At 34.7% G+C, this 72,089-nt stretch overlaps 3 protein-coding genes across 3 annotated transcripts; all 3 read right to left on the reverse strand.

The window, feature by feature from the left end:
• Positions 1 to 751: 751 nt before the first annotated feature.
• LOC149900032 (uncharacterized) lies at positions 752 to 6,127 on the reverse strand. The gene has a single exon (XM_090113390.1). The coding sequence runs from the start codon at positions 6,125 to 6,127 to the stop codon at positions 752 to 754; it is 5,376 nt and encodes a 1,791-aa protein (XP_089969516.1).
• Positions 6,128 to 15,195: 9,068 nt separating this feature from the next.
• LOC149900033 (carbonyl reductase [NADPH] 3-like) lies at positions 15,196 to 16,108 on the reverse strand. The gene has a single exon (XM_090112827.1). The coding sequence runs from the start codon at positions 16,106 to 16,108 to the stop codon at positions 15,209 to 15,211; it is 900 nt and encodes a 299-aa protein (XP_089968953.1). The 3' UTR covers positions 15,196 to 15,208.
• A 6,032-nt stretch (positions 16,109 to 22,140) lies between these two features.
• LOC149900034 (carbonyl reductase [NADPH] 3-like) lies at positions 22,141 to 23,261 on the reverse strand. The gene has a single exon (XM_090113342.1). It carries the CDS (start codon positions 23,217 to 23,219, stop codon positions 22,311 to 22,313), a length of 909 nt encoding a protein of 302 aa, XP_089969468.1. The 5' UTR covers positions 23,220 to 23,261; the 3' UTR covers positions 22,141 to 22,310.
• Between the last annotated feature and the right edge of the window lie 48,828 nt (positions 23,262 to 72,089).

Below are 72,089 nucleotides of genomic sequence, written 5' to 3' on the forward strand. Positions count from 1 at the left end.
CGGGGCTGCGTCCAAAAGGGGCGGGAGGGGCGCCCGGGAGCCGAGCTCGACCGGGCTACTCCATCGCGGCCAGTGCGCGTAACGATGCGTGGGCGCGAACTACGCGCGGGGGTCACATTTGTGTGGCCCTGAGAAGGGCCTTTGGGTCCGGCGTGCTCCATCGGGGAGCACGTGGGCGTTTGCCTGCGCTGCTGAAAACGTGTTAAACACACATCACCGCCCTCTCCACTTAACGGCTTTCGCCGAGAAACGGCAGGCGGTGCTGCGGGTTATAACCGGGTATAACAGGCAGAGGCGAACTCCACGTGGGGCGACTAGCAGACCGAACTTTACACACAAAGTGGCGCAGACGCTCTGAATTGCGTAAGCAAGAGTGAGACAGCAGTGTATTATGCGGTCAAAAGTCGTTTCTCTTATACAAAACTATAGGGATTACTCCCGACGGTGGGTAAGACGCCGTACCCCGTAGGCTAGAGGTGCATTTTTACACAGTATACACCCGACGGTGGTAAAAGTGCCGCGTGCGTCTACCGAAATGAATTTACTACGTTATACTTTACATAGACTCGATATAATAATAAAATATAGCAAAATAACAACGTACTATAAACTCTCTAATTACATACAATAATATCACACTAAAACATTATAAAAAGATAATCAAAAACACACTATAAAACGTTACTCTATTCTACAATAAAAACACACGAAGGAACTTTATACATTAAAAAATACTTAAGACATGGTGAAACTATTTACAAGGGGTTGTCGTCCGTAACATCCTCCCCCGGCGCAGAACCTCGGAGCCCTCATTTAACGGGAGGACGACTAACCTCCTAACGGGTCGCCTAAAAATCCCCCCCTTGGTCCTTACGTCGGCGCTGCGCACCACCTTGTCCGTCCCTTCGTACACACGTTCTATTTGCCCTAAAGGCCACACGTTGCGCGGTAATATGCCGTCTGTTATCAACACCACGTCCCCTTTCTTGACGTTCGGTGTCGACCGTACCGCGTCTCCCCTCGGTGTAAGCGTAGGCAAATACTCCCTCACCCATCTAGCCCAGAAAGCGTCGGCTAGCGCTTGCGCAACCCTCCAAGCCCGCTTGTCCAACCGGTTACTGGAACCTATCACTGGCATACCGTCTGCCGTTCCTAGTAAGAAGTGGTTCGGAGTTAACGCTTCCGGGTCCTCAGGATCGACTGAGACGTGCGTAAGCGGTCGCGAGTTTACCGTAAACTCGACCTCGTTCATTAACGTTTGTAGCACTTCGTCCCGGGGTGCCTGCTCGTTTAATACAACCGTCAATGCGCTCTTAACCGTACGGATTTGCCGCTCCCAGCTACCCCCTTGGTTGGGTGCGCCCGGGTCGATGAACCTCCACTTTGTTCTTTTTCCCAGTGCGCATCCTTCCAACTCTGGCAGCCACTCTGCGTAGGCGCGCGTTAATTCGACGTCGGAGCCGCGAAAGTTAGTACCGTTATCGCTCATTATAACCGCTGGCCACCCGCGTCGCGCGGCCATCCTACGTAATGCCATTATGGCTGAGTCCGTACTCAGGCTGTGTAAGATCTCTAAATGTATCGCGCGCGTTGTCATACACGTGAATAGCATTCCCCACCGTTTCTCTCTGCGCCTACCTACCGTGACCGTCATCGGGCCGAAACAATCTACTCCTGTACTCGCGAATGGACGGGAATACATGTCTAGTCGTACCCGCGGTAGGTTGCCCTTTATGGGCACACTTGGGTTGCGTCTCTTCACCGTGCATGTGACACATTTACTTATAACCGATTTTACTACGGCGCGTATACCTATTATCCAATACTTTTGCCGTAAATTATTTACTACGTGTTCGCGACCGATGTGAGCGTTTTCACTGTGTTCTTTAATGACGATGAGACGTGTGAGCGGGTGCTTGCCATCGAGTAGGACCGGCCGTTTTCTTAATTCAGGAACGTCGGCTGCGTTAATCCGTCCTCTCAAGCGCAATAGCCCGTCTTCGTCTATGCACACGTTCAACTTAAACGCGCGGCTAGTGCGCGGGACGCCTCTGCCGCACTCGAGCGCCTTGATTTCGTCTGCGAAGCTCTCTCGTTGCGCCTGCTTCAACAACGTCCGTTCTGCCTGCTCCATCAACGTTACGTCCATAGTTCGTATTTGCTTACGGCATTTAGCGACGAACAATAAAACGCGCGCTAACGCCCGGGCGCATCGGGTATACGTTGAGAACCGCGTTACGTCTATCAACGGTGTTACTACTGTCGCGTGCGCTACGATTTCGCATGAAATTGTTGTTGGTTTTCCTACGCTCTCCTGGGGCCACGTCTCGGGCGATTCTAATAAGAATCGCGGTCCCCTAAACCAGCTGTTCGTGCTCGTAAGTGCGGTATTTCCTGCTCGTGTGGCGGCGTCCGCTACGTTCTTGTCTGTTGGTACCCATCGCCACTGCTTTGCGTTTGTTAACTCGGTGATCTCGGTGAGCCTGTGCGCTACGTACGGCGTGTATCGCGCGGATTCGTTCCTAATCCAATGCAGTGCTGTCTTCGAATCGCTCCAGAATGTAGCTTCGCACGGTTCCCGATGCTCGCGCATAATTGACTCCGCTAGGCGTGCGCCTATTAGGCACGCCTGCAGCTCGAGCCGCGGTATCGTTTGCGCCTTCATGGGAGCTACTCTGGCTTTTCCTGCGATCAGCGCCACGGACACGCTGCCGTCATGGTTCACAAATCGCCAGTACGCGACCGCCGCATACGCCTGCTCGCTCGCGTCGCAAAACACATGTAATTGCCTACTTGCTATCTCTTTCTTTTCATAACAGCGCGGCAACCTCAACGCTTCTATGTACCGTATATCTGATAACCATTCGCTGAAGGCTTCCGCCTCCTCGACAGGCAATGGTTCGTCCCACGCGACTTGTTTGCGCCACAGCCCTTGCAACATAATCTTGGCTGTGACCGTATACGGGCTCAACAAGCCGAGTGGGTCGAATAACGCCATAACCGTCGCTAGCGCCTCTCGCTTTGTTGGTACGCGTTGCCCGTTCTTAATGTCGCCCGGAATCCTATTCATTGCCGTATTAAATGCTAACTCATCGCTACCCGATAACCACAAGATGCCTAGCGTTTTTTCATATGCGTGGGCGTTGGCGCCTAGCTCACGCGGAGCGCCGGCTCTATCCTCTCTACATACAGGTGCGAGTAACTCCTCTATGTTCGCGCTCCATCCTGCTAAATGGAAACCCGCGCGTTCGTAGACTTCTCTAACCTCCTGTATGGTGCGGGCGGCCACTTCCGCGGAGCTGAAGCTATCCAGCCAGTCGTCCATGTAGTGATTAAGCGTGATGGCCTCGTAAGCTAGCGCGTGGGATTCTTGATGATCTTGAGCGCATTTATTACGCACGCTGTGTGCTAAGAAAGGCGAACTCCTTGCTCCGAATATCATAGATGTCATGACGTATTTCTGCGGCGGACCTACTCGGTCGTCCCCTCGCCACAGAAAATGCTGCACCGCCACGTCTTCCGGACGTATTTTTATTCGCAAAAACATATCTCTTATGTCGGCCGATACTGCTACGGGCCGCTCCCGGAAGCGATATAATACGCCGTTGAGCGATTGCAACAAGTCGGGCCCATCCAATAATACGTCATTGAGGCAGCGGCCTCCCACGCGCGCTGCCGCGTCGAATACTAGCCGCATCTTACCCGGTTTGTTCGGGTTCGTTACCGCGAAATGCGGCAAGTACCAAAGTCGCGTATCTAGTTCGTGCGTCGCGTGCGTGCTGCCTTCACACTTCTTGGCGTATCCTTCCTTGATGAGCCTGTTTATTTGCGCCGTATAATCCGCTTTAAAAGACGGCGATCTATCCATTTTTAATTCGATTCCTTGTAATCGTCGCCGGGCCGCTTCGTAGCTAGGTGGCATTATTATATCGCTATTCTTCCAAGGCAGTCCCACCTCATAATGCCCGTCCCTCAGCGCGACCGACGATTCGAAGGCTCGTACCGCGCGTTCATCTAACTCGCACGGTTTCACACGCATTGAAATACCTAACGCGTCTATTCCGAAATGTGCTTCCACTCTATCGCGCAGGTTTTCGTCCTCTGTGTTACTTTTAAATTCCTTATCGCTCACGACGTGTAACACCCTCTCATCGTCCCGCGTTATCGATCGGCGCGGCGCGGTCCCATGAATGACCCATCCTAACTGGGTAAGTGACGCCGCCGGTTCGTCATTCCCGCCGACCAATAAGCGTCGCGAAACGATTAAGTGCCAGTTGTCCGTTCCAATTAGTATTTTAGGCGTCGCGTTTTCGTAGCACAAGTCACGTGACCTTAACGATGTTAGGTGCGAGTGTACTAAATACTCGGCTCGCACCGTCTGACTACCGATACGCAAGTCTCTCATCGTATGCGCTTTTATTTGTTTGAAATCGCTCTGGCCGCGGCCGCGTACACTAATCTCTACTTTCCTGCTTTCGTTCTCATTCGTAGCAGACGAGATACCCCTTATACTTAGCGGCTGCGTTGGCCCCTGTGCGCGCACGATGTTTGCGAGTTCATCGTCTATCAAGGTGACTGTGGACCCTTCATCCAGTAGCGCGTACGTCTCTACTTCACCGCCAGCGCCTCTGACGGTGATAGGACAAACTTTAAGTAGTACTTTACTGAGAGCCGTCGTGGCGTGGATGGACGCCGTATGTACGGCTACGTCCTCGCTGTGTTCGCTTTCACGTTCGCTATTTTTCTTTTCTTGCAAATGTAATAACGCGTGATGACCTTCCCGGCACTCCTCCGTGCCACAGCGTTTTGCTTTGCATCGAAAACGTCTGTGTTTGCTATTTAGACACTGGAAACATACGTGTGTCTCTTTCGCCCATTCCCATCGTTTTTGAACTGGCATCGCTAATAGCTTTTTACACGTAAACGTCTTATGCTCCGCCCCGCAACAAAAGCATACGTCCTTACTCTCCACCGCCGCGGTGGCGTATACTTTCATCGGTTTGCGTTCGTTACGTTGTGCCGGCTCGTTATACCTACCGATGCTTCGACCGCCTATAGCGAGCCCCGAGGACGCGAAAGTGTGCCTTAGACTCCTATCCGCCTCTCGCATAAGGAAGCGTGATAGTGTCGTAATCTCTGGCTCCGCGTAATTTCCATGGTCTTCCGCGTAATCGCACCAGCGTGACCGCATGTGCGGGCTCAACTTGTCTACTACCGTTCGCGCTAACATTGGGTTTTGCAAGTATCCTCGCTCATCTAGACACGATATTATCGTAACTATATTTTGCAATTTTATCGCGAACTGATTTATTTCGTTGGGCGTGGTCCCTAAACGCGGCAGACGCTTAATGTCCTCTAAAGCGCCGTCTATAATAACCTCCGGTCTTCCAAAACATTGCTCTAATGTCTTTAGTATAACGTCCGGGTCGTTCGCTGTAAACAATAACGCGGATACGGCTTGCCTCGCTTCTCCTTTTAAGCAAGACCTTAAGCGTGCTATATTCTCGCTTGCCGTGAACCTATACTGCGCGTTTGTTTCTACATACGCTGCTTTAAACGGTAGCCATTCGCCCGGGGCCCCGTTAAAGCCTGGCAACTCCATAGCTTGCCTTGACGTCGGTCGATTCCTCGTTAGCTGCTCTAACGTAACCGCGAGTTTTTCTATATCGCTCTGTCGCCGCGGCGACGGTGATCGTTGGTCCCTATGCCTATCCGGTACGCGACGAGACGTCAGCTCACGAATCCCTGTAGTACTCCGCCGTGCCTCTGGCGAGTGGTTCCGCGGCGTCTTCGCCTCTGCTCCTATCGCGGCTCTGGGGATTTCCGGCTCCCCCCGTGGCATACTTCGCTCTAACCAATCGTTCACGCGATGATTAATAATCTCTCTCTCAATGCTCTCCCTATCTGTTTCTTCCCGAATATCGACGACGTCCGCCTCGAGTCGTTTTCGTTCTAAATCGGCCTCGATGCGTAGCTCTTCCCGCCTAAATGCAGCTAGCTTTTCCGCGGTTTCTAACTCTCGCCGTTTGATCCTAGCCGTTACGCTCGCCGACGAGCGTTGTGATCTAACCGATGGCGCCGCGGTGCGCCTAGCTTGCGTTCCTACTATCGTCGCGGGTGTCGTCATCGCGGGTGTCGTCGTGCCTACCCCAACGTGTGTGTCCCGGACACTTCAAAGGTGTCGGCCGATGCCGACGCAGGACCTTCGGCGTGTACCCTATTCGCGTCCCCCGTAGTCTGACTGCGCGTTGTTGGCATCTTCTTCGGGCGCTGGTGCCCCCCTACCTGCCTAACTGGCCCTAACAGACCTTCAGGAGGGCTCGGCTCGCACCGAGATATGCTCCTTCAGGGATGGAATATAAGGATAGGAAAGGGAGGGCCTACCCGGCAGAGAGTGCTGGAAAGTACTGGGTGCTCTGTCACCGGCGGGAGTGTCCGGTGCTTTTGGCAGTACCTACAGTCCGGTCCCAATACCGTCCAACACCTTACCGGCGTAGCAGTGCTTTTCGGTTCGACGCCCGTTGCGCCTTTCGACTGAACCGGCAGTGTCACACCACGCACTGCACCACTGTCTTGCAACAGCGTTAAGCTCTGAATTCACAGCCTTTGACACCGTTAGGTGCTGTGAATTAGAGGCGCGGTGAAAACCGCGTTTTTTAATTGAAGCTGGATCACCACGATGCCGCTGACTCGCTGCGCTGACTCGCTGCGCTGGCTTGCTGCGTTGCTCGCTGTGCTGGCTCGCTGCGCTGACTCGTTGCGCCGCTCTGCACTGCAAACGCCTGCCCGTCGCACCGTTGGGTGATCTTGATGTTACTTGGGTCTCTTCGGTCTTCAACCAGGTCTTCTTAACGCTCGTACCGGTTTCTTATTGATCCGGCTTCCGAAGGGCCAACCTCTATGGGGGGCCAATTGGGGATATAATAAAACCCGCCTTTTCTTAATTCAGTGGACTGTATTTCTTCTTAATAACGATGTACAATTTCTTGATAATAACGACGTACAATTTCTTCTTAATAACGACGTACAATAGCTTCTTATTACTATATACAATAGTAGTAGGTACACTGAGCGACGACTGTTGACCATGAGACTTCTTGCTTCTTGCTGTTGCTCAAGTGATGAGCTCTTGACTGTGCGGAGTGGTGTGTATTATGCGCAGCAGCAAGGGGTCTTCACACACGCGGCCTCCGTTAGGAGGCTGCGTGGGGGATGCTGTTCAGGACGATTCGTCCTCTGCAGCAGGTGTATGGCGCCGCCCGCTAATACGGGCGGGTTACTGGGAGGACGAATCGCCCTGTTTGGGAATAAAAGTGTTAGTTATTTGGGGCACAGTATAGGAGACTGTGCCCGACTTTTTAAACCTTTTCGCATTTTGCGAAGACTCGACCGACCTGTGTTTGGTTTTACGAGCCCGTCTTAGACTTGTGTCTAAGCCGGGGACGGACAGGGAACCCGGGAGCGACACAAAACCGATGGGTGTGATAGGAGGCGCCAATTGCGCGTGGGAGTGGGCGGTGGATTGGCTGGGTACGTTGTGTACCGACTGTGTAGGAGTTATGCAGGGTGAGGCGACAGACGGCGCGATAGGAAGCGCCGTCGCAGGCGAAGCTTGCGTGGGTGGGGGCGTTGTATAGGATTGCGCTATTTGCGCGTGGGAGTAGGTTTGGTAGGAGGGAGTAGTGAGGGGCGCACTGTATTATGCGGTCAAAAGTCGTTTCTCTTATACAAAACTATAGGGATTACTCCCGACGGTGGGTAAGACGCCGTACCCCGTAGGCTAGAGGTGCATTTTTACACAGTATACACCCGACGGTGGTAAAAGTGCCGCGTGCGTCTACCGAAATGAATTTACTACGTTATACTTTACATAGACTCGATATAATAATAAAATATAGCAAAATAACAACGTACTATAAACTCTCTAATTACATACAATAATATCACACTAAAACATTATAAAAGATAATCAAAAACACACTATAAAACGTTACTCTATTCTACAATAAAAACACACGAAGGAACTTTATACATTAAAAAATACTTAAGACATGGTGAAACTATTTACAAGGGGTTGTCGTCCGTAACAATATTATTACAATCGAAATAATTAATAAAATTAACTTACAAGAATAATTTTGCCAAAAGCGCTTCGTTGTAAATTATACCTCAAAATAAATGCAGTTAATAAACATTAATACCGATTATTTATTTTTATTTATAAGATCGGTGTCTCTATCGTGCTAAAAAGTGCACATAAACTTGACAAAAAGTGTACTTTGACTACAGTATGCCTGGAAATTGGAATAACATTAATTATTTATCATAATTACTACACACTGCACTAGCATAAGATACTCGCTCGGACTAGAAAAGGTTAAAATGAGCGGGAAAATTTTCACAAGCAATTTAATGTTACTCTGAATATACAGTCATTTAACTCAATTGTAAAACGCGCGCACATTTAACAAAGTGTTTTATGGGCCATGATTCGCATAATACAACAATTTTAACTTTGCTATCTCATATTGTAGTTTTATATTCACCGACCGCTTATAGATCAGGGTTTCCTTTATAAGTTTAGGTTTGTTATTTTCTGTTGTTTCAGTTGAATCTTTATTAAAATGTATCTCATTTAAGAATGGGTATAATGTTTTATTAATAACTAGCTTGCGCCCCGCGGTTTCACCCGCGTGGCTACGCTCCTGTTTGTCGTAGCGTGATGATATATATTATATAGCCTTCCTCGATAAATGGGCTATCTAACATCAAAAGAATTTTTCAAATCGGACCAGTAGTTCCTGAGATTAGCGCATTCAAACAAACAAACTCTACAGCTTTATAATATTAAAAAGTATAGATATGAATCTAAAGGCGCTTATCAAACTGTGATATTTATTAGGAGGAATTACGTTCTAGTTATAATATTTCGGGGTAAAATCTACAAAGAAAATAGGTGTCATTAAAGTATAATGTAGTTTTCTTGGGTAAAAAAATGTTCAAAAATTCAATCGATATAATTGTGAATTACTATTTGTACATACAGACAATGAAATCTTTCCTCAAATATATACGTGTAGATAATTAACTCTATTCATACATAGCCTTTAACGAAGCTTTGCCAATCTTATATATAAAAATGAATCGCAAAATGTGTTGGTAAGCGCATAACTCGAGAACGGCTGAACCGATTTAGATAATTCTTTTTTTATTATATTCCGTGAAGTACGAGGATGGTTTTTATGTAGAGAAAACGTAAATATGTACCACGGGCGAAGCCGGGGCGGACCGCTAGTTTAAAATAAATACAAATTCCATTATGCAAGTGCATAAATTTCATTTAGAGATTCACCCCCACGATACTAGTTACCGTCTCCGTGTTTACATGGGCTGCTGGCTCGCCTCCTGCTCGTTAAATTTTATTTATCTTTACTTTTTAGACTTGGATAGGGCTGTCACCTTTGTAAAAATAGCTTTTTAGTGTACATAACTGTATAATGTTATGTTAATAACTCAGGCCCCGGAATCACAGACACAATAGAAAATCTATTCGATACGATCGGGCCGTTCGGGGCTCAATGGGTTAAGCTGAGTTGTAGATACATACTTATAATATGTTTTAACTTTAAGGTTTAAAAACTAACATTAAAAATTTAAGGGTACAATCAGGTGTTATATAATTTTTGTGCCTTGCTTGCTTAGGAAATTTTCGTGGCTGTAACTTGATTTTCCAGTCAAAGATTATTATAATGTAATGAAATTGAAATCTATTGTGACAAGGGAAAGCACTATGGAAATACAAAGTAAAACGGTATTTAGTTTAATTTATCAATTAAACAGCAGTCCAATGATAACAATCCTACTTTGGATTTGAAACACATACCAAGTTTTTTAGTTAACCTTTAAAATATCATTGTGACAACCCTAAAGTTGGCGACTTTGTTGATCACGATCAAGAATGAGCCCCGATAGTTGAAGTTTGCGGCCAAATATGTGAACATCTAGCTGTGAGTGCCAAAAGATGTTGATTTCAGAACATTTAAATGGACATAAATATTAAATTATGCGGTAGAAGCACACACGAGTCTTCCATTTTATATTTGAGAAATAAATAAACTTTTATCATGATTTATTCGATGGGTAATGGAAAATTGAAATGGATGGACGGCTAGCGTTTATATTTAGTTATAAATAAGAAATATTTTTCAAGCAAATGGTCTATTCTGATATAATATTAAATGAAGAATGTAAAATGAATTTTATTATTAATGCTTTTCATTTTTTTATGAAACACGATTGAAGCACTTCGAAGATCGGTAATAATGAATATGATTGTGTGAAAATATTGTTGCATTCTTAAGTGCATGATGCATTTAAAATTTTATATCTGTTAGGTACCTATAATGTGATTAATATTAATTTAATTTTGAAACATAATTCATCACCACCCAACCAACCAATTAGAAAGCACAAAATTGTTAAAAACATTAATACACAAAGAGATAACTTTTGCATTCTATTCGATATAAAATTTTCCTTATATCGTCAAAACGTTCAGAATTCCTCCGTAAACGTTCTTAAAGTTGAATTCAATAAGAAATCAGCTCAAAGGGAGTCGTTGGAGGGAAAGGGCCTTACGATAAGGGCCCCTCTGTTTTTTGTTTATCCCGTTCCTCGTTTCATTTGGCTTTGTTTTTTTGTTCCTTGACGAGAGTACTTGATGCTATCGGAGACAAAACGTTTGCGGTGCTCAGTTGGATGCTTTGAATTTATTTGCGTGTAGTAGTTTGGTTGGTTATGATTTTTATTGTGAATGTCGTGTTGTTTTGTGATTGGTGAACTTTTCAATAAATAGGATAATGTAAAATTGTGATGGGTATAAAAACTAAAACGTTACCTTTAATACCTAGTGTTTGCAGAAAATCGTCTTGTGAAACAGACGTGAAATTAGGATAGTCAATAGTTTAGATGTTAAACGAATCTAGAGGTCTATGAAATGGAAGCACCTTGTCATTGATGACGTCGCATTGACTCAGGGCAGGGACATTTATTTTACTTACCATTTGAGCAAATACAGCGAAAAGAACTCAGCTACAACTACTTGAAACTGTTACTCGTTTCGATTTAAATTGTTAGTTATTTTTTACCAAATCTTACAAAAATAGGTTAAAAGTTTGTCTTTTGTGAATTTGAGTTTTTATTTGAGTATTTTAAAAAACGCCTTTTAGAAAGCAATGAATCAATCCATTGTGAAGGGTCGCAGCAAATTTCTAAAGGCTATTCAAACATTACGTAGATTTTATCAAAACCTTGCCATTTAAAAAGTTACCGAGATTGGCTTCTCGCGAGTATGAATACCGATAAAACAATCGAAAAGGTATTAAAAAGTTGGTAATCTATACATAAAATAAATGTAAAGATGATTGATTATGAAAATTCCTTTAATATCCCCTAAAACTTAAAACTCATCGGTTCAAAGGAAATGAATTCTACTTTGGCCTAATGAAAATTCTTTGATGCTTATACCGGGCCCTTCGTCATATCGGTAACGTGAATTTTGACAAGGAATCTTTACGTCAATCAATGGTTTAAATCAAGAAGCTTATAATATCTAATACACTGGAGATTTCAGTATGAACATTAACTTGTAACAAGAAAATATGACCTTGAATGACGCCTGTATGTTTTTTATACTTGGCAAGTTGGTGTGAAAGGGATAAAAAAACATACAGGCGTCATTCAACGTCATATTTTCTTGTTACAAGTTAATGGTCATATAGTGCAATCTCCAGTGTATTAGATATAAGCTTCTTGGTTTAAATAAATATACAATAGTTTAATGGAAATTGTTGTCTATTGATAGAATTGACAAGTGATAATGTCTGGGTACTCCTACAAAGTTATGAGAACTAGATAGCTAGTTGAGACAAGAATCGGAAATTATTTGCAAAGATACGTTTTAAGTAAAGTGACTTTTTTAACTTGAATTGAGTAGAACCCATGAAATTAAAAAAAAACACATTTTTCCTACTTAATTAAGAATGAAATTTTTACAACAAGTTTTTCCGTTTAAGTTTTGAAGATGGTAATGAAATGGTTTACTTATATCGTACTATTCTATTTTTATCAAACTTGTTTATATTACAACAGCTAAAATGTTTTTTCTCTCTAATTACGTACACAGCTATCACTAGTCAAATAGATATAAAAAATATCTTTTAACTTCCAATACAAGTAATTTATTACTGACAAAGCTTCCGTAACACACACACCTAAACGAGACAATAAAATTTCATATTCACAACATATTTTACAGCCTATAAAATATAATTGAATAAACTCCGTATAAAACGAACTATGAACAATTTTATTCAAACATTGGCCATAGATATTTGCCTCTATTTTATGTTCATATGATAGGACTGAGGGGTCATTTTAGACTGGTTTATGTAGGCAATATTTCATAGTGATGTGTGATTTATACGCAGTCCCGGGTTAGAATTGTGCAAACAAATTGATTCAATATGTCTTCCTGTCCGGACAACAATTATTTGCACTTGGAACTTGCGTTAAGTTTCGTTACATTTGTTGAATGAGTTTTGATTATGTTAATTGATGTTGAGAGTTTGTGAGTGAGGTCGGAGTATATTTGCGAGTTCTATTTGTGTTTATTTTATTTATTCGGTTTTCTGTTTTTTGAAGGTTGTTTTCACTTGAGGTTAGAGTGTGTTCTGAGCTATAAATTTTATGTGAATCGGTACAGTCATTTTAGTTTGTTAGAGAAATAGAAATTTTCCTATTTTTTTGTCCATGTTATTCAAAGATGTCCCCCTTTTTAATACAAGATGTGCCCCGCGGTTTTACCCGCATTGCTCCGCTCCCATTGGTCTTAGCGTGATGATATATAGCCAGCCTTCCTCGATAAATGGGCTATCTAACACCGAAAGAATTGTTCAAATGGGAACAGTAGTTCCTGAGATTAGCGCGTTCAAACAAACAAACATTCTACATGTCATTTAGCTACATTTTATCACAACTTTCTTTCATGTGTTTAATTAAAAACTATTTTATTTTAGTTCATTAAATATTTTTCATTCATTTTTTTATACTACAACCAGACACATAAATGTATGTTTGATTTACTGTTTTTCTTCATTCAATATATTCATTACAGACACATACAATTTATCTTTGAGTAATAATATGTAGCTTGTAGTTCTTCCTTACACATAGAGCTCATAGTTCCCTACACTTCATCAATTCTCGAACTAAAATCTCGGCATTTGCGTAATGTATTCTTTGCGCAGATGCTCACAATGTATGTGCATTGTGCATATTATGTATTCATTTACATACTACACTTCAATTTGACAATTTGGCAGAACTTAAAAGATGGTGGCAGAAAAAATTTAACGCATTGAACCACACACCTCTCACAAATTGAAGAATATTGTAGTTTAGTTTAGTTGTTATGAAAACTTATATTAATAATTAATTTAATTATGAGTATTCAGTATGCCTGAAATATTTGGTATTTTAAAGATGTTTTAAAACGTGAAGGAATTTAATTCATTTTTAATTAACTGTTTGTAGTCAACTATTATTTTATAGCAGTAATTTTGAATTTGTTTGTTTCTAGTTTAATCCTTGTGTACATAATCATATATTTCAACATAAATATTTGCACGCCTTTCAAATAGGTTTTTGAAAATGATTGAATATTTAAATCCTCTTTTGTAATTCAATGGACACGATATTTACGTATACCAATGACATAAATATGCACAAAAAACATTAATTCTCATATTATACAGAAGTGTAAATAGTGCAATTTTTCATAAATAACTTTTATTACAAGTTATATCATACATAATATAAGCAATTTTATGCAACATATAACCAAAACGAGCTATATATCTTGAGCAAACACTCCAAACTTACATTTCTACAATCAGTCGGAAACTACCCTCTTAGTTACAGACCATTATGCATTTGCAACAATAAACTTGACCATTTCAAGTCGTGTCACGCAAAAATAGCGTCTATACCCTTTGAATAAGAGCTAAAAGACTTCGCTGGTACCTTTCTAAGTGCACCAATCTATTCCGCTTACAGGACAGCCAATTTCGTTTGCCTCTGAACATTTATTGTGCTGTAGAAACGTTTATTCAGCGAAAAAATGTGATTTAACTTATATTAATTCGACCGTTCTACCGGCTTTTACATTTTGTTGCAATGCCCGCTTTGAATAGACTTTTCGATGTGACTTTTTCTCGGTCTAAAAATAATTTCGTCTTGTGGAGTCAGGATTGTCTGCGTTAAGTGAATGTCAAATATATTTCTTAACGACTTGACGACGCGGTTGGCGCAGTGGTAAAGTAACTGCCTACTGAGCCGACGGTCCCGGGTTCGATCCCCGGTCAGGGCCAATATTTGTGTGATGAACTCAATTATTTGTTCTTGGGTCTGGGTGTTATCTATATATGTATTTATTAAATATTATATTTATCGTCGCCTAGTACCCACAACACAAACCTTAATTGAGCTTACTGTGGGACTAGGTCGATTTGTGTAATAATGTCCCATAATATTTATTTATTATTTATTTATTATTTATTAAAAGTCCCCTATATAACGTAGGTTGTAAAAAAATTAGGAACAATAATATTTTTCAGTGTTGTTAATCTCTATCGCAAAGATCATAAACATTTCGTGTCTATGTGATTAAAGATAACTTTAATCTGAAAGATAAATCCATCTGTTTTATGATTCAATTGTGAATCCAGAATAAATAGTACATTTATTTTTATAATATACAGCATAGTGTCAAAACACGACTTTAGTTTCAATCTACAAGCTGAATTATATGTAATAAGTACCTATAGTAACTTGATTTTTTTCACTTAAAACGTTTTTCCAAGTACGAGATGCAAATATTCACATACTTCACAATTAGGTGCATACTAGACTTATTTAACATAAGTATTTACATAAAATTTAATGGTTTAGAAAATAATATACCACGTATGATAATAAAATACACATCCTATGAGATTTATTTCTTTATTTACATAAATAATCATTCACTTTTGATACTTATTTATTATCATTCGAGAAAAAGTCCGATCGAGGTCCGATTGTAATCTGCTTTTAATAACAAACATCTTAAATTAGTATCAAACCAGTCATGTCAAAATTCAAATCGACATTATTGATATTCAACACTGCTTTTCACAGCATCCTCAACGCGTGTTTCGAAGTCTTCAAATCCGTCAAGTATGTCAAGGCTAGTGTCTGCCCAGTCAACTTCAGTTTTATCGAACCAGATGTACTTGCCTTTTACTGACTGATCAATATCTAGAGCTAAATATGCGGGAGTAATACCGGATTCATCTACTGTCATATCACCAGCCCCTTTAGTCATATTTGTACGAACAAATCCTGGGTAAAGGGAATTGACTGATATATTTTTCGCTACTTGTTTTTGTTGGACTCGAGTTAGAGCACACAGCGCTACCTTCGACACTCTGTATGCCAGAACTGAGTATGATACGAAATCCTCTTCCTTTACTGTTCCATTCTTGATGGAATCCAGGAACCATGTGACAAAAGCATTGACGTCTTCAAGGCTTATGTTTTCATTAGTAAGTCGTTGTATCCAATAAGCATTCTTTATATTCGTGATATGACCCCAGTCACTAGACACATTTATAACTCGCCCGTTTTCATTCATAATTGGAAAGAAATACTTTTGCATTAACAAAACTCCATAATAATTGGTATCAATAACTCTTTTTGCATCTTCATAGATTGGTCTGAGATAGTCAGGATCAAGTAGGCCGGCGTTGTTATTTAGAATATCTAGTCCATTATGCTCCTTCTTGATGTATTCAGCGAATGCTTTCACACTTTCATCATTACTTACGTCGAGTTGATGAAATTTGGGATGTAGATTTTCCTTTTCCAAAACTTTCACAGCCTCTTGGCCGCGGTTCACATCTCTTGATGTTAAGTAAACAACCCCAACTCCTCTTTTGCACAATTCTTTAACAATTCCAAAGCCGATACCTTTGTTGGAACCAGTTACTATAGCAATTTTCTCAGCCATGTTTACTGCGCGGCTTTCTATATATAATTAATTAATTGACGCAAAACGTTGCAGTTTTTATTAGCAACAGATGATAAGACGCGTATCAAAATCCACTCATTTACATCACAATCGTATTAACGAAGTTTATTTACGCAATTTTTATCAATGTGTGTTTTTCTTAATTGTATTATATTTTTATAACCGATGTTCCCAAATACCCAAAGTAGGTTTCAAATTCGTAGAGATTTTTCTTTTCATATGAATATAGACCTTCTTGTTCCTCTTCACAAGAAGGAAGTATTTATATACCAGCATTAAATTGTGTAAGTTCTAATCGTAATAAACTTTCTTTATTCTTCTTATTTTTTCAATATGACAAAACTATACAAACAAACCATAGCTAATGTAGAAAATATCAAGTATCATAATCTCTACCTATGAATAATAACTGATTTGCCTTCTTAATCCATCAGTCCTCGGAATCACAGACACAATAGAAAATCTATTGTGTCGCGCCCCGATCGGGCCTTACGGTGGTCAATGGGTTAATGCTAACCTTAAGAAGTAATGCACTACATTTTTGGTTATTATTTTCTACGAACTCTTAATAAAATTACAATGTTTTGGTAGAGATACGCTTTATCTTCAGTGTAATTAAAAATTATTACAATAATTATGATGATTACATTGCACACTGCACAAAAACATGTAATCTCGATAACAACGCTTAATTATTTTTGTTAAAATTTGAAATTGCAGCCTTCTTACATATACATTGTGCATTGTACTAGATCTGTGATGCATTGTCAATGTCATTATTTTATTGCTATAATCTGTGGATAACTTCCTTGTTCCTTTTGGCGTCGTCCGTGACTGTAACTGTACCTAATTGTGATTGATTTAATTAAAACAGTTTCTAATAACTCGTAAATCCGTTTTTTATTTACAACAACAGGTTATGGGCCCAGGCCAACCTGCCGTAGTACAGATTACAGTTGATTGTTGAATAATACTTAGTCCGACAAAGTACCGCGTGCATAACCTCACATCAGTTACCGGCTCGCGATCTTTCTGCTGCTTTACAAAATTCAAGATGAACAGTAACAATACAATTATGTCGATCCCAAAACTCACGGGACGAGACAACTGGTCCAACTGGAGTTTCGCCGTCGGAGCGTATCTGCAACACGAGGAGTTAGATGAATGCCTTACGAGGGAACCCGATTGTAATGATCCAAAGGCTATGAAAAAGGATGTAAAAAGCTTAGAAAGTTCCGGTATGAAGATTAGTGCTGACTTAGTAAAAAATAAATTACTACAGGAAGTGAAAATGTCAGACACTACTGCACTTTATACAAACACAAAAAAATACTTGCCCAAAAGTGATAAGAAAGGCCCTAGATGTTTTAATTGTAATAAGTACGGACATCTCAGCAAAAATTGTTGGCATAAGAAGACAACCAGTAAAAAAACAGATAAAGACACAGGTTATGTTGCAGCTTTTTCAGCATCCACAGCAAATGAGTCTAATTCTTGGCATGTTGACTCAGGAGCATCCATGCATATGACTATGCACCGGGACTGGCTCACTGACATCACCGTTTCACCTGTACCGAGCATAAGGATTGCTAACAACAAAGAATTAAAAGTTGAATGCTGCGGGAATGTATGTATTAAGGTAAAGGCACATGATGGCAGCACCGATTCAATACAGGTGAGGAATGTTTTATTTGTACCAGAATTGAAAACTAATTTGTTATCAGTTAGCAAAATAATTCAAAGTGGATGCAATGTAATATTTAATGAATCTGGCTGTAAAATTTACAATGCTAGTAACAAATTAGTAGCACATGCTAGATTAATGAATGCAACATATCTGTTAAACACTCTTCAAGAAATGCAAGTCATGATGGCCAAGGCTGATGATGATACTTATCTGTGGCACCAAAGGATGGGTCATTTAAATTTCTCAAGTCTTAATAAGGTACCTCTCTGTACAGAAGGAGTCAACTTGTCGACAGGTATGGAAAATTCCATCTGTGTTACCTGTCTTGAAGGCAAGCAAACGAGAAAACCGTTCCCTGCTGAAGGTTCCCGAGCAACCAGCTTGCTAGAACTTATCCACAGTGATGTGTGTGGACCGATGCAGCAGACATCAATAGGAGGAGCAAGGTATTTTGTAACCTTTATTGATGACTTTTCTCGCCGAGTATGCATATATCCTATAAAAAACAAAAGTGAAGTATTTGAAAAATTTGTTGAATATAAAAATAGAGTGGAAAATGAATTGAATAAAAAAATAAAAATTCTTAGATCTGACAATGGAACTGAATATAAAAATAATATTTTTGAGACTTACCTGAAAAAGCATGGAATTTTGCACCAGACATCAAATCCATACTCACCCGAACAAAACGGATTAAGCGAACGAATGAACCGTACACTTATTGAGCGTGCTAAATGTATGTTGTTAAACTCTGGTTTACAGAAAGATTTTTGGGCTGAAGCGGTAACTACAGCAGCTTACATAGTGAACCGCTCTCCCACCCGCAGTTTATCAGATGCAACACCATATGAAGTATGGACTGGAAAAAAGCCAAATTTGAGCCACATGAGAATATTCGGATGTCCTGCGATGGTGCATATTCCTAAAGAAAAAAGAAGTAAGTTGGATGTAAAGTCACGAAAATTAATATTTGTTGGTTACAGCGACGGTACAAAAGGCTACAAATTCATAGATTCTGAAACAAAGAAAGGAATTGTAAGTAAAGATGTTGTCTTTTTGGAAAATTCAATAAAACAAAATAATGTTGTAGTACCAATTTCTAGTAGTGAAAATATAGAATCAACATGTAATGTTAAGCCTACAAATGTAAATTCTGAGTTGAATGAAAATTCACTGGATAATTCCCAATCTAAAGATATAACCTCCGCAACAGATAGCGATGATTCTTTTCATTCCAATGATGATGACATATCTCTGTACATACCTGAAAGAAAAATTGAATTACTACCGAATATTAACATAACAACAAGATCTAAAAGATTAATAAAAGATAATAATACTTACCTCTGCATAGATGGAGTTACATTACCTGATGTGCCGCAGACATACTCTGAAGCTGTGTCATGCCGGGATGGAGACAAATGGAAACAATCAATTCAGGAGGAGCTTAAGGCACACAAACAAAATGAAACCTGGACGTTGGTAGAGAAGCCTCCAAATGTTAAGACTATTGGATGCAAGTGGGTCTTTCGTATCAAAGATGAGCCAACAGGTATGATTTATAAATCTAGATTATGTGCCAAGGGATGTTCACAAAGCTATCAAATTGATTATACAGAAACATTTTCTCCAACGGTGAGATATGACTCAGTCCGAATTATACTAACTGAAGTATGTCAACACAATCTTGAAATGATACAGTTTGATATTAAAACTGCTTTTCTGTATGGAGACATAACAGAAAATATATATATGTATCCACCTGAAGGATTAGATGTTCCATCAAACTATATTTGTAAATTAAAAAAATCTCTTTATGGACTAAAACAAGCTCCAAGGTGTTGGAACTCTAAGTTCAAAACTGTTCTGAACAATTTTGGTTTTAATAACAGTCACTCAGATCAATGTGTCTATACAGGTCATGTAAATTGTATTAAAGTTTATTTGTTGTTATATGTTGACGATGGATTAATAATATCAAAGGATAAATCTGTAATTGATAAAGTTATAAGTCAGCTAAAAGAAAATTTTGAAGTTAAAACTATGGAGCCAAGAAATTTTGTTGGTTTGCAAATAGAGAGGTCTAAAGGACACTTATTCATTCATCAAACAAAATATATAGAAAAATTATTGATAAAATTTAACATGAACAATGCTAATGGATGTAGTATACCTATTGATCCTCATACTTCCCTAATAAAGAAAAAGGTGACACTTGAAGAGAGAATACCATATAGAGAGGCCGTAGGTTCTCTTATGCACTTAGCTATTGTAAGTAGGCCTGACATCATGTTTGGAGTCAGCTTAGTTAGTAGGTATCTTGATTGCTATGATGACACTCACTGGGTTGTTGTTAAAAAGATACTTAAATATTTAAAAGAAACTAAAGAATATGGTATAAATTATTCTTCAACAGACAATAATATAGTAGAAGGGTATAGTGATTCAGACTATGCCACAGACACCGACTCTAGAAGATCTACTTCTGGGTATGTTTTCATAAAAAATGGTGCAGCTGTCACTTGGTCGAGTCAACGGCAACAGAGCATTGCACTGAGCACTACAGAGGCAGAATTCATGGCTGCGTGTTCGGCCACAAAAGAAGCTTTATGGATTAAAAGATTACTTTGTGATATTAGTGCGTATAATCAGGATTCAATTTGCTTAAATGTAGACAATCAAAGTGCAATTTCAGTAATTAAAAATGTAGATTTTCATAAACGGTGTAAGCACATTGATGTAAAGTATAAATTTGTAAAGGAGAAGTTTCAAGAGAATGAAATAGATTTAAGCTATATATGTACTAATGAACAGTGTGCAGATATATTTACTAAACCCCTTCCTCGAGTGAGATTTCAATATTTAAGAGATAAAATGGGTGTAAAATTAAAGATGTAATTTTTGTTTTGATATTTTTGTTTTGTTGTAATACATATTAATGTATCAGTACACTGTTACAAACTGTGTGTATGACTATGTATGTCATTTTTGATAATTTTTTTGTTTTTGATCTGTGTTTATATGTAAAGGAATATGTAAAGTAAATTGTAGTTTAGACTGAAGAAGGCTTTAATTTGGTGGGTGTGTTAAAATTTGAAATTGCAGCCTTCTTACATATACATTGTGCATTGTACTAGATCTGTGATGCATTGTCAATGTCATTATTTTATTGCTATAATCTGTGGATAACTTCCTTGTTCCTTTTGGCGTCGTCCGTGACTGTAACTGTACCTAATTGTGATTGATTTAATTAAAACAGTTTCTAATAACTCGTAAATCCGTTTTTTATTTACAACAACAATTTTGATATACCTGGTATATATACCAAGAGTTACAAGTAGGTATGTCATAAAGAAAACATTAAAAAGTACGTATTTTTAATGTATTAGATATTTATAACTCTCAAATATAACATTATATATTATTTCCTTATGAATTTGATATTATTAATTACTAACTGCTGCCTCTGACTTCACCCGCAAGTGAAAGGAACTTTGACGTGACAACGTCTTAGGGTGCACTCACACACATCAGTCACCGTCACGGCACGTCACCGGACAGGATTAAAAAAAAATATGTATCAATAGTTCTAGTATGACTCTGTTCCCACACGACAGTCGCCGGCACGAAATCTATCAGTGACGTCACCGGTCAGGCACGTCAAATAATCTTTCCAATACATGTATCATACTTTTATCCCCACTCACCCGGTGCCGTCACGTCTCAGTTCAGTCAGCGTCGTGCTACCGTCAATAATTGCTACATGTTCTCTAGCGTGACACACGTCTAATCACTGACTAACCTGATGTATGTGTTCAATGATTCAGTCAAACCGGCGACGTGACTGACGGACAAAATGACGGTGACTGGTGTTTGTGGATACGTACACAAACCGTCACCGATCAGTCATCGGTGACTTGACGGTGACTGATGTGTGTGAGTGCACCCTTATAATTCGATATAGCCGGCTGCACGCACGAAAAAACATGACTCATGCGGCATTACCTCGCTCTGAGGCGTTCCATGTAAGGCTTGAAGTGCAAGCGAGAGCGCGGAATGAGTGACAAAGAAGCACAATCGTTGTCACGTTCAACTATTGCCAGTAAACCGACTTTACAGACAACCAATTTTTTTTCTAGAGTTGCGCAGTTGTGGACTACTTACAACATCACTCTTTATAATATATCACCACAAAAATATCACCATCCAGTCGCTACCATTTTATGAGGCTTATGAAATTAAAAATATGTATAGGTAAATAAAACACATGTAACATGTACAACTATTTTTATTAGATATTAATACTAATTAATTATTTCAGGTACTTTCGTTTCCTTCTACCTACTACCATTATCGAAAGGCGAAATGTAAATTATAACAGGCTTTTAAATACTGAATTACGATAACTTTATAAACTTAACTCATAAAATTAATAATTATACGTATTGTTTTGGTATTTTACTCACTCATTGACAAGATTCTAAAAGAGGAACGTTAATGATCCCGAAAATTATTATTATTATTTTTAGCTGCATCAACATAATACTTTTCGAAGACTTCAAACGGATAAATTATGTCAAGGTTAGTATCTGCCCAGTCCACTTCAGTTCCATCAAACCAAATATACTTACCCTTCACAGACTGATCGGCATCAAGAGCTAAATATACAGGTATAATACTAGCATCATCTATAGACATATCCCCAGCTTCATTAGTCATTTTAGTCCGCACAAAACCAGGATGCATTGAATTCACTGAAATATTCTTCACAACTACTTTCTGTTGTATCCTAGTAAGAGCACAAAGAGCTACCTTTGACACTCTATATGCAAGAAGAGTGTGACAAACGAAATCCTCTTCTTTCACTGTGCCATTTTTTACGGAATCCAGGAACCATGTTACAAATGAATTGACGTCATCAACGCTTACATTTTCTTTAGTTAGTTGTTCAATCCAATACGAATTTTTTATATTCGTTATATGGCCCCAGACGCTAGACACATTTATAATTCGTCCATTTTCGTTCATAATGGGAAAGAAATATTTTTGCATTAATAGAACTCCATAGTAATTTGTATCTATAACTCTTTTTGCATCTTCATAGGTAGTTTTATGAAAGTCAGATGCAGTTAAACCCGCGTTATTAATCAGAATATCTAGTCCATTATGTTCTTTCTTGATATATTCAGCAAAGCTTTTAACACTGTCTTCATTACTTACGTCAAGTTGATGAAATTTGGGATGCAGTTTTTCTTTTTGTAAAATCTCTATAGCTTCCTTACCCCGATTGATATCTCTTGAAGTTAAGTAAACAACACCAACACCTCTTTTGCACAATTCTTTAACAGTACCGAAACCTACACCTTTGTAAGAGCCAGTTACTATAGCAATTTTATCAGCCATCTTAACTGCAGCACATTCAATATTAGATTGACAATAAAATAGTAATGTTCGTAAGCCGGAGATGATAAGAAGCATATCAGAGCTCGTGAATCAATATTATTAACGTAATTTATTTTACTGTTATCAAATGTTATACATACAACACAAATGTAACTGCACATTTTTTTGAACATGTCTGTTAGGTATGGTAAAGTAAATCAGAAGGATATTTTAAGTAATTATTTATTGTTGTGGTTTAGATGCCTGGTTCCTAATATGATAAAAAAGTAAATGACATTGCATTGATATTTTGGGGCACAAGTTCTCATTTGCATTAAATTTTCAGTCTCTCATAGACCATCTACTTTACGGATTGTTATTAGAGGAATATTGAACGAAAATATAAAATACCTGACTACAATTTTTCATAATTCTCAAACTAAAAACACTGGCACAATATTTATTTAATTCTCGTATTCTAACACGAATCGTTTAAAATCCACGCTATTTTTGTCACAGTCGGTTAAAAATATAAAATGTTGAGTTCTACATCTAAGGTTATTTAAATAACAAATCGCATCAGCTGGAGCAAAGTTTAATCGGGCGTGTTGAATGGACACAGAGTAATAAAATGTAGAGACCGATTTTAAGTGCTTTTTTTTTTTAGGTTTTAACCGTAACGTCATATGTATTATAGGAGAGACTTTGTTTATTTATTTAAGAATTTCCGACAGCGGATACAGATTACATTTGTTACATCTAATTTAAGTACATGATCTTCTGCACCTTTATTTTCTTTTCGCTTTTATTCCTATCTCTATCTATCTATTCTATCTGGTACATTATTTATATTTTAATTTTAAAAGATTTTGAAGTGAAACCTCTTTGTTTCATGGAGTAAGGCGACGATTTTGGTACATTTGTATCTTAAAGAAGTTTCACTTCTGACGCGTGTGCTCGATTCACACGCTCTTTTTTATTCCATTATTGTTGGATTTGCAATTGAGTATTGTGGTATTCAGATACTAGAAATATCTTTATTTATTTGTTAATTATTATCATTGAATGTCCTATTTGTTTATGTACAAGACATTTAATAAGTAACCAAATAATAAATATTAGATGGATGAAAACTTTTTGAATGCGTTTGTTTCAAGAAAATTGTAATGTTCATTTTCATGGAAGTTAATTTCAGTCCTAAAATTAAAGACAATTACTTTAGTAAGATGTCTTTTTTGAAACATTTCAAACTCACACTTATCTAAGTAAGTTTTATATATTAAGTTATCGTACTATTAATAATAATCGGCCAATAAATATCAATCTATTAGTAATATCACATTCTGTCAGCTATAAAAGCTGCTAAAAACCACAGTTGATAAAAAAAGATGTGAATCGTTAACATTTCAAATATTCTCTGATATTTATTATCTGTGCAATGCGCTAACTTCATATCTTACGTCAGGACATAGTTACGAACTGTACATAATATAATATTTTCTATAATCTCTTTTTATAGGAGTCTATTTTAAAATTTATTGATGGTTCCGAAAAGGGATCATATTATGTACCTACATTAAAACCGTCCCGTCGTCCTTTAATATGGATACATAGCGCAATTGTGTAGAATGGTAACGCAGGCAGGTATATGTTAAATTATATAAATCTTATATATAAAATTCTCGTGTCACAATGTTAGTCTGCATACTCCTCCGAAACGGGTGGACCGATTCTCATGAAATTTTCTGTGCATATCGGGTAAGTCTGAGAATCGGTCAACATCTATTTTTCATATGTACCACGGGCGAAGCCGGGGCGGATCGCTAGTATCAATATATTTTAAAAAAGGCTATCAGTGACTTTATTAATAAGTAGTACAATTGATGAGCTTTCCATTTGTGAAAAGCCACTCTACAAGACCAACCTATGCTGGGTTTTTCACGGGTGAAACCGCGCGGTAAGGTAGGTGATTATTTTATTTTACTTTGGCCAACCAGGTCGCCTATCGGAAATTACTTCCGACAGTCGAGAAAAGTAGTGATTTATAACTAGAAGTTCCTATCAAATAATTTAACATTATAAAGACCTGTCTAAGGATTACGAAAACAATCTACGTCGATATAAAAGCTAAAGATTCCTTATAAATTACAAAGGATACATTAAGAAATACAGGTGAAGGACAAAGTTAATATTTTATGCTATTTTTAACTCACAAGACCTTTAGTGGTGGGTCAACGAGATTCAGTTCGTACTTCTGTGGACTTCAAGCAAATTATGTTCTTATAAATTTGCAACTGTAAGAATATTTCTGGCGTCTCTTTTAGTTCAATAATTGACTTCTTAATATATTTATTATACTTATTCACTTATAAGTAAATAATTGAAAATTTAAAAGCATGACAGGCTTTTTTTTAAACCACGTAGAAAACTAAAAAACTTCCATAGCACTTCAAGCATTTCTTTTATAATTTTCAATATACAGTTGAATGTACAGTGTAATCGTTAGTATTTACTTAAAGTATAGTATTTAGTATTTACTAAAATTATCACTTATATCAACGAAGCTAAAGTTGTATGGATTTAAAAGCTCTATAAAAAAGCTCTGTACCAACATAAGCATAAAAAAGCTCTGTACCAACAGCTTAGCTAACATGTAGTATACAGATAGATTATGACCTAGATTAATACTTCACGTTAAAATTTTCGCCCCTTTCATAATAATTAAATGCGTTTAAAGTTGACCAATCGCCACTTAGCATTTAATATCCAACAATTAAAAGCAAAATGTGAAAGCGACGTCAAGGCAACAATTATTCATCAAAGCGTTTGATAATCTCGTAACGTTTGTAAACATCGCGATAAGGGCAAATTGAACAACGTAACGCTGATCCTGCCCGCAATCGAAATTAAATCCTACCAATTAAAAAATAAGGCTTAAAATATAAAATTGGCTGCTATTTCGAATCACGCGATGCCTTCCGGCAATGCCTTCTAACAATTCGTTGGGAAAGTAGATATAAATTTGTTTTGTAATCTAGCTGTAAATCCTTGCTCGAGTAATTAAAAAGGGTTGTATAGGTGAGATGGGTCTTAAGCCACTATGTAGCAGAGGTAATCCGGCAAAGCCTTGGCTATTAATAATTGCTGTCAGCGATAAAATCGGCCGTGTGTTGAGATTAAACGCTGGTCCATTCGTACTCGTATCTCCTGGTGATTAAGTATTGATTATTTTGTTATTGATGAAATGATGGAGTGATTTTGTAAGATAATGTGTCTACGGTGATGCATTTTGTATTTGTCTGACAAGCCTTGTGTGCCTATATTGTCTTTTTTTAATTCCTGTAAGCGTTTGAAGGTAGGATTATTGGTCAAACAGGTTTAAATATATTTATAATTAGAGCGTAATTATTTCATTGGACTTATAATAAAAATAAACAGATAATACAAATACGTTAACAGCTTAAATATGAAATTACATAAAATATATAAATTATACTTTATATCGTTATAATGTTAGCTATAACATGCGTAAACATTCAATTTATTACCACTTTGCTGACAATAATACTAATTTGGTTAGCAATAGTTTTTCGGAAGCAAGAACCATAAATAAATGTATAATTTATTTTACTATTACGAGCGCCGTTTTGGCTTCCCTCCAGAGCTTAGACCTGACCAATTAACTGATGACTTAAGACTATTTAACTCTAGAATACACAAAACAAAATAAAGACAAATAATTTAATTTTAATTTGAAGGAAATTGCCCGGTAATAAGTTTCCGAGAAATGCTAATGATTTAAAACTTATTAACTATTTTCTTGGTAGAGAAAATCATATTTTCCTTGTAGTTTAGTGAAGGGTTCTATTTTATAAGAACTTAAGTAGTAGCTAAAATATGAAGTGTTTTCTTGTGAGTTTTAGCAGAAAAGGCAATAATAAAGTCTGTATACAAAGTAGGAATGTGTCTTAAAACTGAAAGAGAGAAAGAAATTCGATTGCTAAGGTGACAGGAACACAAACATCATTTTTTTCTGTTCTTTAAAATATTTTTTAAAGAAGTGAAAAATTATAAATCGATCACGAGGCGGGACTGAATTCGCATCCTTTCGCGCCATTCCGGGGCGGATTTTTTCTATTCTCTAAAAATTTATATTAATAAAGCATTTGAATGCCATAAAACCAAAATATCAATTTCAAGTGAAAAATTTATGAAACTAACCGAACTATAGTTCAAATAGTAAGCTTTCTCTGTCCCTCGTCAATTATTAGTCCGGGATACATCGCCCATTTTTGCAAGTGATTACTATCAAGCTAATTTTTCGTGAGTAGCTTTATTTTGATGAGATGCCCAATAATTTCATGAACGAAACTCTCGATTGTGGTAGCTTACAGAGGTAACAAGGATAAAAATTTTTGATTTGACGGTTCTCAAATATTTATTACGCAATTTGTAGGACAATATGTCTGTTGAATTTTATATAAGTATTAAATAAGTGAAAATAAAAAAATCAGCTGGTTACTAATCATTTATGATGACTTCGTTATCGATACACATTGGAAAGGGGGACTCTTTGATCAAACCATAGATTTTGTAGGACAAATATTTTTTCGAATAATTTAGATAATTATCTTGAGATTGAACAAAAAAAAAACATTCAGTTAGTAATTAATACTTGAGAACCATCAAATCAAAATATTTTATCCTTGTTTCCTCTGGTAGCTACCACAATCGAGAGTTTTGTACATGAAATTATTGGGCATCTCATCAAAATAAAGCTACTCACGAAAAATTAGCTTGATAGTAATCACTTGCAAAAATGGGCGATGTATCCCGGACTATATGTGATAGTGTAAAAGAGTTGCTATGGTATCCTGCATTTGACGTTTATAACAGCCTTTAGGGCGGTTGCACATAAACCTGTTTTTTACGTCTTATTATTCAAGTTGATGTACTTTGTTAATCATTAAAATCGAGAAAATCAGATTATAGATAACAGAATTAAACTGCTTTAAACCAAGTTTTTGAAGTGAAACTTCTTTATCGGGGTTGGATAAAAATTTAGTGTAACATTTTTTCGTTACGCGTGACATTTTTCCGTTACGCGCCATCTTTTTCTTATCCCTACCAAGCGTGATTCGACGTATTTCTGTAAAGTTGCATATAGTAAATTATTTTTTGAAAAATAAGGTCATAGAGAAGTTTCACTTCTTACGTGTGTACACTAGTACACGCACACATTTTTTTTTAAATTTGTACAAAAATAAATGTCATATTTATAAGGGTATTTGTTAACTAATAAATACAATAAATGAATTAAATTCATTCACATAGAACTTTAATAATCAATATTCCTGCCATGTAACAGATCATACAGAACGTAACGTATTTTATACATCATGCGCCTACTAAGCTTTTTATTGGACGAATTTATTCAGTTAATATTGAACTTCGATTAATTTAAAATAGCATTCTATCATTCTGCACACCGCCTTACATAAAGTCCTCACGCCCCCGTCAATTTCGCGACTAAATAGCGAATTGCCCTAGTAATAATTTAGACCGGGAGATACTGACACAAAATTTCGAGTCATTTGTAACAGGATGGCGGTTCTACAGGGGTCTTAGTACGCAATGACAAAAAGAAAAACGATGGCGTGAACGCTGGTACCGGCGGCTTAGTCGCGTGGGCGTTAGTCGAACTCGTCGGAAAATAGCGAAAGTCAAACGATTTGTAACAGTATGGCACTTATTTTTCCTGTAAGTTTGAGGATCAACAAATTTAAATACAAAATTTCAAAGATCTAAGTGTTGGAAATCCTCACTTATATAAATTAATAATAAATTAAGTTTTCAAGTATAACAGCACTTTTTCCCCCTACTAGAAGTATGGCAAATATAATAATGGTCACATTTTATCAAATACTCTCCAAAAATCCAAATGCAATACTGGTACAAAAAGTTTGGCGAAATAAAAATTTTTTGCAGATTTTCGGCGGTATGGCGACCATTTGGAATCGTCCGAAAAGTATGGCATGGCGATTTTCGAAAATGGCTGCACGACGATAGTTACCTGTGCAAAAGTTAGCCTGGTACAAATGGTTGAATGATTGTTTTATTTAAATCAACACATTCGCGTCGGTATGGCGGGCTGTAAGTCACACCGGAAAAGTATGGCATGACACTACCGCCTACTACTTTTTTATGGGCTATCGGTAAATTCTAAAATTTTTGTGTTACAAATCGTTTGACTTTCGCTATTTTTCCGACGAGTTCGACAAACGCCCACGCGACTAAGACACCGGTACCAGCGTTCACACCATCATTTTTCTTTTTGTCATTGCGTACTAAGACCCCTGTAGAACCGCCATCCTTGTTACAAATGACTCGAAATTTTGTGTCAGTATCTCCCGGTCTAATTATCGTCAAGTAGGTAAATATAAAAATTACATGATGATAAATATGCTTCGTAACAGCTTAGTTATTATTTACTAGTCTGTGGTAACATCTAGATAGAAATAAGAAGATGTTTAGAGCCTTTTTGACGTGACAACGTCTTATAATTCCATAGAGCCGGCTGCAAGCACGAAAAAAAAAGACTCATGCGGCGTTACCTCGCTCTGAGGCGTTCCATGTAAGGCTTGAAGTGCAAGCGAGAGCGCGGAACGAGCGACAAAGAAGCACAATCGGACGTTGTCACGTTCAACTATATCGTCAGTACACCGACTTTACAGACAACCAATTTTTCTTCAATAATAAATACCCTCTATGTATGAAGTTAAAAAAATCTTATACTTTAATAACTTAATTATGCTTATGTGAATTTCTTTAATTTATGTCATTTGAGTATTAGGAAGAGTTAAATTTTATTTCAATGCGTCTATTGCCTGAACAAAAACAAAGCAAGCACTTTCATTCTTCCAATTAACTCCCTTCTAAAGTTTTGAAATTAATTACGAACGTTTTAATATTACCAATACACCTCTAACCTCTTTGTAGTTTCAATATATTATCTAATGTAAATAATCGATCCCTTACCTTACAGTTTCATAATACAATATATACTTAGTACAAAAGCAAATTACATACCATTCTACTTAAATATTCACATATTGATATTCACGTTTTCAACGTATTGCGTAGGACTATTAATTACATGTAAAATCATGGGCTATAAACCTTTGGCTAGTATTTGCATAGGTACATGAATATAATATTGCGTGGTCTCTATTAATAATAAATAAATGTGAGTCCGCCAGCTGTCGACAACCTTTGGCCACTTGCCACAGCCGTGTTATGATGTTATGGTGCCATGTACCATATAATATTTGTAAATCAAAGCAGTTTCAGACCTCGTTCGAAACAATTGCTATGTACGGTAAAAGTTTATGGCGAGGTTGTGAGGGGCTTTGGAGGGTAAAAATAATTCAACGTTTAAGAGCTTCTTGAGTTTTGAGGGGTTAAGTTCTCGGCTGGATTATTTACCTTTTATATAGGTACACTAAATGTATTCGTAGATGATTATAGAAAATTCAAAATCTATCTGCATATACAGCTACAAGTTATAGTTATGAATAGAAGATAATAACCCTAATCTTCATTCAGATTACAATAACTCCAAACTTCTCCCAACTTTAATCAACCGCGAAAAACCGAAACTGAAGCGGCCATTTGCAAATGGCAACTCCCTTCGCGCAATTTATGAGATTTCGCGCGCAAATGACACTAGTAGTATGCATTAATTCGCAATTAACGAACACTTAATAGGTCAGAACTGTGTTTTACTGGGAAAGGCTAATCAAACATTCAACTATGCTAATTTCCAAGTGACTGTAACGACCGCAGGAATATTAAATTATATTTAAATGCTGCGGAATTATAACTCGCGCAGAATTACAATGGGAATTCATTGTTTTATACGTTGAAAGATTTTCAAGATGAGCACGGAATAAAATTGCTTATTACCACCATTTTTCTCTGGGTTCTAGCGTGGGTATTTTTATTGTGTTCTTTAAAGGATTAAAAGGCAATGTACACATTATTGTTGTTATTTAAATAATAAGTTTTAGGTTATTTACCTAAATAAATAACAAACGCAATATTCTTCGTTACATATCCTCGCACATTATTGGTAGAAAAGCACCGTTATGCTTAGTATGTAACAATAACATAACAATAACAAATAACAACAACAAAGTAACAAAAACAAATAAAAAACTATGATAAACTTTATTTCTTGTGTTAAATAATAAAAATTAATCAGTCTTAGTTCCATAAGAGTGAAGAGATCTTTATACAAAAGATACAAAAGCTATTTCTTTCTTTGCAACCTGATAAATTTATTACAACTGTTATTGAACTTTTAATTAAGCAATAATTATCATTTCTCTGTACTAATAATGAATTTTATTCTCTGTAGCGATAGTTAAACAAAATATAAAACTATAACGATGGTTTCCAATAATCAATACTTAGTAATCTTTTTCATAATTTGTATTGTTTTTTTAGTCTAGTTCGAAAAGATGTTTTTAAACTAATGTTTTTTTTATTGCTTGGAAATGTTTCCTTGTATCTTCGGAGAAGCGATGAGGAGATATTATTTTTACAAATAATTTTGATTGAGTAATATTATGTGTGTGTGGTCAGAAGCAAGTACAAAACATGAACAAAAGAATTATTTGGTAAAGCAAAAGAACTACATATTACATAGTTACATGTATGTCTACAACTACATATTACATAGTATTTACATATTGTATGTCTTTAAAATAGGTACACATACACGCGAACAGTTGAAAAAATGAATTTTAACAAAAAAATCTATTCTCAACATTGTGTACGACAAAATTGAATTTGTAGTAAGAAATACTTATAGTATCTCTTGCAGTATTTTGTTAAATTCATTAAAAGGCGAAGGCATCTTGGCGGTTTGGCCGGCGGTCAACTCATTATATCGGCTGGGGCAAGGAAATGTGCGTTGACCGGAATGAACCGCTCCTATTGTCTTACTATTTCGTTTTTAGCATTTAATTTATAGTTTCGAATGGAAAGCGGTTTGGAAAATCGTTTGTACTGATCAATGCGCTCATTAAGAACGTGCAATATTAATGTTTTTTACATATAATACATAGCTACATAACCTAAAATACTGAATACATACACATAAAACGATTGAATACATAAAAAGACACACCTTTCTTCATGAACGTGTTCTTTCCGCCAAATAATGGAATGAACGCTTAAAATGATGCCAAATAACGCGGCGCCTCGCAGGATCCCGCATAGTACCTATCTATACTATAATATTATAAACCTGAAGAGTTTCTTTGTTTGAACGCGCTAATCTCAGGAAGTAGGTACTAGTCCGATTTGAAAAATTATTTCGGTGTTAGGTAGGCCATTTATCGAGGAAGGCTATAGGCTATATTATATTATCACGCTACGACCAACAGGAGTGTAGCCACGCGGGTAAAACCGCGGATCACAGCTAGTGTATAATATAAACAGGGTCCCGGGATCCGCGGATCCGGATCGAAACTGACGCGATCACGTACGCGGAAATGGAATTTTAAATCCGCACATTGTGCTTAACGCCCAGTCGCGACCACACTCACGTTGCTAAGGATGGGGGTGCAATGAGCTTTATATGCTCTTATGCTTTTATTATTTATAATAATATACCCGAATAAAACAGAAACAATCTATGTAAATATTAAAAAATTAATGATGAAGCATGAATAAAAAAACGAGCTGGCTATAAGTTGATGGTAGGTACAAAAAAATACTACATTGCATGGAAAGAATATTTTTTTCTGAACTGATCTCGAGGCAAAATATAATTCTTGTGTAGTAATAATATGTGCCGATCAATGATTCTTCTGTGTTCTTCTATACTCTATTGGTCACTACCAGATTCCAATCCGGGTTATACGATTGTAAAGTTTAATCTTTTTCGGGTAGTAGTGAGTCTTCAAACAATCTTAAGATAAATAAATAAATAGAACCCACTGTACCCCACACCTTAATATCTTCCTGCCTTACATATGATACCAACGTGCACTTAGAGGCGTAAAACTGAATACGCAACGAAACTACGCCATCGCTATATATCCTTTAAAATATTTAATGTTTGAATCTCAGATCTACACTATTAATGTGAAAGCTGGATTATTTAAATGTTAATCCACATCTATATATGTAGTAAGATATTATTACTAATATGTAGTAATAATATCTATATCTGAGCTGAAGTTTGTTGATTTGTGTTTATCTCTTGAACTGAAGATAATCTTATATTATTTGAGATAAAGATATTCCTTTGGATAATCATTGTGCTACGTTGTGCTACGCGCTAGCGCGAGTGTTCGCGATTCCGCGCGCATTCGACACACTCATCTTCATTCTTTTTGCAATTTTTCGAATCTAAATGAAATTTTGAACACATACATATTATATCTAATACGAATTTGGTACAAATAGAGATAGACCGGATGAAAAACTTAAATAAAAATCGTTTATATAGTACGAAATTCAAGGCATCGGTAAATATTACATTTTCGGGCACTACAATTTCCGGTGTAATTCATTCATTAATATTAATTGTTCTTTCCTTGTCCTCAGATTTCTGTCTCGTCTGTAAGGGGACTGAATGAAAAGACCATCTCACTAGGGAATAGCAGGAAAGCACGACGTTTTAAACTCCATAATAATATGTCTACGGTTCTAATGACAATATTATTTTGTTCTTTTCCAAAAAAAAAAAAAAAAAAATTCCATATCTCTTGTTCACGGCATCACGGGTGAACGGCTGAACTGATTTCGTTAATTCTTTTTTTTATAATATTCCTTGAAGTACGGTACGTGGATGGTTCTTATGGAGAGAAAACTTAACCATTTTTTAATTTAAATTGATTTATGCACGCTTTGAAAGGCTTATTTATTCAGACATTTTTAATAATATCTGATAGAAGAAAATAGAGAATATAAGTCATTTCGAAAACTATCATTCACTGGTATACTCATCTAACATTGTAACTAAGCTTCAAATGATGTTACATTGCGTAACCAAGCATACGTACATCATCCAAAATTTCGTACTCAAAATGATAATTCACATCAGCGTAATCCGACGTAAGAAGCACCTTAATCCAGAGACGTCGTTACGGAGACAAGAGGCACGTCAAATTAATTACAACATTTTGTCTCACAAACCCTGGAGGACGTTCGCACTTTATAAAAACTCCAGCTATTAAATAATAAGGAATTTTTCTCCTTAAATTCTAAAGGATTAAGGCGAATGAAAGACTTAAGATAACGTTGAAAAGTCGAGCTATTTTATCTGAAGAGGCTTTTGATTTTTTCTTTGAACCTTTGGATACTTATGTTTCTAATGCTTTTAAGTAAAACATTCTCTTATTTTTGGTTCATTTTTGCTTTACATAGGTACACAATGTTTTTGCTTTAACGATGAATTTGTAACCTAATCTTTCATGCTAAGAATAAGTCACATAGCTGCGCGAAGTCCCGTGTCCACTAGTGGGGTAAGGGGCAGATGCATCATGCATACATCTGTTTCACTGATCGATTTTTGTTCATGGACAATTAGGTGAGTAGCCTTCTGTGTCCTGCCAGACCGAGACATTTTTTTTTCTTCGTCTCCACCGGAAATCGACCCAAGGACCCCTCAACCATTGTACCAAGGAGGCGGTCCACATAGCCGTGACAGAATACAAAAGAATAAATCATATAACATTTAACAATAGGCTTGAACCTAATTTACTTACATGCGAAAAGCATAGCCACCAATTATAAATTGTAATATTTCATTTTATCTCATCTTTTTCGAATCCTACCCATATCCAACAAATAATTTCTACCTACCATTTTTGCATGCCATTCACGACTACCCATACAGAATTGCTATTGAACTGTCACTGAAATCATAATCTTAAAGTCTTTAGATAGCATTCGTAAGTGTAGAGCTCTCGGGAGCCGATCAATCTTCAACGGCATTACTGGAGACATCAGTCCTACATCAATCATTTGATCCTAAGGTAAATGCAGTTTGTTTTGGTGGAATAAAATTGCTCTGTGAATGATTTGATGAGTAATTGGTAAGGATAGACGCTATACAATCATAATGGAGTTATTTGTTTCATGAATTTTTGATTATGTTACATAATATTATGTACATTTTGCTCATGTTTTACTTGATTGTGGTAAAACTAATAAAGGAATTTAATACTATAGTATTGTCTTCTAATCAGCAGTTCTAGTTAAAGAAATACAAAAAAAAAGAATCGATTGAATGAATTCAACAATAACGTAAATATGTGATGTTATAATTAATATTTTTAATGTTCCTATCTTATTGAAGGCATATTCCAAAAAACTTCAAGTCATCAAATCACATTTATTTTAATCCTACTTATGTAATTATTTTTTTACCATAAACATTATTGCACTGTAAACTTAAACATTGAAAAACTGGAGATACTACAATTCAATTTATATAATTCCATACCTCACGTAGGAATATCGAACGGTTTTTCCACATTACCGTAACAACCGTTAGATACGTAATTGATGGAAACATCCTGTATAAACAGCGTCCGACCGCTGCAAAATAATTCATCAGATCGCATAATCCTCTTCCAATACATGCCTAATGAACCCCAGAGTGAACTTTATCACCAAACCATAAGGTGCAAGTACTAAGTTCACGATAGGGCTGCCACTGCTTAGTTTATCGAACTATTTATATTTCTTATAAAGGAAAATCTAGAGACATGTGAACAAGTTTCATTTTGCTTACAGGTTCTGCATGTCCATTAAAATTTAAATAAATAAATCTACACATACATAATAACAATTTTATTTAAAGATGGTTCCCCATCATAGCTTTAGTACTGATATCACTACTAGTACTGGGTTTATTTTATTACGCCACATTTTACGCCTATTCGTTTCATAGCAAATCCCAATCTCATGAAATTAGAGATCGCATGATCTGTCCTAAAATTGGATAAATGTAATAGAAATTACAAATAAAATTATACACATTTAAAGATTTACCATTAAAATCACAACGCATGTTGAAAAATAGCTGAAAAATAACTCCAAAATATTGTTGGCAGCCCTAGCAGCACCCATGTTTTTCCCGATATGATCATGATCCCTGACAGATAGAGTAATTTGTCCCAGGCAGATGGGAAACGGGGAAAAATATTTTTTTAAATGACATTCCCCGTACAAACCCGAAACGCTTTTAGTGTGGATATTGCTTTCATGTCCCGAGTTATTAAGTTTGCTCTTTTATTGTCAAATGAAATTTAACAAACTTTTCAACATACAAATTTGTACTGGTAATAAAGATAGTTCTCTTTAAGTTTTTATTTTCTATTCTGTTAAGTTTTTCACTAATTTCACTATTGAATATTCGATTGAACAATCCCAGAAGACATAAAATAACGTAAGAAAAATAAAAAAAAATATGGTAAGTGTACAAAGAGCGGCCTTATTGCTATAACGCAATCTATACCAGACAACGACGATCTATCTATACAGATATGACGATGGTTTAACACAGACTAGGATGGTTTAGACGTACTGGCTACTGCACGATTAACTTTTAATTTAATTAAATTTTCATCGTTTTTATAATCGTTTAAATTAAATACATAATATTATGTACATCAATTTATACTTTTCTTTCATTCACCGCAAGATAGTATAAGAAAGGCTAATTCATAATGCGTCTAAACCCAGAGCAGTAACAAAAATGGCAACGCTTATTATGTAATTCAAACAGTTCAATTCCCAATCCACTTTTGTCCAATCACTATCTACCAATCAGCATGATGGAGCCTCAATTCCGCAAGCCTTAATTCAATTCATTTCCATTTCACACCGGATCCGACTAATTCTCCTTGATACTGTACAATTGACTCAAATAGCTCTTGAGACTTCTGTTATAGTAATAGTGAAGAAGTTAAGACGAAGGATTAAATGCAAAGATCGGGAGTTGTTTTCGTCAAATCTCTTTGTATTTATGTTATTTGGAAATTTATAATTTACATACTAGCTTACCGTCTGCGGCTTCGTCAGCTGCTAGAAAGCTATTAGAAATTTGCCATTTTATATCACTGGATTACACGTGTAGACCACGACACTACTGTAGGGTTAGTAAATTATATACTAAGGCCTTCCTCTTTAACCACTCTATGTATTAAAAAAGACCGTATCAAAATCCGTTGCGTAGTTTTAAATTTCTAAGCATGTAAAGAGATAGACAGCGGGAAGCGAAACGAAGCTTTTTTTCTATACATATCATATGTAGTGATTTTAAGAGTGGTCTGAACTTTTTTGATCTTCAATGATGAATGTAATAATATTACTTTTATTGTGGAATTAAAATAAATGTAGAAGGTATTCATGATTTTACGCTAACAACTAGGTACAGTATGAAAATTTTATTAGATACTAACTACTAGGTACTTTTATGGGTCAGATTTTAATAGAAGTATGACGCACATGAGTTTTATGTACGTCAATAGTATTCATGTGAATAGTTATAACTGAAAATAATTTTAAATATTATATTATAATATTTTAAGCTTGTCGGTACTTCGTACTACTCCTTCTTTTATTTTAATATTAGTATGACTTGTATACGTAGTATGTTATTATTAGTCTGTGGTATTACGCAGATGAACTTCACGATTTACGCAAGTTATCATTATTGTTATATAAAAAAATGATGTCCCTTGTGCATGATATTCTAGAATTACATCTTATAACCTAATCATTATATAAAACACTATTAGCTTTCAACCTGATATTATATATAGGTAATATGTTCATACAAATATATCCCAAGGCTTCCATTAACAGTACGACTCAATGAAATTATATTGTTATTGCAATGGTTCCCATAATAATTTCCTTATGTCTCTAATTATCTCATACGAACAGTTTCTCTGTTATAGTTCGCTCTTCGAAACTATAGTATTAAGAATGATCGGCCTTTCAGAAGCACTGCTTAAACACCCCTTAATCCGGCCCTAATTCAATACCCATCATGGAGTATTTGAAGAGGCTGGTATAGGTTGAAGGAAATAGCGATTTTGGTAAACTATTTTTAATTATATAAAGCTGAAAAGTTTGTGTGCATTTATACTGCAACTTTTTCAAAAATGCTTTTATGTTGTACGTGATCTCTACGTGCAAATACGTCTACGGCTATTATATGAACGGGTGAAGCTGGGCAGATCGCTAGTATATTATTATAAAGGAAAAATACGCTACGTTCACACTGTTAGATAGATACCTACTGAGCGGCGTTCTGCATTGTTGTTTTGTTATGACAAAGTATTCATTACAGATAGTTGTTATAGTAATAAAATTGAAGTGCGAATGAAACGTAAGCTTTTTACTAGGAAAAAAAAACGTTTCCGTAGTTTTTTCCGTATGTCGAAAGGTAGAAGAGCTAATTATTTTAGATATCACCAATAAAACGCTGCATCGTATAACTTAAGAACGAACATTTATTATTTACTTTTCCTTTAGTGGGTCGATTTGATATTGATTCCGTTCTTGCTATCTCGTTCAAACACCTTTCGTTTAACAAATTATACAAGCAAAATGAAAACACCATCATCAATCAATGATTTACATAATCAAGTTTTTTTTCAAATGAATAGGATTGTTAATAAGTTTTATTCGAACATATTTTATTTATTACGCATAATTTAATTGCTATGTTTTTATATGAATGTGGAAAGCTCGGCCCAGGTGAATATTTTTAGACTGTTAAGTTAAAGTCTCTCCTGAAGTAGAAAGCAGTAATAAATGTGCTTTGATACAAAATATAGAACGACTCTGACTTTAATCTACCACGCTGGCCAAGTGCGGAGAGACAAATATCTTGTGTCGTTTATTTTTCATTCTTAGACAAGGTTTCCTCAAAAATATACTTCTAAATATAACCAACTAAATACATTAACCTTCGTTATAAGTAACAATTTCGCAAAGAGCGGCTAAGAACAGCAGAGCTAACTTGACCTACCGGAGTGTGGCGTAACCTTATTACTGTTTAATTCTATTATTGCCCGCACTGAGCCTTTGTTAGGCGTAATTGTTATTATGGTAGAAGAAACAGCAGTTTTGTTAAGAAATAAATATTATATATTTACTGATAATAAACTAGCGTATAAATAGTGAGGCGATAAAATGTATTTAAGGATGTCTAGATACTTTTAAACACGCCTTCTAACTTCAGCTGTATTTTTGTTTGTAACCTACTCCTCTAGATTCGATTTTTAATCATTTATCAAGGATCGGTGATAAGGCAATAATGTCATGAGTTTTTCTGATTAAAAGCTTTTTGTGATGTTTTAAACCGTGTTTATTATTTACATGTTATAACGTCAAACGTTTATGTGCGGGGATATTCTTGTCACGTAGGGGTATAAAAAATAGTTAACGAACTATTCCAAGAACACGAAAGATACACGAAATTTCATATTAATCGTTATTTGATTTCATAAATGAATTGCGTAAGTCTCACAGGGATAAGAAATTGGCTAGACAGTACTTAGTTTTTTGCTTCAGTACTCAGATAATTAGAAATAGGTTCAGACAAAAAATAGGTCTAAATAAATCCGATTAAGACAAGTCTTGATTGTCGAGATGGTACTTGTATTTGGTGGAAATAGTCACTTTAAAAATATTAAGCTTTCGGTCAATTTGAAACTAAATCTAGGATTTACTTACATTTTTCTTTTTTTATAGGGAGTCCAAACTTATAAAAATGTTATACTAGCTTTCCGCCCGCGGCTTCGCCCGCATTTTCAAAGAAAATCCCGCATAGTTCCTGTTCCCTTGGGATTTCCGGGATAAAACTCTTAGATCTTATGTGTTGATCCAAGTTACCCTCTATATGTGAGCTAAATTTCATTGTAATCGGTTCAGTAGTATTTGCGTGAAAGAGTAACAAACACACACACATCCTCACTCACTTTCGCATTTATAATATTAAGTAGGATTTAGTTATGGTCTTAATTAGTCTTATAACTTTTGTGTTAACTTGAACTATAAACCGATTTCTTCGGAGATAGTCTGTATTTCCACAACTTTCATTGGAATGTTTAGGGTCTAGCCTAATGGCATACGATTACGCAATTAGAGAAACAATAGCTTAATGAAGATGCTAAAATTTCGGCCATCTTGATATTATAATTACAAAGTTGCACAACAAGTGATTGTATGAAAATCTGTGTATGTAGAAAATGTAATAGTAATGAATATTTTGCATTATTATATACAATATTATTAGTTAAAATCTTTACAGCAAACGTATACATTATCTACTGACTATAAATCCTTATTTTTGACGATCGATCGCGGATCAGTATTCTTCACCCCAATGATGTCTTCTTTAAGTAGGTATATAAATTAACTATGTATTTTTTGTATAATATTAATTGTGTCGAAATGATTTAACAACATGATGGAATTGTACAATAAATAGTTTACATTTCAACTTTTTCTAATCCACAACTATGTGCACTACTAATGACAACTGTACGCATGTATTTCAGCCCTTAAAATTTAATACAAAAGTAAATACAATCAGTCTCTATACATAGCTACTCTGTACCAAAAAGGGTCAACGTAATTATCAAAGTTAAACAATAAGAGAGCAAACTATCCCGGACTAATTCGGAGTTTAATGCATTTTGACGCACATCTATCGGTTGTTTTGACACTTTTGCAAGTCACACACACAAAGTTGTTAAGTTTGTCAACTGGAAGGGTCAAAATATAATTAAATTTCTGACTCTAATTGTTTACAAGCCTATAAACCTAAGTTTTAGATACAGTAAGTGCTAAAGAAAAGAAGGAAAGAAAAACAACGAATTATATACAAGCCTAAAACGGGTTTTATAGTTAAGTACTAGAGATAAGAAAGAATAATACTCCGTGATAAAATAGAATAGAGAAATAGCAAAAAGGTACGTAATTATTAAGAAAATTTCATGCACTTTTCATGCCATATTAATAATCTACTAATGCTGGTTATAGATTATGCTTTCACTTGGTTTTCAGATATATTTTAAGACTATTCTGTTTTTGTTTTGAAACTTTTTCGAAGAAAGAAAATTCACTGAGCGACTTTAAAATTTTGTAGGAAATGCAAATTTTTTTTTTGTATAAAAAGCAATTTGTAAATATTTGAAATCTCTTGAAGAATAAATTAATATAAATAAATTTGATCGTGAAACCGGCTTCAAACCCGCGTCTACATTTACCGTAGCGTAGACACTTTACCGTAGCGATATCGTAGCATAGCCGTAGCACGCTACGCTTAAGTTGTTGCAAGAAATAAAATGGTACCCTGAAATTTCTTACTATTTATATTCCCACGCTTTTATCAACCAAATTATATGTAATCTGTATAATTTAAAAATCGTTTCAATATTGAGTCACACCGCCCAAAATAAACCAGTAAAACAACGTGAAAATATTAATTTCGAAGTGAAATTGCTTTCTATTTTAAGCTAGCTATTGTAATGTAAAAACATTAAATTTTGTATGTAGTAATGAAAACGTTTGAGTCGGTTCCAGTTCGCGCCTGTCACGGTAGTTATAACTTTTCAATGCTTTTCACGTATAATTGAACGTTGATTAAGACGTAACAATGAAGAAATTGTTGGAAATGTTTGCTTTTTTATAATTGGATTAATAAGTCAATGATTCAAACGCTTTGTAGGATTATAACTTAAGGCAACGGTCAAAACTTTTATTTACAGATAAATAAATAAATGTTAATTTCTTAGTTAAAACAACATATTTTAACAAGCATAGTTATTGTACGCGGTATTATAATATTTTTCTGTTATCTTCTGAAATTCAGAAATCCCTGACGCGATTTATAAAAAAAATGCAGGTGGTTTAGAATATGACGTTTTTATTCACGTCAAAAAATTCCCAATATTTTGATTTTTAAATCGTATTTTTCTACATAAACGTTCATGGTCCCAAGAGTGACATAGTTTTAAAAGTTTTCGATACCGGTATAGGTATGTAAATAACCGTTTTTTGGTTATTAACGAGTGATCGGTACGTGACTCGGTGATTTTGCAAGTCACGCCACGTCAGCAGCTCGAAGCTAACCTAATTGGGCATTACGTAATTGGCCTACGTCCGTTCAACGATTTTTGAGGAATAATTGTAAATATGAGTTTTTGTAAGTTAAATGTGTATTTAATATGTTGATTTTTTATAGTATAGCTTTTAGTGTGGTTCCTCTGATGGGTATTTAGATTTTTTATAAGCCAAAGTATATTATAGTGGCTTTCTTCTCTAATATTTGGAATATTTCTATTCCCTAGATGCTTCTGGGTAGTTACAACAGATAGTAAGCTGATATACTTAATTCGTATTAAATAAATTCTTATTTATTTACTACATCGTAAAAACTAAAAAAAATAATGATACAATGTTACACGGTATTTGTACAAAAGGCGGCCCTATTACTGAACAGCTATCTCTACCAGGCAACCTAGGAATATCTGTACTTTTTATTTTAAAGAAGAATATCTTCTATTCTTTATATTTTTTTACATGGTGACATTAATAATATGACCTACATTACACAGGAGTTATAAAAGCCGTTTTGGTATGTGACTAGCGTGGGTAATAAAAGTGAGAAATACATGGTACATTAAACGAGGATATTTCAATGTTTTACATAATATTTATATGAAGTTCCTGATATGAATTCTAATTATTTTTCAAAATTAACATGCTCGTATTAAATAAACTATTATTATACGTATGTATTTTAAAAAAAGCAAAATGTTTTATAAAATTAAGCAGAAGTTTTCCCTTAAGGATTAACATGAAAAGTACTTATAATATTATCATGCGATTTTCCATTCAGAAAGTTCTAGGTAACACAAGTAAGATTATTACTAATAATGTAAAATATTTTCATTTCACAGAAAATACAAGGGTCTTCAATTATGAGAAAAAAGAATACGATATTTCGTATGACCTTACATATTATTAAAAACGTTTTTATATATTGGTAGATTTTATATTAAATCTAAAGCATTTTGTGTCAAACAAATCAAACTAAACGTTATATATAATACAATATTTATATATAAAAATCCTTTTAAAGTCTTGCATTTGCATTCATTTAATGGTGCACTAAGAAGGTTTTGGTTCATTTTTCTTACCTTTACAAAATTACATGATGATACTTAAGTTTTTCTTCTCTCTGTGTATTCGTCAGTCAGACGTCTGTCTGTTTTAAGAAACTTTAAAGAAATAGTATGTATATTTTTATTATCTTATTAATAACCAGCCCAGTGGAGACAAGGGTCGTCTAAATTATTGGATATGCTATGTTTACGATGCTATTTTTTAAGAGAAAATATTTGAATAATTTGCTGATAAATTAAAAATATTTTTTATGGACCGCATATTCTCGATTCTCGATCTTGTTAATTGAAGGCCAAAGTCTGAAACTTTAATAAAATTATTTATACATAATTAAACCATAACCTCGTATCATTTTAGTACGACCTTTTAACAAATATATATGTGCAATTTATTATAATGATGTTTATTTATCTTTCCAAAGTAATAAATAATAAAATCAACAAAGAAAATAATAAAATCTCCATTATCAGTAAGGCTTTCACGCATAAAGGTAAAATTGAAGCGAAAACGAGACATTGTTTCCACTTCAGTTGCTCTCAAATCTATATTTAACTTCTGCTAATTGTATTCACAATCACCAATTTAAATAGACTCATTTGACATTCTAAAATCACCTCTATACCCTAGTATTAAAGTCGTTGGTTAAATAATGGGGTGTCTCAATAAATTAGTTCGGTAAATTAATCTCCTAAAAGCTGTTGTTATAACTTTTAATATGGTTAATATTTAAGTTCATTAATGGGTTTTTTCTTTGGAGATGTAATTCTATTGAATAAACCAATAGTACATTATTTTAGTCAGTATTTTAGTGCTAAGTGCTTTTGTTTTTAAATTATTTTCTGTTCATATTGAATGAATTCTAGATAGATCAGAAACTATAAGCTTTAATATTTCGCTATTCGATTGTTAAAATCTGCCCAATACTTAAGTAATTATTTAAGATCAATGTTTTTTTTATTATTTGTTTATTAAAGTGTTCAATTTATTTTTATTCCATTTAAACATTTACAAAAAAATGCCTAACCACACCTCAAGCGCTAGGCTTATTCCTAGACAGCCGTGTTAAAAACGGTTATAAACATTTATTATTCACTCCCCAAAAAAAAAACATTCTCAACTATTTCGCTCAAGAGTCCAAAGGAACAGGTAAATGTTACGTCAAAGCTAATGGCGGTCGTAACTCGAGTAGCCCCGCAGTAAACAACATGTAATTACGTGCGGCCAATTATTGCCGCATCCGTTCCGCGATCGTTCGTGTTTAGTGGATCCTTGTTTTGGAACGTTGTGGAAGTATTTATAAAAATAGGGGCGGACCCTAGCGGTCCGCCCCGGCTTCGCCCGTGGTACATATGAAAAATAGATGTTGGCCGATTCTCAGACTTACCCGATATGCACAGAAAATTTCATGAGAATCGGTCCACCCGTTTCGGAGGAGTATGCAGACTAACATTGTGACACGAGAATTTTATATATAAGACTAGCGGCCCGCCCCGGCTTCGCCCGTGGTACATATGAAAAATAGATGTTGGCCGATTCTCAGACTTACCCGATATGCACAGAAAATTTCATGAGAATCGGTCCACCCGTTTCGGAGGAGTATGCAGACTAACATTGTGACACGAGAATTTTATATATAAGAAGATAATAATAAATATATATAATATATAAGCTTTTTCTTATTTATTTTGATAAATATGTAGCATTTTTTGTTTTTTGAGGTTATAAAGTTGTAGTTATCAGTGAGGAATAATATGATATACACTTCGTCATTTACCTTCTTTTATTTATAAGAAAAATATTTATTAATCAATATTTATAGATTTTCAGAAGGCTAGATATATTTTGTTAGAAAAATTTCCTTAGAGACTCTGTACACATTTTTATCTGTTAACAACATATTAAAACAATGAATCAAACATATTTGATTGAAATAGCAAGCTCAAGTTCCATTTAGAGATCATTAGTAGACCAAAGTGTGCACACGATAGCAAACTACTGAGCGAGTTGCAAACTGTAAGGTACCCACAATATGCCGTAGAGTTAAATTCTTGATCTTAATACTGAATATCAAAGATTAATGAAACAGCTTCTTCTGAAGATAGTTTAAAATACCAAAGTGTACAACGGTAAAGACATTTGCTAATGGAATTGCAAGCACAATAATTTCAATAATCTTTACTACATATTATTATAAAGCTGAAGAGTTTGTTTGTTTGTTTGAACACGCTAATCTCGGGAACTACTGGTCCGATTTGAATAATTCTTTCGGTGTTAGATAGCCGATTTATCGAGTAAGGCTGTATATCATCACGCTAAGACCAACAGGAGCGGCGCACTGCGGGTAAAACTGCGGAGCACAGCTAGTTTATTATACTTGATATGCCGATGCCTTCTTAATGAAAAGTATTAAGTTACTTTCTGTAATAATTGTTTAATAACCCAATTAATAGGATGACCGGTGACATAGTAATACATTGGAATTTTTAGATAATTATCTAGAGTCTAGCCCAATTCAATTTTCTGTAAGTCTTCAAAGGTTCTAGGTTCTACCACACACAGCTACTGTATTCATATTTGCCTTATATTATATAGATGATGGGTTAGATACATTATTGATTTGCGAAATAATAGTTTAAAATCACTACATAGTATATAGTGATTAGTATAAAACGTAGTAAACATAGTATAAAAACTTTCTCTGTCCCTATGTCCCTTTGTATGCTTAAATCTTTAAAAAATACGCAACGGATTTTGATGCAGTTTTTTCAATAGATAGAGTGATTCAAGAGGAAGATTTTAGTATATACCTAATTTATTAGATTTTAGACAAAGCGGGCGAAGCCGCGCGGTAAGCTGTATTAGATATTACGCGATTGTGACGTCAAATTACCATACATAATAATTAGGTAATGAAACTCACACAAAGTCTCTAAAAAGATTAACATAAACACATACATTCATACCTTATTCATTTCAACGTACATGTATCGTTATATTTAACCTAATTTCCTTTGAAACGATTCATTTGTAAATGGAGTGCAAAATCAGTAATTTAGTAGCGACCTTTTAAAAGTATTAAGGGTAGCATTTACTTTTATGTATAATTAATTTAGTTTTCGTAAACATTCAGTAATTTTATCCGGAAAGTACGTTATTTATTTACAGTAATTATGGTGTAGGTATGTGTTATTTGTATTGTTATGAGCAAACAAAAGAGCCGTTTTTCCATACAAACGTAGTCCCCTATTTGTGCCATTAGAGCAATATATTTTTTACTATTAATCTATGGTAACTTAAGCCATGTTCCTACGTTTTCCTGTTTGTCATATCTTAATTATTAAAAAAGATATGAATCTTTCAAAACGTAAGAATTAGGACAGATTTTCCGTTATGTTCCGTCTTCCATAGATTTTTGAACATTATATAAAAAAAAGCAAAACGTAGGAACATAGCCTATACTATTCTCTACTAAATTATGAAAAAAACAATTAGTTCGGTCCAGTATTGGAGGAGGAAACAGAAGACAACGGAACGTCGAATTTGTGTAATAATTATCCTAGGTATTTTCGCCCGAGCTGCAGTTGTCCCTGTCGCGCTCTACGGGGGAGGCTGGCATAGCGCGACATCAATAGATAATAGGAAAACCTAATTTTGAATTCTCTCACTCGTTTGGTTGGCTCTTAAGTTAACAGTATCATACATGATGATATTATAAGTTAGAGGTATAAAATAGGCACATTTTAACTAGTTATCTATTATTTACATTTCATAATACATTTTTTTGCATTTTATTTCAATGCAATTTAATTATAAAATGGACTAGACTAAAATGTTTTTTCGGTACCTAAAAATCATTTTTGTATCTTTACCTGTGTATCTTCTGTGTATATTCTGTGATTAAAAATGATAAACCGATCGAATAATATTGCAACATCACGATAACCTTTATCTTATTCTATGGGATCATATTAATTCGGTAGGATAACCTTCTCATCACAGATACAATAGATATTGTTTGCATAGTATTTGGGGCTTATTGGAATGATCTTAATTGATTCTAATGAATAAATTATAAATAGAATGATGAATATTATACCCTACTGTTATTAGAAATGATTCTCAGTATTTTTGTTTGCTACCTAATTCTTCACGCAAAATGGTTGATCAGATGAATGGAGTTCTGCATTTGATACAGATTTATGTGAGTCTTGTCTTATAGTATAGATTAGTAAATAATAACATGATTATAGAACAAGACAGAACAAACAAAAACAAGAGATCTATTTCCTATTTAATTTGGTGCAAAATAAAAAAATGTTAAATATAATATTTGCATTATAAATTATAATTATTTTTCGAGAACTAAGGTGCCCATTTTCTTGCGCATTTACAGTAAACAGAACCTATTCCAACGTTCATTCCAAGATGGCAAAATAATTTCCTCACAATTAACATTAAATGGATTCCGAAATTAATTTGTGGACCCTTTCGAGTTTCATTCACACTATCAATTAGTGAAGAGGTATTTGCGTGCAAACTGACGGGCCGTGAATTTGATTGTGTTGTGCAAATACATTGTTTGCGTTCTGAATTAGCTGGTTATTAGCGGTGAATTAGCAATATTGTTATGTTAATTGTTAGTGGATTAGTTTGTAAAAGAGGCTGTAGTGTGTTGACTAACTGTAAAGTTTGAGAGACATTTATATACTAACATAGTTTTAAGGTCAGTACTAACAAAAACATGGATGTATAAACTGAAATAAATAAAACAAAAATACGATATAATATGCGTGTTAAATGCTATTTACATATCAGAATAGAAGGTAAATTATTAGATACGATTTTTGCCTTAAAATACTACTATGTCGATGAATGAAAGCATAACTTTCATTTCAAAAAGAACAACATACGGTAAGAGAAATATTAAATCAATATTTTCTTAATAGGTATTGCAGTACCGTACGCATTAATGACTACGCTTCGTTTGTAAAAGATGTTTCAGACAAGCAACCACAATTTCCCAACATTAATTTTACTCAACTCACGAGTTTAATTAAAAAAACCTTCCATAGTGGAGTGGGAAGCAATAGAATTTTCCGTCGGTTAAGCAGCCGTATGAATAGGCCTTTATAAAGTGTTTCTTTTCATATCGCACAAAACGCTCTAACTTCACTCGTTCGCGTTTCCGTATATTAAATTAATTAAAGGTATGATGTGTTCTCTCAATTACCGACAAACTTCAAAGAGAACACCGCTTTTGTTCGAATGCTTTGTTAATTTCTGTCAAAAATGGTGCGCGCTGATTTTTCAAATGTGTTTTGATATAATGAGTTCGCGCCAAAACTTTTGGAATCGTTTGATCGCCTTTAAAGATGAAAGGGGATGAATGGCGATTATGTGATACAGGATAAGGGTTTAGTTATTTATAATGTTTTAATAAGATATTCTTACATATTATATTTCCTGTTTGTTTAACACGGTTTCGTTTAATGTCAGGGAAAGCAGTGCTTTCATTATCCTTCTACACTATTAAGTGTAAAACAAAGTTCCCGCTGTCCTTACGTATGATTAGATTTTTAAAACTACACAAAAGGGGTGCGGGATGCGGGTTTCATTAATTCATTTAATATATAACACTAATTTACTAATTTCAAAATAATGTTTTCAGCATTCTGTTAATGCTAGGAGCATTAATAGAATTTTGAAAATACAACCAAGAACAATAAAACACCAAGAACTTCAACACAACCACAGATTTAATCATTAAACATCACTTAGTAAAACCAACCATCAACATTGGGATAGGTCCATAAAGCATAAATCTTCACCTCACGTACAAACAGAGAGGACGAAAAATTGGAATCACGATTCGCCCCCAAATTGATTCCTCGGCCTGCTCTAACAGTTGCATTAAAATCCTTGAGCACGTCTGTTTTATTGTGGCCCAAAGCAACAATAGAAACGTTCTGAGGAAACGTTCAGCTTCATGCCATTTAAAAAAATTGCAAATTCGTAACAGCGTGATTGTTCGAACGTTCGCAGCTTTTATTTAAAAAAATGTAAATAGCACGTTCGAAATGACGTTCGATTTTTATTTGAAATGACACATTCGAAAGAACGTTCGATTCTAGAACATTAAAATCGTTATACAAAAGTTGCAAAATGAAACTGCAAAAGGCGTTATTTTTAGGAGATAATCACAAAATATATTAATTCTTATGAAAATTCTGAAACAACATTATAAATAAGAAATAATTCAAGGAATTGAAATCTACTTATAAGTTTGCTCGTTCTATTCTGCGGCAGCTTTTCATGGAATATTTGCCTTGAGCACGTATTTAAGTGTTACAGGAATTAAAATTGAGGATCCACCTTATAATAGTATTTTCAACACCACTGCACTTCGAATAGAGCATACAATTATTGAGCATAATACAACAGATTACTAAACAGTCACTACATAATACCATAGTATAAACAGAACACGTAAGTTATCTTCGAACTGCAGGAGTCGGCCTACTTGTTCTCTCTATACTATGATAGTACTTACAATGCCAGTAGGAGATTGGAATTATTCCTTTTTGTAACTGTAATCGATAAATCTATACTAATATAAATTGTTATTTGTCTTATAAATCGTGTTTGGTTGAACGGGCTAATCACCGAAATTAAGACTCCGATTTGAAAATTTCTTTCGGTGATAACCAATTCATCTAGGAAGGGCATAGGCTATATTTCAATAAAGGAACGGAGCAATACGGGTAAAACTGCGGACCACAACTAGTACATCGAACTATGAAAATACATTTCATATTAAGTATACTTAAAGGAAAACAAAACCAGATCATTATAAATAATATACAGAACTAATATGTATTTAAATGAGAATACGTTTGCTTATATTAAAATAGTTATGAGGTCGTATCATAATAAGTATGCTATTCATGACTAACAAGATAGATAGATATTGCTTAATAAAATTCTTCATTATGCTTCTTAATATATATTTTTATGGCTCATACGAAGTAATAATATCATAAACACTTATATGTAGGGCTAGCCAGGGTCAGAGTCGATTACCTCCTAAATTTAAGTACTTACATTTATTAAGAAGATAATTTCTGCGTATATTAATAATATATTTTTAGTTATTATTGCTTAGACAAAACTTGAATATGTATGTTAGATATTTATAAAAAAAATAGAAAAATATTATGTTTAATTATTTTATTGTATTTTGTAATTGTGTTTTTCTATATGTACAAGAGAAAAGGTGAAACTTAAAAACTATTGAATCGTTCATGTCTTTAATCAATGTAATTCATAAAGGAGTAAGGGTTGTTAATTTCTCATTAATAAATAAATTAACAATTTTTTTTTTGATGCTAGGTATAATAAATTAATTAATTTCATTTTCTTTAATTACTACGTAGTGTATATTGTTGAAAAACGCATCCCTGTTACGATTATAATGTACTAAACAAACCAAGAACCACATTTGCATTCTTAATCACGTATTCTTTACCACACAGACACTTTCAAAATAAACAATCTCGTGTGCACACAGCTTAACCGTACAGCCGTTTACATAGGTCAGCCATTATAATTAAAAACATTAATTTTCAAGTAGGACATGAATTATAAAGGGTAGTACTCATTTTCGGGTTATCTCACGAACCCGCCTCGATAAATTGTCCTACAAAAGTCACTTAGGAAGATTTAGATTGAAACCTGAATTAATGAACCTTTTTCGGCCGAAATGCTAAATACTCTGGGTTATAATATCCTTAAGGCTTATCTTGAGTAATTAATAATTATTGTCGGATGAATTGGACGTTTGGATATAATTGTTACGTTGATAAGGTAAGGCTGGTGGTAGAGATAGATTTTAGGTTAATAGTTTAGTTTTTAGTGGGAATATTCCTCAATAATATAAGTGGAATTGAATGAAAATTGGTCCTCTAGGCCTATTTATGCTTATGGTTGTTACAGAGTGTTGGGACGAAGTTTAAATACACACGCACACAATATTGAAAAACTCAGTTCGTTTTCTATCGTAGTGGATCAAAAACGTTATCGAATGAAATCATAACCTTTCTCCTAGCTATTTTTGGTAAATCAGACAATCATCCTAAGCTTCACCTCGTCCTGTCGATAGCTCAATAACAAACTGTCGTTACCACATAACCCATAACCTACATCCATTTGTCGAGCACAATAAAACGCCTGCAATTAAATTCCCAAGCTCTCCTCTCCACCCAGTTAACAAGAAACAAATTGAACGACATATTCGTCAATACCGATTATAGATTACGACCGTGATAAATTCATATCCCATTCCCGGATTACCCGGGTGACGTCATCGCGCCGGGAGTCGACAATTATTTCCCCTGCCTTTTAATTCCGGGGAAAAGTTGAAATAAAATATGGCAGCAATTATTTTAAGGACAGTGAGAAATACTATGGTATTACAAAGAGTCGCTGTTTCGAGAAGGGGTCTGGCAGCGATTTTTGTTTTAATGAATGTTTTTTTCGAAAGTTTATGTATTTTTTTGTTTGGGTAACATTGAATCGTTTTATTGTGTTTCAGTGTATTTTTTTATTGTTTCTTCAACACTTTTAACTGAGTATAAATTCTTCTTTTGACTTGGTTTGTTATATATACGTACCATTTACCTATTAGTCATTATAATCGTGTAGTTTGGTTCTCATTTTTGGTAACACTAAGTTACTCATTAGAGGTTTGTTGTAACTATTCACAGTAAAGTTTGTATCTAATTATTTCTCTTTATATCTTCGTAATCTATTCCTACACATAGAGATGATTCATTACATAGAGGGTTTTGACATTTCCATTATAAATGTACCTCTTATAACATATTTAATTATAACATTTATATAGCAAGTAATAGTACATGATAATATTACAATATCAATTAATCCAAGCTCAGATTTCATTGTCCATTGTAACACGAAATCCATACAAAACACAACATCATCATTAATTACCAAAATCTATTCATAACAAATGTATTTGCTCTCCAGTCATTCAAGCGCGAAATGAGATCTATTAATCAGGGGCAGACCGCATTTATTCTATCCCTAAGAAATTGGCGCGAAAACGGAATTAATGGTGGTTGTCAGAATTCGTTGAGCGTTGTACCTACAAGGCCTTCATCCCTCACTTGTGTCAACAATGGAGCAATAAAATGTACGAGGCATTAGTCTGAGAGCTCACGTAACAAGGGATTTAAACTCCTGCGTATGTTTGTTCTCCTGGTACCTGTGCTTTGTATGGTAAAGGTGTAAAATCAATGATATTTTAAATTTTGGTGTTATTTCCCCGTTTGTGTTTCGTCTAACAAGGTATACTCCTGCGTATGTTTGTACTCCTGGTACCTATATGATTATTAGCATCTACAGACGCTCCGATTTGGTTGGTGCCAACCATATCGGAACCGACAAGGCAACCATTCCAACATTGCTACAGATTGTCCGACGGTTGGCCTTCCAGCTGTCAGTTGACCATAGAGTAATATGTCAGTTGACCATAGTACGAAGAGAATGGGCTAAATTCTAATACAGGGTGTACCAAAAAGTAGTGATGAACGGAAGCTGAGAGGTAGAGGACCTAGAGGGCTATCCGAATCACCCCCATGTATGTTATGCGATTTTTCGTATTTTCGGAGTTATGACGTTTTTTTCAATTTTTCACCTATCGCCGAGTACGATGATATTTTCACTCATGCTGACGTCAATGATTGCGGAAGATGCTTGATTTTTTTTGTGTGCTAAGCTGAAAGATAGGCCAATTCAGTATGGTAACATTTACTATCGCTAGATCTTTGAATGGAATAAATAAAAGAATTAAATGGCAAGAAAGATAAAATTACCCAATATGTTCACCACTTCAAGGGCCCGTAAAAAAATAAAATCACATAAAAAAAGTTTTCCGTTTGACTTTTAAAAACTTGCTCTATCTATCAGATAGCTACCCTGAAAATTTCATTTAATTATTCAGAAGGCTTCAATCGAAAAATTTAAATCTAAATGTGGTAAGTGCAAAAATTGAATTAACTTGATGATCATTAAAACCAATAAATAGGTGTTTAATTACCAGAAATTTTTAAAATAACCCCGCTGTTGCTCAATGCAAGTGCGACATCACCGTAAAAAGTTGTCTTTTAAATGTCTGAATGCCCTTTTATCATTTTTAATGGTTTCTTCTGCTACTATGAATTTCCGGGTTATTTCGTCCAAATTGTGACATTTTCTCAAGTAGCCGAGGTCTTTTTAGTATTCTCATTGAAACAAATCAATGGGGTTTAGGTCGAGGGACCGTGGAGGCCAGGCTTTAAGGCAGGCATCACCGGCGCATGCGCAGGCTGCAACGACCAATCCATCTTTCAGGGTATCTTTGCCCTTTAGCCTGGCCTGCACGGTCCCCGGACATAAACCCTATTGATTTTTTTCCTTGGGGATACTACTAAGACGAGAGACTGCCACAATTTGGACGAAATAACCCGGAAATTCATAGTAGCAGAAGAAACCATTAAAAATGATAAAAGGGCATTCAGACATTCAAAAGACAACTTTTTACGGTGATGTCGCACTTGCATTGAGCAACAGCGGGGTTATTTTAAAAATTTCTGGTAATTAAACACCTATTTATTGGTTTTAATGATCATCAAGTTAATTCAATTTTTGCACTTACCACATTTTGATTTAAATTTTTCGATTGAAGCTTTCTGAATAATTAAATGAAATTTTCAGGGTAGCTATCTGATAGATAGAGCAAGTTTTTAAAAGTCAAACGGAAAACTTTTTTTATGTGATTTTATTTTTTTACGGGCCCTTGAAGTGGTGAACATACTGGGTAATTTTATCTTTCTTGCCATTTAATTCTTTTTTTTATTCCATTCAAAGATCTAACGATAGTAAATGTTACCATACTGAATTGGCCTATCTTTCAGCTTAGCACACAAAAAAAATCAAGCATCTTCCGCAATCATTGACGTCAGCATGAGTGAAAATATCATCGTACTCGGCGATAGGTGAAAAATTGAAAAAAACGTCATAACTCCGAAAATACGAAAAATCGCATAACATACATGGGGGTGATTCGGATAGCCCTCTAGGTCCTCTACCTCTCAGCTTCCGTTCATCACTACTTTTTGGTACACCCTGTATAGAAATAGAGAAAATTACAGTCATATGCGGCTCTTACAACTTATTTTTTAAGGTTTTTAATGTAGCCGCACTGTCAATTTTTTTTAATACTTCTAACATAATTAAATACGCTTGATTTCTGGCATCTCTATTTGCGTAATCTTTTTTACTTAAGTCCCACAAACAGGGAAAGTCTTTTTATAGTTCCAGCAATTTTATTAATATGTCACGTTCGGTGACCGTAACTCCCTCGGCGTTCATGTTGACGTCCTACACCGGCGGCGTTGCGAATGTGAATGAGCCAATTACCTATATTACTCTATGGAATGAGCCGATTTGGTCGGAACAAAGCTTCCAGACGTTCCAATTTGGTTGGATCGGATAGGAAGTTGGTTTGGTCGGTACCGCCGGCGCATCCGACCACGTCAAACCAATATTAATAATAATTATGTCGGACCGACCGCTCTCTACACTTTCCGATTTGGTCGTGGTCGGATGGTTGGCACCAACCAAATCGGAGCGTCTGTAGATGCAGTTAGTATGGAGGTGTAAACAAAATAATGATATTTTAAATGTGTGTGTTATTCCCCTGTTTGAATTGTATAAGTAAAAAGGTGTAGATAGGTTACCAACACATAATTCGATCTTCAAAAACGGCACGCTAACGCTCACACGATTAGACGTAAAAGTAAGATGATTCATCTAGAATAGAACATTCAAGAAGTCAATTCTGGCGCTAAAAACCCACCTACATATTTATATATCTTATTGAAACGTTCCGACCATAATATTATAGCAGTTTCTTTATAATAGGTACATGTATACGGTATAATATGTGAATCTTGTATAGAAGTGTAAATGGTGTGGAGAAAAGTGAAATATTGAAATCGCCTTGCAAATTGCAAAACCAAATGCTATTTTAGGTTGGCCTCTATCTATCGGATAGGCTATGAGCGTTTGTCGCTTTTCGGGACACGCTGGCACGTTTGTAAAGGGCAAATAAAATATACAACTGAAATTGATGATACGTCTCGATAGAGAGAGAAACGTAGCAACATTCTGTACTAAAATAAGTACTATATGTACGTTGTACTACAGATAATAATAATATGAACTGTACTAGTTATATTATCATAGATCCTATATAAACGCTATAATATAATTAATTAATTAAATATTGTTTCTACTACTGCACTGATACAACCTTTTCAATAAATAAGAAATCACTGTACTATCAACTTTGTCTTTACATATCATCTTTTAAAAAGGTTGCATAATATAATTTTACAAAACTCCTTTTTCAAACCCGAACCACAGACAATCCTTTCTGAAATTCAAACGAATTCCATATTTGAATTCAATAAAAAATATACCAGCGGCTCTTGCCAGTATCTATGTCTATGTAACGAGCACCGCTTTTGTGCTGCCCGTCAATTTGATACAGATTATATTATTGGTATCTGTTCTGATTGGTTGAATTCCGATAGAGGTGAACCTTTGTGAACGAACCGTTATAATTATGTTGCTTGAGTTTGATGTGTGGATGTTGTGTGTAATTAGTTGAATTAATGAGGCTGAGTGTGAAATATAATAAGGTATTCTTGGTTAAGATAATACTATGTTTATGTCTAATGTTGGATAAGGACAAAATATGTAACATTTTATAGGTTACTATGTAGTAATTTGGTATGTATAATTTTGATAGTAATTGAGAAGAGGTATTAGGAATTTAAGAATGTAATATTAAAGATGAGGCATTGTTTTTTTCACTATCACTACATAGTAGGTACATAGTATAAAACAAAGTCGCTTTCCCTGTCCCTATGTCCCTATGTCCCTTTGTACGCTTAAATCTTTGAAACTACGCAACGGATTTTGATGCGGTTTTTTTTAATAGATAGAGTGATTCAAGAGGAAGGTTTATATGTATAATAACATCCATTAAATAGTGTAGAAGTACTGTTATTTTTGAGGTTTTTAATGTGATGTCGTAAAAAATTACATTTTTTCCGCTTATATTGCAAACGCAGGCTAATAGACTACAAGCCCGCATAGGACAAAAATATGGGTCAAATGAACCACCAGGGGACATATCTAGAACGATAGCAGAGCAAAAAATAATAAGATTCATCACTATGCCGTCACTTGTAAGCTGTCCAACTGAGTGCAGATGAGAATTGAAAAGTACAAGTAGACTCGGTAAATTTTGGTCATATATTTTTGTACGGCATTCTTAACCATCGATAGATCCATTAAAAATAATAAGAAACCGCTCAGTGCCGTACAAAAATGGTGGTCCACCAAGTCGGAATTTTTATTTAATTTCCGAGAGTTACCGGGGGTAAATTTGGTCATTTGACCATGTACGGCATCTGTGTCATACTATTGCTATACTGCTTTTAATCCATTATTCCGCAACGCCGTACAAAAATCATGGGGACAAGGGGAAAAAATCGAGAGTTGCAATCCCCTCTCTTTCCCCACTCCAGGGGGTCATTTGACTAAGTACGGCTTCGGTTCCAAAACATTATCTAGCACTCAAAAGTACTATTAAAAGCAATGCCGTCAAAAAATAATTGTTCTTTTAAATGTATACCAATAATCATCTTAATTTCATAGAATTCTTGATATAAAGAGCTGTAAGTTCATTTGACCCTGTACGGGAACTTTTTTTTTAACATGATATTGTAAAATTCAATTGTTGTATAGTATTGCCGTTCAAAAGAAACCGTTCTAAAAAAAGTTATAGAGAAATGCAAAACCAGAAATTTTGTTAAAGTTTAAACATCGTAGATTAATGAAATATAATAGTTTTCTACACTTTATCCGTTGTTTTAAATAGTATTAACATAGATAAATTAGGAAAAAACGATGCCGTACATTTTTGTGCAGACCACATCTTTTAGGCTGATGAAAGCGACGAAAGCTACAATTTTAAGGGTGCTTTATGGCCATTTGATACAGTACGGCATTAAAATATTTTTACCCAACTACGGCAAAGCAAAAGGAGGGTTATGGTTGTTTACAGGTCATGTATGTATGTTCATCTATTCCCTCGTAACTTCTAAACTACTTATCAGAATTCGACAAATGACATATCATTAGAAGCGTCTGAATTGTTCACTGGATAACCAGCGACCAGCTAGCTAAAGGCTATATGGGGTTTCACAAAATCTAATGTAGCGCCCTCTAGCGGACAAAACATACAGAGTAAAAAAATAAAGTTAAGATAAATATGCAGTGTTTGGTATCATTTGAAAGCGCTTTACTTGTACATTTTGAATATGTATATATTACTAGCATTTGCTTGTGACTTTACCTGTATTCATGGACTGATTGCATATAATTCACATCTTTTCGTTCATAGCTTTTTTTATTAGTTCATCAATTTAACGGAGTCCATTCCACCTGACTCCGACTTTCCAAGGTGATAATTAACCACCTCGAGCTTCTTAATATTAATGTATATTTATATTTTATTATAAAAATATAAAGCAAACATTTCGTTATATGGATTTTTTTCTTTTTCAGATTTTTCCCCTTTGAACCAACGAAAATGTACGGCACATGAAAAAATATTATCTATGCATAAAATACTTTAAAAATAAATTTATTTCGTGTTGTGTCAAATGACCCCCTGGAGTGGGGAAAGAGAGGGGATTACAACTCTCGATTTTTTCCCCTTGTCCCCATAATTTTTGTACGGCGTTGCGGAATAATGGATTAAAAGCAGTATAGCAATAGTATGACACAGATGCCGTACATGGTCAAATGACCAAATTTACCCCCGGTAACTCTCGGAAATTAAATAAAAATTCCGACTTGGTGGACCACCATTTTTGTACGGCACTGAGCGGTTTCTTATTATTTTTAATGGATCTATCGATGGTTAAGAATGCCGTACAAAAATATATGACCAAAATTTACCGAGTCTACCTGTACTTTTCAATTCTCATCTGCACTCAGTTGGACAGCTTACAAGTGACGGCATAGTGATGAATCTTATTATTTTTTGCTCTGCTATCGTTCTAGATATGTCCCCTGGTGGTTCATTTGACCCATATTTTTGTCCTATGCGGGCTTGTAGTCTATAAACCCTACGAGTTTTATCAAAATAATGTACTAAGTATTATACACATTGAAAAGGTCTACAGAAAAGTCCGCGATGGTATATGTCTATCTCTTATGGATAATCCACAATAACATTTTTTTGTCATTTACTTTTTACGACAAATAATAGCTAATTTTCGAAGCGATTTTCTCCAATACAGCATTAATTCTTAACCAATTAAATACCTTGAATACATTTTTCATTTAATATAGATCTATATGGCCCTTTACACCGTATGATTTAAGTGAATATTTTCGAAGATATTACAGATTTAAAAATTGCGGGACGTAGCATTTGCGGCGGTACCGGCCGGCCGGGCCGCTATGTTTTTACACGCTTTATATTAGCTTCACCTGTATGTTTGTTTGTTTGTAACCGACTTCTTTGGGCGCGATTTTGACCCACTTTAAATGGCCAGATTTCGTTCAAACTTTGTAGATTTATTGAGGACCGATGACAATACACTAATTTGATAAAATTATTCCATTTTGTAGTTCGGTTTCTATAAAAAGCGTGTTTTTTAGTTTTTTTTAAACTATTATTATTATTTTAAACAACGTTCACAGTTTTTCTGTAGTGTATTTAGTATCAGCATTGCACCCGTGCGAAGCCGGGGCGGGTCGCTAGTTTTATTATAAAATTACATTAGCCGTAAACTATGTTCAGCCAAGATGTTTTAATTTTAACTAAATAAGAAGTAAGAAATTTTATACTTTTACCACAGACTAATAATAATATACTACGTATACAACTTTTACAATACATACGTATGAAAAATGCTAATACGGATGCTGAAAGATCATAAAAAAAAATATTTATTTGAAACAATATTTATATTTAGAGTTCTTTCAAGATTCCAAATACAGTACACACTTTAATAAAAAGTCAAGAAGAAAGTAATAACTCAATGTTAGCTTAAACATAAATTATGTCAGACATTTTTACAAGATTTTCACATTATTTTAGCCTAAAATATTTTGTTCTTAGATGGCTTTCTTCATAATTTTGTACTGAAAGAATATTAACTTATCTAATCGACAGATTTATTTTTTTTTTACTTGAAAACCTGAAGTGAAATTTCTTTAGGCGCGTTGAGAGTAAAATTTTAAGGTCGCTTCATTGCAATACCGTCACGTCATGAGGAAGGCGATGATTTTGGTATCTTTGAATTTTGCCAAAAAAGTTTCTCTTCTGACACGTGTGCTCGGCACACTCACTCTTTTTTTTCTTTTGGATTCTTAACTTCTCTTTCTTTCACATTTTCGTTTTACACAGAGCCCTACAAAACCAAATCTATAGGAGTTATTCTAATTACAAAACCAACCAAAATAGGCCGTCAAAATCGTTAATATAATTAAATTTTTAGACTAATAATTCCACACAAAATTGCCTTTCGCTTCGCGAATTAATGGCACCTTTTATTAATTTATGTTGAGACCCTTTGGTTATTTACATTTATTTATCTGTTGATATTAATTGTTAAATGGAGATCCAATATTTGACTTTTAAATTAATTAAACTTTACCTTAGCTTTGGCACCGGGGGCATACTGTTGTTTAGAATTAATTATTATTTTATTAAATTTGCACGCAGTTTACTCAAGGATTACATGTATTAAATTTTAAGCCGCTTTTCTTTATGTAATTACGCAAAGTAACCTTATTATCATAAGCAGTGTAGAACATTAGTTCCTTGTACGGAGGCATAATTATCTACAGATTTCCAGAGCATAGAAAGTACCTACATAATCTACTTGGACAAAAATAAGCTATTAAGACGATTTTCAAAGTTAATGATCATTGCATCAACGATATCAATGTCCTATTTTTGCAAACTTTCTGTGCCAACTTTTCTAGAGTGTAAGTGCATAAATATTGTTTTCCAACTTCTTATCCCTACAGAAAAAGACAGTGACTAAACTTTAATTGTCGTTTTGTAGACATTTTTCAAAGCAATTACTAATATCTTCACATATCTTCAGATACCTTACTCCCAAAAGCGGCCATTTTTAATTCAACACACAGAACATAAAGTAACAAGTAATACCCCTGTCCCATAAATTAAACGATAGATATAACCGTACCTCATCTCAGGATAAATGTCTCCTGGAATTCCAGCATTTATTACAATACCTTTATCTGGCGACAAAGTGGCCCATCAGGGGGAAATTTGACAGGCCCCATTAATTTGGCCCATGGAAAGCGTGTTATGACGTATCCACTGATCGTTTTACAAACAACTAAAACATGTGAGATTAATGATTGCGAAGTTTTCGTGCGTCAGTTGTGATTTACTCGTGGTTAGATGTATGTCTGATAGTTTTTGGAGTGAAGTAAAATGGACAAGACATGTAGTAGTAATGCTATTATCAATTAATGTGTCCAAAGTGGAAAAAGTAAGAAGCAGTAATATGGTTTAGAAAACTAATTCAGGAAAAGTAAAAGAATAGAAATAGAAATTCATCAATTAACAAATATAATATAAATAATAATTATATATTATTAATTATATATTTTGTTACTAAATTTGCACGTAGCAAAAGTGTGCACATGTTGATTAAGATATCTGGTTTTAAAAATAACAAACTGACAGAGAATATATAAATATGGTATTTATACGGTATATGGTATAAATAATTATGGTACTCATATATTTCCATCATTCCAAACATTTTATAAAAACAATTATGGAACGGTATAAACCCTTTTGCAATTTCGAACAATTTATTTTTAATAGTAATACATTAGCGATTTCGCACTGGACCTTTGAAAATGATCACTACGCAAAAATAATAAACTATCTTATCAATTTCATTCTTCCATCACATGCATATCAACTTCAAGAAACTTCCCATAATCAAGACAAGTCTATCCGACTGAATCATGCTAATACAATTTTTCCCTGTTCCCGGCGAGAAATTTACATCGTCTGGCGTCTTCGTATTTAATTCGTTCATCTCAAGGAGCTTGCCTGTTTGAATTTTAAATAGCAGAAATTAAGTGAGAGTCCTCAACCGAGCGGATAGTTCCGACACTCGACACTAGTTATCCTTCTTTGCTTATTATTCCTTGTTTGTTGCAAAAACAAGCAAGTTAAATGGAGTGCGCGCTTGTTAATGTGAAAGTTCTGGATGTTATGGTAGAATTCTTGTGGAGACGACTCATTTTTGTTGAATGTTAAAATTTGTACCGTACCTTGGGGTTAGAAGTGTGCCATCTGATTTAGTGGATTTAAAGAAGCTTGTAACTTCAATATTACATTAATAATTTATTAATACGTTTACATAATAGATAGGAGTAACGTCCTAAATTAAATATAATAAGTTAGGCATCTATTAAAACAAGATTGACCCCAAAACCACACTTGTACGATTGAAAACAATACAGCTGGGTACCTATTGGTAATTTGTCATATTTTTATCCTATCCTATATTTTTCCCAAATCAATAATGCGAAATTAAAGAAACAACTTAAATTATACAGAAGAAATAAGACGAAATCGGTCGCCCATAAATACGCAAAAGAAATATTTCCCGAACGAATTATATGTAACGAAGAGGGGACTAAGCTTATTAGGGGCTGGATTCTTTTCAAAACATTCCCAAGTGCTTAGGACAAAACTCAATATGAATGAAACGTTTTAAATAAAAAAAAGTATAAGGAAAATAAATCACTTCGGGAAGTTATTCCGCACCATCGGAGGTGAGAGGGAACTTTTATCGTTCCTCCGTTCAAATTAGTTCTTTTTTCGGAAAGTTTTGAAGTATGGATTTCAATATTGAATTTCTACAATGTCGCGACTGGAGCAATGTGGATGTAGTTCCGAAGTTATAAGGAAAGTTTGGGAGTAAGTCGACTTTACAATTGCGTTAAGACCGCTGCCGTTTAAGAACGCCGGATTGTTTTTGCTGATTTGGTTGTTATGAAGCTTTGCTGTATTTTATTGGGATTTGTAATTGTAATGAGCCGTTAGGTAAGTATCAGGATTTATTTCAAACATTTTGAAGATAAGAAATTGTAATGTCTTGGGTTGAAAAATGAATAATTTCGAAACATTCATGATGCATTTTGAAATTTAGTGACCCTCGTGACAATAAACAAACAAATAAAACGAATGTAAAACATCTCTTAGTTTTTGTTCAACCATATATGCCACATAGTATATAAATTAACAATACATAATATTGAATACGTACACAAGAAAAACATAATCTCCCATTACGAAGTCGGAAAAAAATTAAGCCTTTAGAAAACTTTATCAATATAAAACGAGTGTTTTTAAAATATAGTGCATTGGATTATTAAGCAAAGGAGTCGAGAGTGTACTATGTAATTGATTAATCAAGGATTGAAAATAATTGGATATTTTTTTACGATTGCATGCAAATATTTTATTCAAAGCGTGAGTGAAATAAAAGTGCAGAAATACGGATACTTTATATAGTTAATTAATTCTGTGATTGGTGGAATTTATATACCTTTTTGCTTTGCCAGCGATTTCATTCGTGAGAATAAATAAGAGCTCTTTTGGAATAATCAATAGGATGAATAACTTGTGGGGATTTTTTTAATTATTAAGCGAAGAACAGACAAACTGCATGTGCAGTTTTGTGGGACTTAGACTTAAGTTTTTGTTAAGATAAATTATTTGTTGTAATAATTTCAATAATAATAATAGTTATAATATATATATATATAATATATATATATATAATAAAATAAGTTAAAATCTTTAAAATACACAATGCGGTTGCTCTTCAAAGGTTTTTCTTATTCCCATATTTTGTTACATTGTTCATGGATTTTCTACGATTATACATGAGGTAAGCTGGTTCAAACAAACAATTAAAATCTGCAGCAATATAATTAGTATGGATGTACATCATACAATAAATAATAGACAAATAAAACAGACCTATTTATTTCTAGAATATAACGTCTTAATGAAAAAAGAAATCTTTATTGAAATAAGTTTTAAAATAATATAGTTTATATATTTGAGGAAACTAAGCCTGTCTTAGTTCAAAACTGTCTTATCAGATGCACTATGGTAAGTGTTTAGAAGAGAGAAGAGAGAATAAAGTTTCTTATATTAATATTTTTTATCAATAGATTTAATAATAATAACAAATATTAAAGCTCAAGGGATCATGAAATTTCTTACTAAAAAAAACAAATTCTAGTATTCTCTTGAATTACATTTTTCTTATTATTCAGATACTCTTGTTTTTAATAATACAAAAATATATTATCACAATAACACGAAGCAAGTATTGTTGAAATATATTTGAATTTCTGGATTATGTAAATCGAAGAGCGCTTTCATGAAAAACCGATACTCTTACTCTGGAGATCTCATAAAAAGATCGTATTCTGAATCGGTTATATCGCTAAATAAATGGTAATAAAATTTACCTATATATTTACGTTCTTTGTGAGTAGAGAAGCTGAGGAATTCGCCTTTTTTGTTGTGTAATAACTTAATTAGTTGAATATTTCAGGCTGTAAACTTTTTGTACCGAAATCTTAGAGAAATATGTGTTTGTTTATATTAATTAATTTAACTTCGTGTTTGTTAGGAAGTAATGTAATATATTTTATAAATAACTAACTCTGTGTGTTATTATAGGCTGGCAAATTGTGTTCTTATAAGCTGCCAAATTTAGTCCTTTTTTATTTAGCCTCCAATTGAAGTTAGTTTGTTTAATTGCGCATTTTATGAAGGGAAATTATTTATTAACAAATTACAACTATGCTCTTGAGTCATGTAATTACTGCTATGACATATTTTACACAAATAAATTCCTATTTACTATAGATACGTTATAATATTATCCAATCGTATACTTATAGTACAACTATATACTACAAATGTACTCACAAAGAGAAACAACAAAGAGACTACACTACGTAATATTTGGTTCGTTAAGAAGTTCATAAGACCAACATCTGAAATTTAAGATCTGTACGGACGCCTCGGGTTGCTCATTTGAAATTTAGACTGTACAGATGAAATATTATACAGATATTTTACCTAGAATGAAGACAGATTGAAATATTTAATATACTAGCGGTCCGCCCCGGCTTCGCCCGTGGTACATGTTTACGTTTTCTCTACATAAGAACCATCCTCGTACTTCAAGGAATATAATAAAAAAAGAATTATCGAAATCGGTTCAGCCGTTCTCGAGTTATGCGCTTACCAACACATTTTGCGATTCATTTTTATATATAAGATATAACAATAAATAATTTTTAGCATAATCATAGCTGTTGGGATTTGGTAATATTTTCAATAAAACTTCTTCATTACAACCGATGTATTTAATAAAAGTTAAACGCATTACATTACACAGCAGTACAGCACAGAGCAACCAAGAAAAGGACAGATGTCAGCAAGTGTCAAAACGAGAAACTTCAAACATTTACACAGACAGTTTGTACCATAGCATTCACAGATACACATAAACTACATTATAAATTTATATACTCAACACTCCCACCTAAATTTATAAGGTAGACATAACAACTTAACTGACAACTAAATGTTTTTTTTAAACAAACATAAAATATTCTAGTTAACTTCATACATTTTTCATAAAGAACAAAATATAACTCCTCTAATACATAAACTACAAACTGTTTTATTCTCAACTTACACACATTTAATTCCAAATTTATATAAAGTTAAATATTATTCTCAACTTACATACATACACTTTTTATTCTAACTTTATATAAAGTTAAATACTAGACACACTTATATGAAGTTTACAAAAGTTAAACATTAGGCACATTTATATGAAGTTTACATAACATTAAACATTTCTCATAATCTTATCTCTAATAGAATTAAATTTATTTGCTGGCAAAGCTTTTGTTAAGAAATCAGCTAATTGATTTGAACTCTCAACATATTTGATATTGACAATTTTATTTGCAACATTCTCTCTGATAAAGTTGTATCTTATATCTATATGCTTACTCCTTCTGTGAAACACAGGATTATGTATCAATTTGATTGTACTTTGATTGTCAACATTTAAAGTTATTGAGCCTTGTGGCTCCCCAATATCACAAAGAAATTGCCTAAGCCATAAAATTTCTTTAGCGGCTTCGCTAGCTGCCATATATTCTGACTCTGTTGTGGATAATGCCACAGTATTTTGTTTACGACTAGACCAAGTGACAGGACCTCCATTCATAAGAAATATATAACCTGTATTAGATTTTCTAGTATCCATATCACCTGCAAAGTCTGAATCAGAGTAACCAACTAAGTCAGCATTACCTTGATAAACAATTTTCATATCTTTTGAATTAATTAAATAACGTAGAATTCTTTTCACAGCTATAACATGTGAAGGACCTGGATTATTGACATACCTGCTAACAACATTTACAGCATAAGCTATGTCAGGTCTAGATATTGATGATAAGAATAACAATGCTCCCACCGCTTCTCTATATGGGAAATTAATAAGTTTATCACTAACTGTATTCTTAGACAACTTTACATTTACATCAGCGGGGGTACTGCTACCCTTAGCATCTAACAAATTGAATCTTTTAATTATTGTTTGAATGTTTTGACTTTGACTTACACTAATATAACCTTTTCCTTTATCTATTTCCATTCCAATAAATGAATTACAGTTTAAAGTCTTAATCTCAAATGTTTGCATGAATATTTTTATTATTTCAGATAAAACATCTTTACTTTTAGCCAGTAACAAACCATCATCAACATAAAGAATTAATATTACTTTAACATCTTTAAAATATCCTACAAATACACAATTCTCAGATGGACATGGTTTAAATCCATAAAAAGATAAAAAAGAACTAAATTTTTCATTCCAACATCTCGATGATTGTTTAAGACCATATATAGATTTAACTAACTTACATACTTTTGAAGACTGTGTTTCCAAACCCTCGGGCACCTCCATGAAAATTTCCTCGGAGAGCTCACCATACAGGAAGGCCGTCTTCACATCAAATTGCTCGATATGCAGTTCATCTCTCGCAGCAATGCTCAGCAACACCCTGATGGAATCATACCTGCTAGTAGGGGAAAAAATCTCATTATAGTCTTCGCCCTTGACTTGTGTGAACCCACGTGCACACAGTCGTGCTTTGAATCGTACTATTTCTCCATCTCTATTCTTCTTTATAGTGAACACCCATTTACAAGAAACAGGCTTCTTCTCAGTTCGATCAATTAATATCCATGTTTTATTTTTTTCATGTGACTGAAGTTCTTCATCTATAGCTTTCTTCCATAGGTGAGAATTTGGACTATTCATTGCTTCTTCATAAGTGTTAGGTAATTCTAATTCAGTTATATTTACTACCAGGTTTCTATTCCGACGTGGACGTAGTGTGATGTTTCTCAGTTCTTCCTCTTCCAAACATATACTTCTTGGAGGGATATAAGTTACATCTAAATCCTCTGAGCTCTTCATACTATCATCAGTACTGCTTTCTTGAAACTCATCCTCTGGAGTAGACCTTGTAAAATGATCTTGTTCTCTTTCTTGTGAAGCTGTTACTTCTACAAAACTTTGTTTTTCTTCTGGCATACTGTATTCATCAAATTTCACGTCCCGCGATATTATAATCTTTCTAGTATTTTGATCAAACATCCTGTAGTTCTCATGTTCATACCCAACTAACAACATCTTCACACTTTTCTTTGCAAGTTTCTTTCGCTTTTCTTTTGGTACATGTACATAACCAATGGACCCAAATATTCTTATGTGTTGCAAGTTAGGCTTAACTCCATGCCACAGTTCAAATGGTGTAACATTTCCTGTTTGACTTGATGTACCTCTATTTAATAAATATATTGCACAGTTGACAGCTTCTGCCCACAAGTTTAAAGGAATGTTTTTCGCATACAACATAGTTCTTGCACTTTCCATGATTGAACGCATCTCTCTCTCTGCTCTCCCATTCTGTTCAGGGGTATAAGGGGCAGTACGTTCATGTGTTATTCCCTTATTCTCCAGATATGATGTAAATTCTTGGTTCACATATTCACACCCATTATCTGTATGTAATATGTGCAAATCATGTTGAAATTTGTTTTTCACTATTGCATTATACTTAAGAAAACATTGAAATACCTCGCTCTTATGCTTTATGAAGTAAACATGGCGGTAGCTTGTAGCTCCATCTTTGAATAAAACAAAGTACTTCATACCAGACACAGAAAGTTCTTCTATAGGGCCACAAACATCACTGTACACAATTTCACCAGGCTGTGTTGGACCTCTGGTTGATTTACAGAAAGGGCGCCTTGCTTGCTTTCCATACTGGCACGCTTCACAAATAAAATCCTGATTTCCACTCAATGTAACAGGAATTATACCATTTTTACACATATTCTGAAGTTCCTTCACATTTAAATGTCCCAATCTTTCATGCCAAACTTTTATATCTGTTTGCACAACATTACAACTTTCTTGTTTTATTGTTTTGACATCTAACTCATATAGGTTATTTTCTGATAGATATGCCATCATAACGACAACATTATTCTTCATAATCATTGCCTTTTCATTGCTCTTCATTATCATATATCCTTTTCTTGTCGCAGCACCTTCCGAAAATAAGTTTCTTCTCAAGTCGGGTACATACAAAACATTTTCAAGTTTACACCTCTCCCATGAACCATTTACCTTTTTGTCTATCAGTACAGTTCCTTTACCACATATTTTTATAATCTGTTTGTTACCCAATTTAACAGAATTGTTCTCTTGGCACTCGTTAAACTCACAGAAGTAGTCCCGCTTGAATGTCATATGCATTGAGGCTCCACTATCAAGGATCCATGCCTCTTCATCATGTTCCTTCAGTGCAGCGCTGAAAGCCAACATATTGTTAGGTTTCTTATCATGCTTTCTCTTTGGCAGTCTGCAGTCTCTAGCGAAGTGGCCTCTTTTGTTACAATTATAGCATATGAATCTATGACTTGTTTTTTGTTGATCTTTTGAAGTTTTCTGTTTATTTTCACTTCTTGATATGAAATTACTTTTTGATGTCACTAATGCTGTCTCACTAACATTTATATCATTGGCAAGGCTGGCTTCTTCATCTACTAGCCGAGAAGTGAGGTTTTGAATTGTTTGACTTCCTTCATCAAGTGACAACCATGCCTGTCTAAGTGAACGGTACGTTGATGGTAATGTACTTAGAATTTTTGTCATAATTGCTGTGTCACTGATTTTCTCACCAGTCTCCCGTAGTTGCTTTGCCAAGCTTTCTACCTTGGACACATGCTGCGCCATAGTATCGTTGACACTATATGAATATTGATAAAATTTTTCATGAATCAACATCTTGTTGTATTCAGATTTTTGTTCATAGATAGCTTCTAATTTTGACATAACTTGCTTAGCAGTCTCGCAGTTTTCTATTAAAGATATTTGGTTTAAATCCATGGACGATGTCAGAATGAACATTGCCATGCCATCATCTTTGTCCCATTGCACTTGCGAACTGGTTTCCGTAGGTCTTGCCTTCTCGATATTCAATCCTTTTGCTCGTAATGCACATTTAACTTGAAATTTCCATTGTTTAAAATTTCTCCCATCAAACTTCTCAATTTTCATCGAGTTCGCAACCTCCATTTTAGGTTAGTTTTTACACCGGTTGTAATCTTGCTCTTTTACAGATTTCTCTTATTGAAAATATATTTTAAATATGCCTGGGCCCATAACCTGTTGGGATTTGGTAATATTTTCAATAAAACTTCTTCATTACAACCGATGTATTTAATAAAAGTTAAACGCATTACATTACACAGCAGTACAGCACAGAGCAACCAAGAAAAGGACAGAGGTTTATTCCTCTGAGAGGACAGATGTCAGCAAGTGTCAAAACGAGAAACTTCAAACATTTACACAGACAGTTTGTACCATAGCATTCACAGATACACATAAACTACATTATAAATTTATATACTCAACAATAGCAATACATAATATTTCTGAGAGGAAGAATTAGAAGAGGAAGAATTAAAAGGCATTTCATAGACTTTTACGTTTTTTTAAAAATTTAAATAGAAAATAATAATAATAAATTATGAATCTACAACAACAGTATCATATTACAAATTGCATAACTTTATCAAAATAAAGGAATGTTTAACATTTTGTATTATTTTAATTTTATTAACTTGATGTATGAGCCATTTTCATAAATTCCGATACCAAATATTCATGATTCACGTAATATTAATATTCAACTATTTACAAAATAATTTCCTTTTTTTATTTATTTATAAATTAATAAGAGTCCTTAGGGCCTGAAAAAAACCTGTTTAAAATATTTATATAAACTAAACCATAAGAAAAATACAAAAGAAATTTCTCGATAACATAAATATTATATTAAAGAGAATTTCATATTATCTAAGTAACTAACAAGTTTATCTCTAAGTTAACTCATAGTTAACTGAGTTAGTAACAGTTATTCTCTAATCTGTGTGGATTGTACATTGTTTGCTGTTTGTCTAAATATCTTCATGTTATCGATGAAATACAAGTCTTAAATAGTTGTATTCAAGTGAAAAAATATTACAGAAAAGAATTGTTAATGTTTTGCGGGATATACGAAGAAAGTATTGTTTTTATTGGTCAACATATTTCTTATATAAACATAGTTTAATAAAAAAATATATATTTGATAATCATGCTTTTATCTGCTGAAGTTTTATAGACAATAATGAATGACAGGCGAAATGCAAGCTAAATTGGACCTTGTTGGGACCCCGTATAACTAGCGCATACATATTACTTAATATTATAGCGAATACGTGAATTAATAATACAATTAAAAACAAAACAAAAAACACCTCTTGAAGTTGTTACAAACATTTCCGCATTTTGAGCTTACGCATAATATGAAAAGGAAAAAATAATAACATTCAAATGTAGAAAAGATCTTAGAAGCAGGGATATAACTCCGGCTCAATTAGACGATTATTCCTCCTATCTACCTCAGGATTCTTGGCTTGGCCCAAGGGAAAAGATTAAGTTTAAAATGTAAGTCTGGTTAGACTTCATATTATATTAAGTACTAGAAAGATTGTGTTAGAAGTTAAGATTATGTAGAGAGTATGTTTCTTACACTTACTTTTATTTTGCAGTAGCTACTACTAACTTTGTTGGTCTTAGCGTTATGATAAATAGCCTATAGCCTTCCTCGATAAATGGGCTATCTAACACCGAAATAAATTTTTAAATAGAACCAGTAGTTCCTGAGATTAGCGCGTTCAAACAAACAAACTCTTCAGCTTTATAATATTAGTATAGATTAGGTACCTATGTTACAAAATTATTGGAAACCGTAACAATATTAATAGAACAGGTACTTAATGAATATTTTTTTCAGTTTAAAAGCACCATTTAAGTTTACGTAAAATAGAGTTTAAACACATCGAGACATCTATGATTTTATTAATTACAAATTGAGCACAAGAACATTTTAATATAGCCGTCATCTTATTCATAAAAAATACCAGGCAATCCAATGAAGAAACGGTCTCTTACATAAAATCATACAAGCAGGATTAAGTTCGTAACTTGGGCATGCCGGTCGAGTGATAACACCGAATCGAGCCCCACTGTAAGCCGCCCTTGCGTATAATTGACTCTTCCCTGTCATTGCGCCCTACAGCCTGACGTAGAAGCCTTCATATTACGAATATTTAGGCCCCCCGATAATTTGATAATTTCATTTGGAAATTGAGTTCTGAACGTGTAAGTGACGGAGCTAACATTACCTTTTAATGGATCTTAGGCTTACGTACCTAGTTCGTTGTAATGACATTTTAATGTAGGTGATGTTCCAATTTTGTAAGAACAATGGAAATATTATTAAGAGGATAGATACTGATAAATTTCTAATTAGTTTCAGGTATGTGATTTGTTTTAAACACCAAAGTATATCTACGACTTCAAATCGTAGAAGTTTGTAGAAAAGTTTTTTTAATGTAAAGTTAATAAGGTTGATTTTACGATGAGTGTGGAGATAATATCCCAAGGGAGTAATTATACGATATACGGTAATAGAAGATAAGTGTTATTCTGATACTACATTATTTGCTGCTGCTCATTCAGAGGCGGAGACTAATATAATTATTGTGTAATTGTTATCCACCTGATAATTAATATAAAGCTTCATTTTCATTCAATTGCAAAGTGCTTTGATATTATTAACTTTCAAACGATTATGCATTTTCAGTCCACATTACAAAATTTTAAATTCACTTTATTGTAATTGTGACTTATTTTTTTATTGCAAAAAGTTATAGACATCTACGTATAAAGACATGTGGATACTTGTAATCCAAATTAAAAAATGGCATCA

This window comes from Colias eurytheme, chromosome 19 (assembly GCF_061535395.1).
Source record: "Colias eurytheme isolate Ceu_HAF_F1 chromosome 19, ilColEury1 Martin Lab GWU primary, whole genome shotgun sequence".
NCBI lineage: Eukaryota > Metazoa > Arthropoda > Insecta > Lepidoptera > Pieridae > Colias > Colias eurytheme.

Coding starts and splice junctions, on each gene's coding strand:
- LOC149900032 (XM_090113390.1), bottom strand. CDS start 6,127: ATGACGACACCCGCGACGATAGTAGGAACGCAAGCTAGGCGCACCGCG.
- LOC149900033 (XM_090112827.1), bottom strand. CDS start 16,108: ATGGCTGAGAAAATTGCTATAGTAACTGGTTCCAACAAAGGTATCGGC.
- LOC149900034 (XM_090113342.1), bottom strand. CDS start 23,219: ATGGCTGATAAAATTGCTATAGTAACTGGCTCTTACAAAGGTGTAGGT.